The sequence below is a fragment of the Lathyrus oleraceus genome, chromosome 4, assembly GCF_024323335.1.
Source record: "Lathyrus oleraceus cultivar Zhongwan6 chromosome 4, CAAS_Psat_ZW6_1.0, whole genome shotgun sequence".
In the NCBI taxonomy this organism is placed as follows: domain Eukaryota; kingdom Viridiplantae; phylum Streptophyta; class Magnoliopsida; order Fabales; family Fabaceae; genus Lathyrus; species Lathyrus oleraceus.
In genome coordinates, this window is record NC_066582.1 from 334,197,894 (window position 1) to 334,269,982 (window position 72,089).

General features: G+C 40.1%; 1 protein-coding gene across 1 annotated transcript; it reads right to left on the bottom strand.

Annotated features, from left to right (window-relative positions):
* Positions 1-23,906: 23,906 nt before the first annotated feature.
* LOC127137322 (14-3-3-like protein B) lies at positions 23,907-39,001 on the bottom strand. Its single transcript, XM_051063794.1, has 5 exons — positions 38,894-39,001; positions 25,250-25,618; positions 25,048-25,170; positions 24,288-24,404; positions 23,907-24,143 (listed from the first exon to the last, which is right to left on the bottom strand). The coding sequence occupies exons 1-4, from the start codon at positions 38,999-39,001 to the stop codon at positions 24,288-24,290; spliced, it is 717 nt and encodes a 238-aa protein (XP_050919751.1). The 3' UTR covers positions 23,907-24,143.
* Between the last annotated feature and the right edge of the window lie 33,088 nt (positions 39,002-72,089).

Consider the following 72,089-nt stretch of genomic DNA (forward strand, 5'->3'; position numbering starts at 1 on the left):
CTGAATAGGCATTTACATCAGGAAGCAATCCCTGGAAAAAGGTAATCGCACAAAAGATAAAAACAGAAATTAATCTAATGGCAATGTGAAATGGATTTCTATTGGGTTCCAATTCTGCTATGACTTGCTCGTCTTCAAGATCCTCCAGATGATCAGCCTTCTGAAAAGGTGATTGGACTGTTTCCTACCTTTCGAAAATTTCCAGTCATCGACATGAGATGAGATTCAGAACTAACTCAGAACGCAGTCATTTGCTTAATCCTTAACTTTTGCCTGGATCGCCCTTTTCGGGTTTTCAATCCACCGGGATACCCATTTTTGCCTAAGTTGCCTTTTCAGGTTTTCAACTTACCGGGTGTACGATCTTTTCATTTTTAATCCCTAATTTTTGCCCGAACCTTTTCACTTTCTTGGTTTGTCGGGATACCCATTTTTGCCTGGACTATTCTTTTTACTATCCAGCGGGTCTATTTTATGCGAAGTATTTTTTAACTGCATCTGAGTTCACAGGGGAAGTGAAGTTTTCACCATCCATAGTTGCAAGCATTAAAGCCCCACCATCAAAAACCTTGGTGACAATATACGGTCCATCATAGTTAGGAGTCCACTTGCCCCTGTGATCTGTCTGAGGAGGAAGGATCCTTTTCAACACTAAATCTTCGACTTGGAAACAACGAGGACGCACTTTCTGATCAAAGGCTCTCTTCATCCGACTCTGATACATCTGCCCATGACAAATGGCTGCCATTCGCTTCTCTTCGATAAGACTCAACTCATTGAACCTTGTCCGAATCCATTCGGCTTCGTCTAACTTGACATCCAACAAGACTCTTAGAGAAGGAATCTCCACTTCAACAGGTAGGACTGCTTCCATACCATACACCAGGGAGTAAGGGGTTGCCCCGGTCGATGTACGTACTAAAGTGAGATACCCATGCAAGGCAAAGGGTAGCATCTCATGCCAATCTCTGTACGTGACGGCCATCTTCTGCACAATCTTCTTTATGTTCTTATTTGCCGCCTCAACAGCGCCGTTCATCTTAGGGCGGTAAGGGGAAGAATTGTGATGCTGAATATTGAAGTTCTGACACAACTCCTTCATTATTTTGTTGTTGAGATTAGAACCATTATCAGTAATGGTTCTTTCGGGAATCCCATAGCGACAAATGATTTCTTTCTTGATGAAACGGGCAACCACATGTCTGGTGACATTCGCGAACGACGCTGCTTCGACCCACTTGGTGAAATAGTCGATGGCAACAAGGATGAAGCGATGCCCATTAGAAGCAGTCGGCTCAATCTTTCCAATCATGTCAATGCCCCACATAGCAAACGGCCACGGCGAAGTCATCACATTCAGAGGATTTGGCGGCACATGCACCTTATCAGCATAAATCTGGCATTTATGACACTTCCGAGCATATTTGAAGCAATCTGACTCCATGGTCATCCAATAATAACCCGCTCTCAACAATTTCTTAGCCATTGCATGTCCGCCGGCATGAGTACCGAAGGAACCTTCATGAACTTCCTGCATTAACATGTCCGCCTCGTGTCTGTCCATGCATCTGAGCAAAACCATGTCGAAGTTCCTCTTATACAGCACATTGTCTTTGTTCAAGAAGAAACTTCCTGCCAATCTTCTCAAAGTCTTTCTGTCGTTGTTGGATACCCCTGCAGGGTACTCTCGATTCTTCAGAAAGCACTTGATATCGTGATACCAAGGCTTGTCATCGACTACCAGTTCAGCAGCAAACACATATGCGGCCCTGTCAAGGCGCATCACATCGATCCTGGGAGCATGGTTCCAACGAATTACCTTGATCATGGAGGATAGAGTAGCAAGTGCGTCTGCCATCTGGTTCTCATCACGAGGTATATGATACAATTTTACTGTTGTGAAGAAAGTCAACAGTCTTCTCGTGTAATCTCTGTAGGGGACCAGAGTGGGTTGGAGAGTATTCCAATCACCATTTACTTGATTGATCACCAGAGCTGAATCTCCGAAGATGTCCAGAGTCTTGATTCTCAGATCAATGGCTTGCTCAATACCCAAGATACAGGCCTCGTACTCAGCTTCATTATTTGTGCACTCAAAAGTCAAACGAGCGGTGAAAGGTATGTGGGCACCTTTCGGAGTTGTAATGACAGCACCAATTCCACTTCCTCTAGCATTGACAGCCCCATCAAACAACAAAGTCCACTTTTCGTTTGGATCAGGTCCCTCCTCAACAACTGGCTCTTCACAGTCTTTCATCTTGAGGAACATGATGTCTTCATCTGGAAAATCAAACTTCATCGGCTCATAATCATCAATCGGCTGCTGAGCAAGATAGTCTGACAGAATACTCCCTTTGATGGCTTTCTGGGATGTATACTGGATATCATACTCTGTTAAAATCATCTGCCAACGGGCAACACGTCCGGTGAGAGCCGGCTTCTCAAAGATGTACTTCACTGGATCCATCTTAGAAATCAACAAGGTAGTATGGTTCAACATATACTGTCTCAGTCGACGAGCAGCCCAGGCCAAAGCACAACAAGTTTTCTCAAGCTGCGAATATTTGATTTCACAGTCGGTAAACTTTTTGCTAAGGTAGTATATGGCATGCTCTTTTCGACCAGACTCGTCATGCTGTCCCAATACACACCCCATCGAGTTCTCGGTCACTGACAGGTACATTATCAGAGGTCTCCCAGGAACTGGAGGTATAAGGATTGGAGGTTTCTGTAGATACTCTTTTATCTTCTCGAAAGCCCTTTGACAATCTTCATTCCACCTGATAGCCTGATCTTTCCTCAGCAATTTGAAAATTGGCTCACACGTGGTTGTTAGGTGAGAGATGAACCTTGCAATGTAGTTCAACCTCCCTAAGAAACTACGGACTTGCTTCTCTGTTCTTGGCTCTGGCATTTCCTGTATCGCTTTTACTTTGTCGGGATCCACCTCAATCCATTTTCCGCTAACAATAAAACCCAGCAATTTTCCCGATCTCACCCCGAAAATGCACTTGTTCGGGTTAAGTCTCAGTTTGAATTTCCTCAAACGCTCAAACAGTTTCTGCAAATTCACCAAATGTTCTTCTTCTGTCTGAGATTTGGCAATCATATCGTCCACATAAACCTCGATTTCATGATGAATCATATCATGGAACAGAGTCACCATAGCTCGTTGATATGTTGCTCCAGCATTTTTCAGACCAAACGGCATCACCTTGTAGCAGAAGGTGCCCCATGGGGTTATGAAAGTTGTCTTTTCCATGTCTTCTGGTGCCATCTTGATTTGGTTATAGCCAGAAAAGCCATCCATGAAGGAGAATACCGAGAACTGAGTTGTATTATCCACCAAAACATCGATGTGAGGTAATGGGAAATCATCTTTAGGGCTAGCTCTGTTCAGATCCCGGTAGTCGACACACATCCGTACCTTTCCATCCTTCTTAGGTACTGGGACGATGTTTGCAACCCATGGAGGATAATTGGTGACTGCTAGAAACCCTGCATCCAACTGCTTTTGCACTTCTTCCTTTATCTTGACAGCCATCTCTGGTCTTGTTCTTCTGAGCTTCTGCTTGACCGGAGGACAACCTTCTTTGAGAGGTAAGCGGTGTACCACGATGTCTGTGTCCAGCCCAGGCATGTCCTGATAAGACCAGGCGAAGATGTCAACGTATTCTTGCAGCAATTCAATCAGCCCTTTCTTCACATTGTCTTCTAAAGCAGCCCCTATCTTGATTTCTCTCTTGGCGTCCTCGGTGCCGAGATTAATCACTTCAACAGACTCTTGATGCGGTTGAATAACCCCTTCCTCTTGTTTTAATAACCTGGTAAGCTCTTCAGGGAGTTCACAGTCTTCATCACCCTCTTCTTCAGCTTGAAAGATTGGATTTTCAAAGTCGAAACGAGCCGTAGCAGAAACGTTATCAATAGGATCCGGTGATGTGCATCTGCATGAGTGATGGTATGTGCTTATGAGTGTGAACAAGAAGTGAAAACTAAACAAAACATTGCCATTTTTTTTTATTTTGAAAAACTGCAAAAATAGAAAGACAGGGAACGAAATATTTGAATGCAAAAATACGTCCTTTATTTATGATAAAAATGCAAGTGTCACATAGACGAGCCCTACAATGAGTCATTACGCCCTGGGCGGAACGTAAGACTTGGATAGGCATGAATAAACAAAGAAAATTACTCTTCAAGAAGAGTGACTTGGATAATCTCTTCAGAAGACCAATTGTTGATGACTTCACCCGGGATCCTCGGACGCACCCAGTTGTCAATGTCACAATCACTATCCCCATCTTCTTCGTTGACTGCAGAGACCTCACTGGGAATCACAAAATTAACAGGAACAACATCTGCGAATTCATCAGTAGCATCTTCAAACACTTCTTCCTCAACCCCTTCCACAAACTCTTGGACAGACAAATCTTCAACCTGGAGGATACCCTTGTCGAGCAAGGCCTGGATACCCTGCTGTAGCTTCAAACAACCTCCACTCTGAGTGGCACAATCCAAACAATCCTTCCCACAACCGGGGAAAACATCGGCCTTCAGCAAGCATCCTTTGATATCCAACAATGGAGTCTTCAACTTCAACACATCCTTAATGGATTTGGCTTTTCCCTCTATCATGTTAACGTTCGCACCACCATGCTGGGGCATGGGATTGTTAACGACATTCGGAGCCGGTGCAAGGTCGATGGCCTTTGAATCTATGAGGTCCTGAACTACGTGCTTAAAAGCTTTGCAGTTCTCAATATTGTGGCCAGGTGCCCCAGAGTGGAAGCTACACCTAGCGTTGGCGTCGTAACCCACCGGAACTCTATCAATAGGAGGAGCCAGAGTGCGCAGTTGCACAAGTTGTAGTTGTTGAAGACTAGAAAGTAACTGAGCGTACGACATTGGAAGGGTGTCGAAACGCCGGTCCATCATCCTTTGCCTCTGTTGATAGGCGGGTCTGTTACCCGGTTGTTGTTGTTGTTGGTACTGAGCTGGTTGAAGTTGTGGTTGTTGTTGTTGTAGTGGCGCTGCAGCTGGAATGGTCACAGCCGCAACATACGGTTGCTGATGATAATTCTGAAAATTATTCCTCCGGTTATCCCTGTTCTGATAAGAAGATATGGCATTTGCATCCCCTTCTCTCCTCTTCTGTCCCTGAATGAACGGCTTCTTCACCCCTAATGAGGATCCACCTCCACTCTGGCTCTTATAGGTCTTTAGGTAATTCTCCACCCTTTCTCCAGTAGAGACCACATCAGCAAAGTTGGAAGCATTGCACCCCACCAGACGCTCCAGATAAGGTCCAGGCAGCGTATTCATGAACATGTTGGCCATTTCCTTTTCCAACATAGGAGGCTGAACACGGGAAGCTGTATCCCTCCAGCGTTGAGCGTATTCCCTGAAGCACTCATTGCTTTTAAGAGACAGATTCTGAAGTTGAGTTCTGTCCGGAGCCATGTCTGCATTATACTGATACTGCTTCACGAAAGCCTCTGCCAAATCCCTCCAGCAACGGATGTGGGCTCTGTCCAGCCTCATATACCATTCCAAGGATGCCCTAGCTAGGCTATCCTGGAAGAAGTACATAAGTAGCTTCTCGTCATCAGAGTATGCAACCATTTTACGGAAATAGGCTTGCACGTGAGTTTTGGGGCAAGAGCTGCCATGGTATTTGTCAAATATCGGGACCTTGAATTTCGGTGGCACTCTCACACCTGGGACCAGCCCCAAGTCAGCAACATCTACTCCCAGAAGATTATGTCCTTCCACTGCTTTCAACCTCTCTTCCAATCTTCTAAACATGGGGTCCATGCCAAAGTCTTCCTGAAGCAAGGGGAACTGATCATCCTTACCATCCTGAATGGGTTGTTGATCTAGGTTGACATGCGGGATCGGGATAGGCCCCGGTCCATTGGGACCATTAGCCTCTCCAGCTGGAGGATCAGCCAACGTCTCCGGTTGAGTAATAGGGGGATCCCTCTGTACCAACAATCTAAGCTCCTGCTGTCCTTGAGCCACCCCTTGAACCAAATCCATGAATTGATTCATGCGAATCTTCATCTCGGCGAGCTCTGCTTGTAGGCTCTCCATCGCTCTCTGTTGATTCCTTCGGGTACCGTATCGGTGAATGCCTGAGTCAGCTATCCTGATAGTGGGACACCAAACAATATGAGAACACTGCAGTGGTACCTGTTATGCAAGATATGACAATGAATATGTAAATGCAATGCCATGTTTATCAAATCCAAAAGGTATTCTATCCCCTTGATTCCAGTCTCACATCAGGCGAATAGTGCAAGAAGACTAAGTCATGGATAAACTTCTGAGATCAAGATGCAACAAAGGGAAACCAACATACAAATGAGTTCCAGGAAAGGGGCCTTAGCCAAAAGAACATCAAAAGAGGATCCCCACAACAAGCCTGTGGATTATCACTACACAGCAACAAAACAAAAAGTAAAGGGAGGAACATAAACCAGGGATCAGCCTCCTGTATACAACCCATAAGGACTGCTCCTCACTTCATCCAGTAATGCCACCGTGTCGGGATGATCTGGAGATTCTGTCAAATGCCGGATAAGCAGATTCCTCTTGTGAATGATCCCATCCAGTTCGTTGATGTGCTCTCTGTAGTAATTCCCATCATCTTCTCCGAATACCTCTTCAAGTCTGGATTTCTTCAAACCTGCCAACACCTTGAGTTCTTCAATCTGTCCTCGAGCCTCATGGAGTTGATCTGTGATGTAGCCATTAGTAGAACGGGCGCACAGAAGCTCATTGTTTTTCCCCTTCAGCAAAGTCGTCAATTTCTCTATCTGACCAGTCAGTTCGGCTACTGTCTCCTCCTCCTTTTCCTTCCGAGAAGTTGAAAATGCATCCCATTGCTCCTGCCACCCAGCTAATTTACCATGAGCATCTACTAACTGCTGCTTGACTCGCCTCAACTCAGAACTGGATGATCTCAAGGCTTCGTCTGTCTTCCTGAAGAAATCCGTCTCCACAGCAAATCTCCTCTCTGCTTCCTTTTGCACTCTGACGGTTTCCCCCTTCTGATATTCCGCCTCCTGGAATTGACGCATACAGTCTTGCAACTTCTCACTTAACTCTGAGTTCTTGGTTTGAAGTCCCTCCATGGCACTCTTCAACTTGTCGTACTCCTCTCGGCTCACCATTGTTGACTGCTCAGGAGTAGGTGGATACAAAGGTTCTTCAATAGGGAACGGCAGACCAAACTCTTCGACTCTTCCTTGAAGCCACTCTTCATACCGAGGGTAAGTTCTACAATCTCCTTTTCCAAGGACGGTTCTTCCTCTCTTGATCACCTTGAGCCAGGCTTCAGCTGCCTTACGGGATACCGTCAAATCAGGCGAAGAATGGAAAAACAGAGATTCTTCCACATCCTTTTCCAAAGGAGGAGTTCTTAAAGCATATCCAAACTGTCTAACTGCTAGAGAAGGATTATAGTTGATTCCTCCTCTTCTTCCTACCAACGGAACATTTGGGAAGTTCCCATAACTATGAATAATATCTGCCCGAAGCAAGCTCCGGTCGGACCACCAAGGAATATCTTCAGCTCTCAACCCCATCAATCTCTTCGACCAACTCAACGAGTCCTTGACATTAACGAACACTCCTGATTTGGGTAGGTGAGAACTGAACCACCTATAAAACAAAGGCACACAACAATTCAACAATCCCCCTTTTCTATTCTTATTTCTGTGGTGCACTGAATGAAAGAAATCTCCTAGCAAGGTCGGTACTGGATTTCTCAACACGAAGAGGCGTATTGCGTCCATGTCCGCAAATTTGGCGACATTAGGGAACAAGACAATCCCATACACGCAAAGAGCCAACACAACATTGAAACCCCTCTGGTTACCGTCTTCCAGCTTCTTCTTTGCTTCTCCCAGTAAGAAACTCAGATGAAAACCACTAACTTCTCCCTTCTGACACATATTAGCCTTCCAGACTGATTCCTCCAAATATGTGGCTGAAGCAACCATGCTGAGATCGGGCAGAAACTCAGAACTGTAGAACAATAACTGTGACCTGATAGGAACTCTGAGAAAACTGGCAATCTCCTCCAGAGTAGGGACCAAGATATAATCCGGGAATGTGAAACACCTCAATGGAGGGTCATAGAACTGTAGCAGTGTGAATAGGGCGTCATGTTGATCTTTGGAAAGAACCGTGACGAAACTTAGAATCAGACCGTAATCCTCTCGGAATCCTTCTAGAGAACCAGGATCCATTAACTGCATCAACTGTTGGATGGGCTCCAGAATGACCACCGGAAACTTGTAGGCGACAAGTCTCTTTCTGCCAATATCCATCTTAAGAGAACCAGAAAAACTCCGACTGGAATCAAGAAGAAGATGTAAACCCCCTTGAAATGGATAAACATGTGTTAAATGATATGAATGCAAATGATGTGATGATGTGAATGCAGAGCAGTGGTATGTCAATCAGGATTGCTGTATCTGCTTGAACATCTGTTGGGTTACACTGTCTGAAGAGAAAACCACTGAGGAATATAACACAATATCAAAGCTCTGCTCCAGAAAACCGGGTTGGTTGGAGGTTAAGGTTTCCTGAATTTAGCCCGCCCCTCACTGGTAGGTTCTAAGAACAGAAGTTCGTCAACTTCAGCCCTTCAGTCGCGAATAATACGTTTACCACTGAAGGTTTGGCATTATTACGGGATAAAAGACCTCCACTGACTCCCCTCAACAGGACATCCTAAAGCAAGTTCCCAGTCTCGGGGTCCTCGGATTGATCAACGAGAATGCGCCCACCAGAGCTAACATAATCACGTCTCGGAGGAGAGGCCTCGACTGAGTTCTCAGGAAATGGTCACCAGAGTCGACAATTTCTAAAGGAACATCATGTCTTTACGGAACATCCGTAGGACATAATATATCCAAAAGAAACCTCGTCTGGGTGTGGTTCTTCACGAACGAATTAACGTAGCAACATGCCACGCAAGCCTCATGATCATCCACTCTAAAACCTGTGTGTACACTCCAGCCTGGGTAATGGGCTTATCTCTCGTAGAACATCCCATCCCAACAAACAAACAACAGCTCCAACAGATACAGCAGATGAATGCAAGCAGGTAAGTAAATAAATATACAAAAGCATGAACACCCAATAAACAAGAAATCGCACAAGCCAGGAGGGACTCGCTTAGGGAAGATGGACCAGCAAGAGGTCAACTTCTTGGTCCCCACCAGAGTCGCCAGCTGTCGCAACCTGAAAAATACAGTGTGCGAAAAAACAACCGGCGAAAGAAAATGACAGAAGAGTCGCCACCGTGCGTTATTCATCCCAAAGGAGGGAAAGGAAACGCTCGAAGTAAACCTGAAAAGGGAAAGGACAAGACGGGGTCTCGCAACCAAATCTTGGGTTCGGGAGTCGGTTATGCGAAGGGAAGGTATTAGCACCCCTACGCATCCATAGTACTCTACGGGATCCACTTTTGTGGTTTTCGTCTAAAGGGTATGGGTTTACCTAATGTGTTTATTTACTAAAAAGGTTAAGAGAAATGACTCGCGCGGATGTCGCATCCACTGCATACGTATCTCATCTGAATATGAGAATCAGAGTCTTCGTAGCTCGGCTGACCTATGGGTTGGGGGATGTGTGCTTGCTAAGACATCGTGTCTTATGTCTACGTATCTCATCTGGAATGAGAATCAGAGCAAGCCGTAGTTCGGCTAACTACGGGGTTGTGGATTGGGTTTTGGATGAACGACGTTACTACGCAATCTACCGGATGCTCGACCTTTGGAGACTTACTCACCTGTAGTAGAAGGAGTAAACGTGTGTTATGGAGAAGAAAAATCAATGAAGGGTTTGTTTGCATTGTAGGAACGCGCATGCAAAAGGGTAATGAGGATAAGACCTCATAGCTCTTAACCCTGGACAAAGGAACCTGCATAAAGTAAACACAAAACATTGCCTCCTATCGAGGTCTTCCAGCTAGGAAAGCAGTAAAATGCGAGAAAAATGTAAAAGTACCACGCGGATAAAGATCCAAAGTAACAGCAGTTAGAGGAATGGGAAACCCAGGGATCCTTCCAAGCTAAACACCATCAAAGAAAGTGAGTCAGTACAGGTGATCAGAATGAAACCTCCAGGGGTATCCCACAAATAAAGTGGAAAACCACGCAAGTTATCCCTGCAAAAGTCATGTGAGCCCTCACAAAAACTCAACAAACAGGTTAGAGACAAAAAAAATAGGGTAATCAAGGGTTGCCCCCAAATCAAAATGTAACCACATGAATCATGCCATTAAAATTCACAAAAAAGACAAGCATCAAAAGGGTATCAAATTCACCCATAATACCTCATACATTTAGAGCATTCAAATTAAAGGCATAAAGATGATGGATATAGGGCAAACCTGATTGGAGAGATTGATTAAGATTGAATGGTACGGCCGGATCTGCAAAGTAATACTAGGGTTTGTGTGAAGCAGAGTGAACTTCTCAGGGCTGCCTGAAGGTCGCTGCAGAGTAGTTCCTAGGTTTCCTTCTCTCAAAATCTTTCTCCATGAATCTCTCAGTGTAACTCCAAGTGTGTTTTCCTCTACTGAAACTTCAGTATTTATAGACTGATTTTCATGGGTAGTGGGCTCAAATGAGGGAGACCCAAGTCCAAAAAAAATTGTTATATTTTATTTATTTATTTAATTAATTTTATTTATTTATTTATTTTTAACTTTTTTTTTTCCAGGAAAAATGAAGGATAAATTTTGGGGTATTACACCATACCATGCATTCATTGTTGGTATGTTGAAGGAGATAAGTCATAGGTCCGAAGGGGGGCAAAAGACTTCTCTGAAACTCAGAAGCGGGAGTTCGGGATTCTAAATGGGGAATCAGGTTCGTATGATGAACCATTGATGATAATTGGTACCGCATGCATCATGTAATGTTGTCGGGTCTCGTTGCAATGTAATTATGTTGTGCTTGTGCATTTGTTATGGTGAGAACGTGATTGTGAATGAATGTGATTTGTGTGTATAAATACTACTCTCTTAATTATTATACATTGTTTATTATATGAATAAATTTATCACCCCTTTTGTGTTTGTTGTGTATGTGCTCCCTAAGAATACAAACAATCAGGTACCCGAGTAGTTAGAGATGTACCTCATGTTGATATCGGTCGAGTCTACTAGTGGAGTTGCTCTGATACGTAACATCGGGGGACATAATATTTTCTTTATGTTATTCTGTTACATATATTTTAATTTAGAGTAATTAAACCATTTTTGGTGTGGATGATTTGTTGAGGTTATGGATGTCATACTTTTGTTTAATTTCGTTGTTTGGACTATATTTTTGATCAAATGAAGTAACATTCATACTTCTTGGGTTGTGAAGTAACATCCTACTTGGATAAAATTATATTTTATTTATTAATTATTTAGTCGGGAAGTTGGGTGTTACAGCCACCTGGTTGGTAAGAGAGCCAGGGATACCAAAGGGACGTAAAACATCAAATACATTGGTTAGAGAAGTAAAAGTTGTGTAACAACCCATATAATATAAATCTAGAATAATATCATACAACTATTAAATTTTGGTACTGTGATAACATAAGTTCCTAATGGCATCATTATATACACATTTCCAACTAAAAACACCAACGACACATGTTATACAATAGTGCCTAAATAATAAAAAATCTAATAACTATGTACGATATCTTCATTGTACACAACTCCACAGCGGATGATCACAATAATAGCATCCCTTGAAACATCAGTATACAACTTCTCTTGAGTTCAGCCTACAAGGAATACCTAAAAAATAACAATGATAATGGGATGAGATGATAATCTCAGTGAGTTCTCATATCATATGGGTCCACTCGGCTCTATAGGGTTTCTACCTGATTCTAACTCAAGTATTCACCTTCCATTACTTGTGTATCACTCACACAATATAACTAAGACTTGACCAACTTAAGGGATATTCGCAATGTATGGAAACATGTTAAATGAGTGCATCCACTTAATAAATCACTATTCGGATTCACTAAACATCAATCCTCAAACGGACTTACGTCTAAGCCAGGCTCGGTTCATGCATGCTTGTATGATTCTACTTTCCTGGTGGATATCGGATCCTCTATGAGGCTTAATCATCAGTTCAAGTGATTGTCACCCGTATGGGCCTCTAACCCACTTAGGATATCTTTCATTGTATGGGCCTCTAACCCACTTAGGTGTCCACCTTTCCCCCATGTCCGCCATGGTTGGGGCTTAAACCCAATTGAGGCATGAATCATTGGTTCCACATCCTCACTTACCGCTTTACTTAAACCTTTGAAGTGATGTGTGCACGATTCATATCCAAATACGTGATCAAGTCTCAAAAACAGACAGGACTTTCAGAGCAAGGCTCCTTACTAAATAGGACTATTGGAACAAATGTTCCTCACCAAATATGAAAAAATTCTCATGATATCATATCAGCTCTCATGGAATCATAACATGATCCATTCTCATTACATAAATCACACATGTTCCATACAAAATATGTTAATGTATCATTCCCGTGACTACTTGTACGTTGTACACACCGCGGTATGATTACGTCCAAGCATCACTATCTAAATCATTTCATGACTTAAGTTATCTTTCTAAATCATATATATATATATATATATATATATATATATATATATATATATATATATATATATATATATATATATATATATATATATATATATATATCATTCTCCTAGGTTTACTTCACTCATAAGTTTTAGTCATATTATTGTGTAACCAATACAATCAACCAATCATATCATAATCAACGCAACAATAATTCAAGCATAGGTAATGAAATACATCACATAAGAAACACAACAATAATTCATATCATTTACACCTAATACACACAATACCCATGGCATCCCATGGTCTCTTCTTATCACTTGATGAGGTATTGGATTCACTTTCCAATCTATTCAACCCCATAAAACTAGGAGGCACGATTCCCATCTTATGATGGAGACATGGAATCAATTCATTGCACAATCAAGTATACAAGAAGCACACATAATAATCTAACATGTCCCAATAACCCTAAGCAAAGTCATCGCACTACTCACCTCATTTTAACTTATTCTACTTTCACACCACAAAGTGAGTATCCGTCCAATCATCATATATTGGGGTTAATCGGACTCAAGGGAAATTTATAGTGGAATAACACATAGATACTTCTATCTATTCTATAGTTCTCTCCGTTATCTTCCTAACACTTCTGACCACGTCCAAAACGGATTTACAAAACTAAAACTACAATCATTTTAACCTAATCGTAATTCTAGGTCAAAACCCACTCGATTGCACATAGATCGACCGACTATTGTTAATCTAATACATATATATCATGGTATAATTTAATTAACTCCTAATATGTATTTGAAATAAGAAATAATTGGTTTTAGGCAAAAAAAGATTGAGCCAATCGATTACACTAAGCCAATCGATTGTATGAAGTTACTGACTTCCATTTTTTGTGAAATTGGATAAGACCAATCGAATGGAGCATTGTAGCCAATCGATTGACATCGGAAAAATTCAGCTTTTTCTTCATTATTCATGAACCAATAGATTGGTTCTGCAACTTTTTTGTAACCAATCAATTGACACCTGCATAATCTCCAAAAATACCTCTTTTAAACACTCTTTCTTCCAACTTTAATCATATTAAACCAATCCAATCCATAACCCAACATTAGTTCATGTGAAACCAACAAGAATACTTCAAGAACAAAACACATAACAACAAGTAATCATGGACCACAACTTCAACAACTACAATATAGTACCAACATATAGAATCAAGGAGAATTATGAACAACAACACATTCATCATAGATTCACACCAGTCCTAACTCCCAAAAAATAGATTATATCCCCCAAAATCTAACTCCTATCTAAGAACTCGCCTTAGATTAATGATATTTATAAAGAAGATGATGAAAATGACATGATTGGTGGTGATGATCATGATCTTCATGAGCTTTTCCCTTCTTCTTCCTTCCTTCCTCTTCTTCTCTTCTTTCTCTTTCTCTTTTCCTCCTTCTTTCTTTCTCCTTTTATCTTTTTGATAACTCTCTCTTTCATTCTTATCTCTTCCTACTTCTTCTTATCCCCATTTTCTCCTCCTACTCTTTCCACTATTATAAAATATATATATATATATATATATATATATATATATATATATATATATATATATATATATATATATATATATATATATATATATATATATATATCCCAATTGATATTTGATTAGTATCAATTAATCAATTATTAATGTTGCCAAAATATCCCTTCTTATACTTGTTAATAACAATCATTCTATTTTAATAAAGATTGATCTCTTTAGAGTCCACTGGTTACTCTATTGGTCCCAAGTGAACACTTGGAGCACATATGAACTCAAATTATTACAACTGACAAGAGATAGAGTATATAGGAACTTAGTTGATCTCAATTGACAATCAATTAAGCATTATGGTATATGGGAAATTACATTCTCCCCCCATTAAATTGAAATTCTCCCATGAATTTCCTCCATACTCTTCTCCCAATATTTTATTAACTTCCAACCTTTTACCTGCATAGTTCAATCGATATACCGCTCTGAATTGTTTGGTCAAAGCTTCGTCTAGAATCAACGACTTCCTTTTCTTGCACTAAGTTAACCCAAAACCAATAACTCCTTACCTACAACCATCACTAAATAACTTTTCTCTTATAAATTCTCCGTCCATTATAACAAGTCTTATAATCTATATATTGATATCCTTATCAACTTCCCTTGACCTGTTGTCATACCCCAAAATTCACCATACCCTTCACAATGTTCACCTAGGTCACTAACCCTAATCATTTGCATAATCTGATAAGCATTCATCTCATCTACATATCCATAGTATCATAGTACATATCCATATCCAATATAATCATTTTATTACAATGCACTTTCCAAATTCATTCAAGGTTTATCGAAGAAGATTGTTAAAATTTTGTTAGCATTTTCTCTGGTTTAAAGAAGATTGTTAGGAGGTTATAGGTTCTGTTATATTATGTTTGTAGGTTGTTAGCAGGGTGGTTGAAATTGTTGGAAGGATTCTAAGATGATCAAATTCTATTATGGAAGTTAGCGCTATTATGGTTGCTTAGAGGGTTCTGTTATGAAGTTCGAAATGGTTGAGAGAGGGTGTGAGAATTTTGTTATGGAAGTTGTTGAAATTGGTTAGTTGTGAAATCTGAGTTTTCATTTTTTCTAGTTTATGATTTTTTGCAGGTTGCTTTGGCTTGGACACGGTTATGAAGCACATTGGAAGGTTTTGGAATTACAAGGCTTACATTGACTTGGATTGGCCATGGTTTGCATATTTGCATATGCTATGGAACAATGTTATAAATTTTGCAATTTGAAATGCATTGAAATGTGGATGTATGTAATTCTGTACGGTTATGGTTGTAATTTGAAATTGAAATGTAATAGTATATGTATGGTATTCGGTAAACCTTAAATGAATTTGGAAAGTGCATTGTAATAAAATTATTGTATTGAGTTGGTTTAAATGGGAATTGGAAATTGAATGGTTCATGCTTGGAATTGAAGGGTTTATTTGGACATGAAAATGGAAAGTATAATGGTTGTAATGTGACATAATGGTTGAATGTATGAATTTGGTTTAAAAAATGGAAAATGGCTTAAACAATGCAAAATGATTTATGTGTGTAATGAAATAATGGATTGATGGAAAAAACATAATGAACAAGGGTTTGAAATTTGAAAAAATTGTAGGTCCAAATGTTGGTCTAACCAGGTTTTGGACTTGGTCACGGACCTGGTCCCTTGGTCCAAAAGGCGGTCCATTTGTTGGTCTGACCTAAAAAAGGACCAAGAAATGGACCTAGCCTCATAAGTATGAAAAAATACGAGAACATGCATTTTAATGATGAAACATGATAAAATGAACTGAAAATGGACTCAGGGGGTCATGGGGGTCAGTTGACTTTGGTAACTAGTTGACCAAAAAGTCAATAGTTGACCAAAAGTCAACTATAACAAAAATGGCAAAAAAATGGAATCTTTGCAATTAACATCAATACTTGTGAGGAAAATAATATACTATGAATGAAATGAAGTATTTGAATGGACTTTGAATGACAATGAAATGAATAGATGATCTGGATTGATTGTGAATTGAGTATCTAATGAACCAAGCCCAAACTAAGATCTTGACCAACTATAATCATGAATGCACACCATGACTGAATGTGAATCTGAATGAATAACCTAATGCTCTTAAACCAGATGAAACATGCCATGTTCCAAGACTTGAAATCCAAACAAGCAAAACCAAGCAAATGAATACTTAACCAAGCAACAGATTGTAACACCTTGAATGAGTACCCCTTGATCAAAGCACGGGGATCATGAACAAGTAGGCATTTAATTAATTGTTAGATAAACCAATGAATCTCCATGAATGACCATATGAATCTCAATCTTGAATGCATACATTGGGGTATGATAGGACCACCACTAGAAATTAGGGTTTAAGGGACTGAATCCAATTCCAATAAATTAGGGTTTCCCTTATTTTCCATGATGAATACCTACAAGATAAAGAGTTCCAATACAAATATGGCCATCACATGAACCCTAGCCTAGGGACTCAACCTTCCTTCCATGCCTTGTATGATCGAGGCTTTTGAATCCATGACTTTGAGCTTTCCAATGCAAGTGAAATGTACTATGATATTATGAATATGTAGATGAGATGAATGCTTATCATATTATGCAAATGATTAGGGTTAGTGACCTATGTGAATATTATGAAGGGTAGGGTGAATTTTGGGGTATGACACCACGTCAAGGAAAGTTGATAAGGATATCAATATATAGATTATAATTGTTGTAATGGATGGAGGATTTATAAGAGAAGCGTTATTTAGTATTGGTTGTAGGTAAGGAATTATTGGTTTTGGGTTAACTTAGTGCAAGAAAAAGAAGTCGTGGATTCTAGAAGAAGCTTTGACCAAACAATTTAGAGCGGTATATCAGTTGAACTATGCAGGTAAACAGTTGGAAGTTAATCAAATATTGGGAGAAGAATATGGAGGAATTTCGGGGGCAAATTTAAATTTAATGGGGGGAGAATGTAATATCCCATATACCCTTAAATGCTTAATTAGTTGTCAGTTGAGATCAATTGAGTTCCTATGTACTCTATCTCTTATCAGTTGTAACAATTTGAGCTCATATGTGCTCTAAGTGTTATCAATTGGGATCAATAGAGTAACTAGTGAACTCTGAAGAGATCAATCTTTATTAAAAATCATAAACTGGAAAAAATGAAAACTTAGATTTCACAACTAGCCAATTTGAACAACTTCCATAACAAAATTCTCACACCCTCTCTCAACCATTTCAAACTTCATAACAGAACCCTCCAAGCAACCATAATAGAGCTAACTTCCATAACAGAATTTGATCATCTTAGAGTCCTTCCAACAATTTCAACCACCCTGCTAATAACCTACAAACATAATATAACATAACCTATAACCTCCTAACAATCTTCTTCAAACCAGAGAAAATGCTAACAAAATTTCAACAAACAAAACCAACAATTCCTACTAACTGAGTTTCCTAACAACTAACCGATTTCTCTTCACTCACCTATAACTAACGAAACCATTTTTCCTCACCTCCACTCTAACTGAATTGAAACCGACTCAAACAGAAATAACATAACCAACATCTCTAACAGACCCTCCTCTAACCGTTTTTCTCAACCCTCTTCAATCACCCTTCCAACCCTCTAACAAAATTGTTTAACAACCTATAAGAGAACCGATTTCAATAGAACAAGGGGAAGCCATCTCAAACAACCCTCATAACACCTTCAACCTCCATATCTCTACTCTCTCTAACCTCCTTCTAAAGATACTGAAAACTTCAACTACACAATATATTCATCCCTCACAATCACATAACTGAACACCCTACAAAAAGATAATAGAGAAGAACAACTTCTTCACTCCCCAAATTTCAAGACAAAAGCTCACCATTCAAGAAGTAATTGAAACACACCACCCCATAACAAAATCGAAATCCCTTTAACCTCTTCAATTAACTCTCATAACTACCTTCCATAACTTCCAACAAACTTCTTCAAAACCTTCAACCGTTTTCAACCTCCTAACCACCCCTTAACCATTGTCCAAGGATTCACAACAGAGAAATAAAAACGAGAAGCATAACAGTAATTCACCAAGAATTTCACAACAAGAAACTCCCTCAAAGAACTCCTTCAATAACCTGTAATCACCCTTAACAGAGCCCACAACAACCTCGCTTCCTCACCCTTAACTTCACGGATTTCAACCATCCATCACCATGAAAAGAGAGAACCAGAAGAACACAACGACTCAGAGAGGAGAAAACAGAATAGCAGAAAATAGAAAATGTCGATAACGGAAAGAGACCGGAAGATCAATAACTCACTGTAACTCGTAGAAGGTCATTTTCGCCCACTTTTCATTTCACCGAAACATCTTCATTCTTCATCGCGATTCAACATCTTCACTCTTCTTTGCAAACACACACAGAGCAACGACACAAATGAAATCAAGAACACCACTTCGAATTTGACCGGTGAGTAGTTATCTCTTTGTCCTGATGCTGATGTCGATTCTCGGTGTTTCATACTTGCTGTGATTTGTTCGTTCGAGGTCCGAAATGGGTGACGCGTGTTTGATATCAAAACAATATCTTGTTTTGAATGTTTGAATAAATTCAGCGATGTTGCGATGGTAGTGATAGTGTGTTGGCTTTGATATGTGAAAAATGGATTCTCGGATGCTCATGAACATCAAACCCGGTCTTGGAGTGTTTTGGAGACTCCTACATCTCCCTCTAATTGATCAACCCCTGGCCCATGATTAGCTCTTAATCCCCCGTTAATTCTTGGATTAATCTTTAATTAATTAATTTTTTAATTCTAGTTCTTTCTTTGATTAATATTAATGTTATTTTGTTAATCTTATTGAGAATTAGGTTAGTTCATAGTTTTGTTAGAAATATTAGGAATTAATATGTTAGTGATTAGTAGATTAATTCATAGTTAGAATCAATTAGGTAATTAGAATGTGATTAGGTTTAATCAAAAAAATTAATTAGATTTCGATCCTATTTTTTAGAATTAATTCCATTGTTAACCTTGCCATGATTAGTATATTCTCGCCATTAGGTTTTCCTAAATCCATTTTGTTGACTTTATTCATGATTTAATAATATGACTAATTGTAGATTTTACCATGATTAGGTCTTAGGTTAATTTTCCATTTCGATCCGTATATCACATTATAATTGTCATGATCATGTTCATTAGACGAACTTGTGATTTGGATTGCTAATTTTCCATTTGATTAGTGTATTCCCCAATTCATGTTTAGGTAGATTTAAATCCGTATAATTAATATTAACTTTGATTTTCCATTTAATCGTTTCATTTGGTTTGTTATCATATTGAATAAATTGAAAATCCTATTTCAATTTAGGTGATGAATGCCTTGTACGCTTAATTTCATTTGCCATGATCACATGATAGATCTTTGCTTACTTGTCATTGATTAATCCATTGCCATTGGAATTTATTTAGATCTTTGAATATATTTACACTTGTTGTACTATTCTAATTTTACTTGATCTCATAATAACCCCATTTGTTGTTTTGTTTCCACATGTGACTTTGAGATTCAAGCACACTCCTAATTAGTCATGCCTCTAACCCATTCATTTGACTTGTATTGTATAGAGTATCATGTCACTTGTATGTTTTAGGCATGGTACATAGTTTGTAATCTTGTCTAATTTTCTTTCCATTTCCATTTATGTTTTATTACTTACATCCCCCCATCGTGGGTCATATGTACCCCCACCCCATGAAAATGTAATAGCCTAGGTCTATTTCTTTTATTAATTCATCATGCACGCTAATTAAAAAGATAAAAACAAACTATAAAAATAAAGCATTTAAAAAGAAACAAAAGGTAATTGATTCAACATCAAGTTGTTTTTCCAAATAAAACTCACACCATTGCAACGCGAGTATTTGATCCAACGTCAAGTATCTCACATCTGTTCTGTAGCGGGGTATTCGTTACCTTTAGATTTATTGACTAAATCAAAAGTAAACATACAATCCGAGTCGCCACCGCACTTCTATTTATCCAAAGGAAAGGTTAGAAAGCGAACAAAAATCGAGAAGTTTTATCAAATCAAAAATTAATAAAAATGTCAGAGATCGGGGTAAGGGGGTTGGTTATGCAATGGGAAGGTTTTAAGCACCCAAAACATCCTAGGTACTCCTAGGGAGCCCTTTTCATAATTTGTTGTAAGGTAGGTTGGTATTTGTGAAAATTATTTGTGCAAACATGATTGGGGGGGATGAGAGAGGAATATACAAATTATTTACAATTTTTATGTTTGAATGGATAAACCCACTGCCTACGTACCATCTTAAAAAAGATTAGGATCAAAACCTCGTAGTTCGGGGTAAAAATCTCAAAACAAGTTGGTGAATTAATTGGTCCAAAAGCCTTAAGGTCTTTTGTTATCCAAGGGAGAAAACTCAATCTAAAACCACAAATCCACCATGTGAGGATAGCTTCAACATGCTAGTGAGGGGTTAACCCTATAATAAGCATGGAAGACTCATTGTCCATCACTAAGGATATAGGTGAGTATTATATCAACCTCAAGGATAACTCAAACCTAATAGCTATGGTTTATACAAAAAGCTTTGGCAAGAAGTGGCCATTGAAACCACAAAAACATTTGAATGAGTTATATTTACCAATGAAAAGTATTTATAAAATATGGTCAAAGTTGACTTAAGATTCAATTCAAAATAAGTGTTATGAAAAGAAAGTTTGAAAATCAAAAGCATAATGCTTAGGTTTCTAATTTTTGAAAACAAATGTTAATGTTTGCACAAAAGTTTCGGCTTGGGTTAGAGTGGAGGGAAGAAGAAGAATGGCTAAGTCCTAAACATACAAAGATGAAGGAAAAGAAATAAGACCACAATTGGAGTTCCCTTCTTGAGATCATAGTGATGATCCAAGTAGCTCCCATCCTTTGGAATAAGCAAGCAAATAAGCAAATATTCAAGCAACCAATCAATCAAGCAAAGCCCTTAGGAATCTTCCAATGGCTCTTGTATCTCTAACTTTAGATGCACATGACGATGGTTCTTCAATTTGGCTCAAGTAGGAATCCCTAGCACAAGAACACATACATCAAAAAGTTCCACAAAACAAACAAAGAATGGACAAGAATGAGTTTAGAGATTAGGTCCTTCCAATTCATCTTCAACATTAAGGCCTTTTCACTCCATTTTTTGCATAGGGAATGTCCTAAAGTCTAAGTCCTTTTTGTCCATTTTTTGCATTTGGTTCGCAACAATCAAAATAAAACACAAGCACAATAGTATATACACAATTATATGCTCAAGTGAGCAAAAGGCAAATTGCATTAACATAAACATGTGCTCAAATGAGCAAAGGGCAAAATCAAATGAATAATATGTACAAGAATATTAAATCGCATTAATGTAAAGTGCAAGAATTAAAAGTTAATGGTTAATAGTTAGAGTTAGTGTGCCATAAGGCAATTTAGCGCTATGTTAAGCAATCGTAAGTGGACTAATGTAGTAGTCACACCTATCTAAGGTCGGCCAATAAAAATATAGGCAACAAATACAAGTTAGAGATCTTGATTAGTAAATCAAGCTCCTACAACTTGCCATGCCAAAAGAATATGAGAAATGATCTTGTATTGATTTAGGTTTTCATGCTTGATTAGGAAGCAACCTATCCTTAATGCAAAGCCATTCACTTTATCTTTGGATCAAGATGAATTAGATTTGAATCAAGGAAGGTTAAACCTCCCATTCATCAAGGCTAACCACCAATCTTTAACTTATTGATCAAAAAGAAAAAAGATGAAGAAGAAGATGGATAAGAATGTACATTAATTGAACTTCAAATGAAATAAGCAAATTGCATTGACCAAAGACAAATGGAATCAAGGTCAAACACTAGTAAAAAAAAGCAAAATGAAACTTAGAAGTCAAGAAACAAATAAAACATTTTTGGTATTCTTCAAAATTAGAATAATACTTGAATTAAAATAAACAATTAAATGTCAAACTCCAAATCCATCTCAAATCAACTTTGAAAAGTCCAAATGGATCATCCTAATTTCAACAAGGTCAAACCAAGTTTGACAAAAAAAATTCAGCATTTTTAGAAACCAAAAACTATTTTTAATCAATTAAAAATGCATAAAAAATAGCCTAATTGAACTAAAATCTCAAATAAATCTCAAATCAATCAATAAATTGATGAGAATATTTTTCATAGATTCATCATCATCCAAAGAGGTTAAGAAAATATTTTTGTATTTTTTTGATATTGAAAACTATTTAAAATGAATTAAAAATAACCAGAAAAGAGAAAATTCATAAAAAACATCAAATGATAAAATAGAAAATATTAAAAATCATTTTTAGAAACTAGAAATTAAAAGAGAAATAATGCAATTGGTCTCATATTTTTTGGAATTAAAATGAAAGAGTTATGAGTTTTTGAAATAAAATGTAATAAAAGAAATAAAAGAAATTAAAATAAAAAAAACGAAAATGAGAAAATACGTGGTGCGTTGGATCCAGGCTCATTAATTGAGTTGGCACATCCAAGGGTCCAGGCATGCGCGCGCACCAAACACTCTGGTCAACTGAGAAACACATGGCCATTAAAAAAAAGTCATAAAAATGGAAGGACGAGATTAGATCTGAAAATTAGATCCAAGGGCCTAGGTTCATTCTGGCAAATGGACGGTGGTGTACACCACCGTCTTCTCCGGCGAGACCAGAGATTCCGGCGAGAGTTGCAGAGAAAAAAACTTAACCAAATGAAGCGATCTATACATCAATTGAAAGTTGGGGTGATATACATCACCCCTGTACCATTTATTTTCACTCTAGACCTCCATGGGAAGAGAAATCAGAGGTGGAAAATAATGGTGTTCAACTTGAACTCAATGGATTTTCAAAATTAAAAGCACAGTTCAATTGCCTCTGATGAGAGGACTTCAGCCTAACCAATAAATGCAAGAAACAAGCAATAATCAGTGTGTTTCGAAGAAGAAAAGTTTGAATATCCACCTCTGAAATGTGGATATAGAAAGCACAATTCCTCTTAGCTCACTACAACAAACAAGACCTTAGACAGCGGTTTTTTTAGCCTTAGACAGCGCTTTAAAGCGCTGTCTAAACCTCCGCTGCTAAAGGTTTAGACAGCGCTTTTTTAAATCTTAAAAGCGCTGTCTAAGCCCCCCCCCCCCCCCCCTTAGACAGCGCTTTGGCCAAAAGCGCTTTATAAGACCCTCTTATTTTAAATTTTTTAGGTATACCTTAGACAGCGCTTTTGAAAAGCGCTGTCTAAGCCCCACCCCCTTCTATGATCGAGATTAGAGTATGCAAAAAAACATGAGGGGACCAGAGGATAGTTTAGTGGGCATAGACTTTTTGGTGGTGGATTTTGTACCGGACTAGAATACTCGGGCGGAGTTGGCGACCGTCTTTCTCCGAGCTCACGCTCAGAGGGCTGTATATTGTGAACTTTGGACTCGGTCAAAGTTGGCAAACACTTTCGCGGTTGACACTAGTAGATCTACCTCTCTGACTCATGTTTTCCTTAAAAACATACTTGTCAAACAACTTCATTTTACCAAGTATGAGGAATAATCTTTAAAGAAACCATAGGAAAAAGATGATTGCAACAATATAATTTAATTTGATCTCCCATTAGGACAACAGATCCAAATCATACAAGACATAAAAAAACAAGACAGGTCCATATGACACTATACCACAGATTACCGGTAAATGTATAAACTAGGATGATTCTTAATCAACACATATAAATGACATTCATAGCCCACCTCCTTCAAGAGGGGAGAATACGACCTGTCAACCTATAAGGGAAATCAGGGCTCATCTAGCTGGTCCTGCAAGAAGTAAAATATAGCTTAACTCAGATTATGATCAATTTGCCGCAATATCAGGAAGAGAGGTCGATGATTATTAATCAAAATGCTTGGACAAATAAATGTTCCGAAAAGGGTAGGTTCTATATATTAGAGAAATTTTACCTAGACATCAGAAGTCCAAAGGGTGAGGTTGTCTCTCAAAAGTTGCACTATAAGTGTGCTGTCTATGTAGGATTCTTCTCCCAACGTGTCCAGTTCAGCAATTGCTTCCTCAAAAGCCTATCAAAATAGGAAAAGAAAATTGATTCAGTAGGGTAGATTTTAGAATCAATAAGCTAGTATGTTCCTACTGCATACTCAGTACTATTACAAGCCAAACATGAACAGAAAATAAGAGAAAAACACAGAAGGAATAACATATGTCAATATTATTCATGAGCAAACCTTGACTACCACTAACTCTCACCACGAAACAGACAATTTTCAAAAGCTGTTAATTTTTTCCAACAATAATTTTACAATTAAGAAACTGCCAATATCCAAGTATTGGCAATTAGACTGCTATTAAGTTCATTGTTCATCCACATGAGCTAAAACGGGCACAAAAAGGAAAGAACTATGAACTATTTAAAGATCCAGAGTCTAAATCATTGGATGGAAAACATCAAATAGTTTATATTTGAAGTTCTCTAATTCAGACTTCAAAAGAAATCTCGAAATTGAATAGATAGCCGACTAAAATTCTGACAACAGGGAATTTGTTCCCCTATTTTATCGATTCAGTATGGAAGTAAGACATACACATAGACAAACACCCAAGTCAAAAATATTGTAATCAAATTGACTTGAAAATTTCAATAATAAATACATTAAAAATTGAAGAAAGAATCCAGTTATTAGTATCATCACAGATATCACAAACCTGTTTGGCCATGGCACAAGCTTTGTCAGACTGGTTGAGAATTTCATAATAGAAAACCGAGAAATTGAGAGCCAAACCCAATCTTATAGGATGAGTAGATGGAAGATCAGCAGCAACAATATCCTTCAAGACAAAACATAAAACAATTAATTAATAAATTAATCTTCCAAACAGTAAAAAATTAACAAAAAAAAACACAAACCTGTGCAGCCTTGTAAGACAACATAGTATCCTCAGCCGCAAATTTTCTCTCATCCCCAATCTTAAACTCAGCCAAATACCTATGATAATCCCCTTTCATCTTATAATAAAAAACCTTAGACTCACTCGAAGAACCCGAAGGTATAAGATTCGAGTCCAAGAGCTCGAGAATACTGGCACAAACATTGGACAACTCCGATTCAACTTTAGATCTATAATCCTTAACAAGCACAACATGGTCGTCATTCTTTCTACCTTCTTCCTTCTGCTCAATCGACGAAACGATTCTCCACGCCGCACATAGCGACCCTATCACGTTCTTGTAAGCGACGGATATTAGGTTTAATCGCAAGAGGGAAAACAAAAAGAACTGAGAACGAAAATAGAAGTCTGAAATTTAATTTTAATTAGACCTTAGACAGCGCTTTTGTGGAAAGCGCTTTCTAAGATATGCCTTAGACAGCGCTTTCCAAAAGCGCTTTCTAAACCCCCACCTTAGACAGCGCTTTTGGTTTTAATTTTTTTTTTAATTGAAAGACTTTAAACAGCGCTTTCTCAAAAGCGCTGACTAAGGTCTATATTTAAAAGCGCTTTCTAAAAGCGCTGTCTAAGGGGGGGTCTTAGACAGCGCTTTCTAAAAGCGCTGTCTAAGACCCCCCCTTAGACAGCGCTTTCATTATTTTTTTAGAACATTTTCCGTGTTTTATTTTTATTTTAACCTTAGACAGCGCTTTCTTTTAAAAGCGTTGTCTAAGATGCGCTGTTAAAAAACCTTTTTGGCGTAGTGGCTATTGACTGCAGTGTGATCTAGAGATGAAGATGAAGTAAGGCCAAGGAATTTTGAGTATGATAATCAACCAATGAAGTTGAAAATCAGATCTGAAATTTTGAAATGAAAGAGTGAATTCCTTAGGTATGGCTATGGAGGGAGTTTTGCAGCATAACAGGCGCGTTCAGGTTGTTGAATTATGAAGCCTAGCACTCTTATTTATAGCAATTAGCCGAGGTAAGCATGAGCATTGTGTGTGCATGAATGAAGAGGGCCTCCATGCATGGGCCTGTACAGGCGCATGAAGGGCCCAAATCTTATTGCAAATGAGTGCTGATATCAGACTAAGTTGAAATGGACGTGCAGAATTGATGCAATTGGCTTGTGCACACATATTTGACATGGTTTCTAAAAATGCACCAAAACTTTCTCCTCTTCGAAAATACCCTTTCCAATAATAAAACATGGCCTTTTGGGTAATGGTTGGAAAGCTCTTGACATAAGGATCATTTGTTATGTTGGACAAAACTTCAATCGGAAATGGGAAATTAGTGAAAATTGGTCATAAAGTTCAATATGCAAAACATGTGTATGTGAAAATTTCCAAAGTGGGCCAACTTCAAGCCCTTCTGTTTCAATGATGCAAGCTCCAAATGACAAAACCTTCAACATAAAAGTTTTAGACATTTTCAATACAATCAATTTAGACTCAAATGTTGCATCATTTGGAGTTTGTATGAGAAAGTTATGGGCATTTGAAGTTGGACTTTTTCATATTTCAATGCCTTTGGTCCAAAGTGACCTATAATGTTTTGCATTATCACATGTATTTATTCTAGGATTACGAAAATTTGTTCAACATAACAAATTAAGTATAAATCTTTAAGTTTCCAATGCATTTGATCCCACCTCAAAATCATAAATAATGAATGATTTATGGCCTTGGGAAGTTAACCCAAAATTAGGGTTTCAGTCAAAATGACCTATAATGTTTTGAAATGGATGATGACCTTCCAAGGTTAAACTCAATTTTTGATGAACATGAAAGTTGTTCATATGGTTCTTAAGAACATTTTGTCTCTTGGGGTCATCTCCATTTGACAAACACATTAAAAGTTAGGTTTCAATGTACTTCAAAATAGTCAGATGAATTGACTGATCAACTTTCTCAAGTCCAAGCCTCAAATCTTGATGAATTGATGATTGAGGACACTCAAATAAGCTCAAATATGCATTAAATGATGAATTAAAGAACTTCCCTTGATTTTATTTGATCATGTTTTGAGGTTGCGTCATGAGCAAGGCACAGTTGATGCATAGATGAATTAGGGTTTCCTTGGGAAACAATCCTCAAGCCTTTTGGTTTGCTTTGATCAAATTGACAAATTTAGATACTTGGGAGGCATATATGATGAATGAGAGCTTTGTGAACCATTTTCATGCTTGCTTTCCACCTTCACCTGGCCATTCTTTTAGCATAGGGACCATCTAGGAGCTTTAGATCTTATGATTGCTCAAGCTATAAAACAAAAGATGTTAGTGACATATTTTTGTGCTTTTGGTTAGTAAACAAAATATGAAAAGCCATAATATACAATTCAAGCATGCTTGGTGGTCTAAAACCAACTCACATAAGTTCCCACCCTAGGGTTAAGGAGCCAAGATGCTATGATCCTTAAGGCAAATGCAATGCAATGATATGATGCCATGAGGGATCTTAGGGTCAAAATTAGGGTCTTACAGATGCCCCTATTTAAGGTCATTCTAGTCGGAGATATGAAGGTTGAAATCTTCTTCTCGACGAGGTAGAATGGGCTTAAATAATAACAAAGAGACGAATTTTGGTCCCTAAGAGACCTCATGATGCAAATGTATGTATGCAAAAGGTAATACTCTATGGAGATATATGTCCACAAAGGAAAAGAAATCAGGAGAAACTGAAAATCCATATGAGTAATATGCTCATAAATGGGACAGAGACTCTGGGGACTCTAATGGGAAGCAAAGGGGAAAAATGCGTAAGCAGGTCACGACCTAAAACTTGCCGAGAGACACGAATAGATTCCATGAAAATAAATCAATGGAAAGACTCGAGCTGACGCAAAGATGCATGTATTGGGGAATATGCCGATTGTCATACCCCAAAATTTGCCCGTTAATATTACAAGGCATTTTTAAGGCACTCCAACTTATTTTTCAAGGCATTGATCTTAAAAGAACAAAGACCCAGCACACAGATGGCAAAATCCAGAAAATGGCCTAAACTAGCTTGCTCGCTAGGCGAGCAACTCCTTCGCCTAGCGAACCCTTCGCTACGCCACTCGCCTAGCGAAGCTTGCGAATACCAGAAAATTCTGGGCTTCATTCTGAGCCCATTAGGTCACAAAAAGAGCATTATAAATACCACAACTTCAGTCAGAAAAAGGGAGAACAGAAAACGGAGGAGAAAGGAAAACACTCACAGACAGCAAACCCTGGAGGCTAACCCAGAGAATTCAGAGCAACCCTAAAGGAAACCCTGAAGGAAACTCATCTGCACCAAGGTTACCTCCGCCCAACTCAATCCGGCTTGCCAATTCAAGGTTGCAATTCAATTGCAAACAGGTTTGCATTATCATTACTGCTTTATACTCTTAATTTACATGTGGCATTATGATTGAATTCATGAAAATATCTTAAGTTTTGCATGTGGATTTAAGTATGCATGGATATCTTGAATGTTTAACCATACAATCTCTGTAATGGATGCCATAGGGTGTGAAGTTTGCTGAAATCGTACTGTCTGAAATTCAAAACCCGCAGTCGCTCGCTAGCACATCGCTAAGCGAGCATGTAGCGAGAGTTCGCTAAACCTTCGCTAGGCGAGGCAGCAGCGAACGTGACAGTCGCTGATTTTTCTGTTCTGTTCTATGCTTATCGGATCTATTTTATTCTATGATTTTTCTGTTCTGTTCTATTCCGTCCTACCGCTGTGTTCCGTTTGTTTGGTGCAATTCTCGATTGCACCCTGATTTGGTATTCTGACCTGTTTGCTGAGTTTTGTAAGGGTTCACATACTCCCGGAGAAGGTAGCTCGTTAGGTATTCCACTTTATTTGTGGGATACCCATGTGGAGATTCATCCTAATTACCTAATTGATTTTAGTGTGGAGATTCATCCTATTTACTTAATTGATTTTAATGTGGACCTAATTACCTAATTGATTATAATGTGGGGATTCACCCTAATCGCCTAATTGATTGTAAAATATTGCCTTTGAATATGTGATCTTGGACCTCTTTTTGTTGCCTTACGATATTACGGTATCATGGTCATGTCCCGCGAATGTGGGGATATACTTAGCAAAGACCCTTCGATTAAATCATCATAAAATAAATCATTGTCCCTCGGATATGGCCTTCGAATATATGATTTTGTCCCTCGATGACCCTTCGTTGTAAGCCTACGGTTAAATGATGATCGTCCCTTCGAATGCTAAGGTATCCTTACAAATGTTGCCTTCAATGACCAAACGATGACCCTACGATGTCCCTCTACATCCAAAGGGATAAGACTACTTACTTCTCAATAGTAAGGACAGTTTTACCCTCATAAGGATAGGAAATACCCATAAAGACCTTGGGTGGGTATAACTCTTAATTGCTGACTCACAACCTAAAACATTTTTCATACATCACACTTTGCAAATACTAGAAAATCACCACTTGGTATACATTCGCACTAGAATCATTGCCAAGTTATATTTTTCTAAACCGCTTTCAAAATTAAACGAGATAAATACTTTGTATACATTTGTACAAGAATCATTACAAAGTTAAACTCTCCTTTCAAAACATTTTCCAAGCAATTCACAAACACTTTTTCAGACAAACATAAGTGATCTAGCAATTAAGAGCCCATGGATAACCATGGATACAAAGGGTGCTAACACCTTCCCTTTCTATAATGTACCTCCCGAACCCAAAATCTAATTAAGGTCTTTCCTGTTCTTTTCCGCCTTTCCTTATTGGATAAAAGAAAAGTCGGTGGCGACTCTTGCTATCCGCGACATTTGCTTTCCAAAGCAAAAACACACGAAGTCAGTTCACCGTATGACACCGATACAGCAAAATTATCCACAAAGGATACTTCGGATAAAATCCAAACACCGATGGGGAAAATCCACCAAAGGGACTCAGGCTGAGAATATCCACAAAGGACTCAGCTGAGGAAAAAGCAACTGAGGTATTACCAGTTACTGGGTAATAAGCTCAAAGAGACATGTGATCAAACACCGGTATAAAGGTGAGAGAACAACATACTCGGGGAGAATGAATATCTAAGACCGGTATAAGGGTGAGAGATATCAACCATCCAAAACATCTGAGGAAGACCTAAAAGGTATATTTCAACTCAAGAAATTCTGACTCCACAGGGGACAAAAAGTCATAATAGGGAGCAGAGAGGAAGGAACACCAGGGATACCGGTTACTGGGCATATAATAGGTGACCAACCAAAGCGTGAATTGGGGAATATTTCCAAAACACTCATCATCCGAAAGAAGGGCTGAAAAAGCAAACTCGATTACAGGATGGACATTTGATTCCATAAGGAAACACGAATCTTATTCAACAGGGGAAGAAAAAGACTTCGACTGAAGAGCGCATGAGATATATTATCTATTACCGTCAGAACATAGATAACATACTCGCATGGAAGATTATCCATAACCGGTTACTAGGTTAATAAAGGATAAATCGACCGAAAAGAAAGGACATCGGGATACCGAATACCGAGTATAAAATGATGACCAATCAAAGGGGAGAAACGATCATTACCAAACAAGGGTAAATGAAAGAAAACTCGCTGGAGATAAATTGCTTTATCAAAGCAATTATCTAAGAGATATATCACCGGTTTCTGGGAGATATACTCAAAAGGTGGAGGAATATCAATACTGAATATTGGATAAAGATAACCAACGAATAGGGGATTACATCTACCGGTTACTGGGTAGAAAACCACGGAAGAGAATAACCGTCATCGGTTAGGATGAACAAAAAGGTTAACTCTGCAAGGGGATAAAGATGGGGTTTACAACTACCGGTATGAGGGTAGAAGGCCACAGACTTCACCGGGGAAAAGATAGACAATTACTGGTTACTGAGCAATCATTCATCTAGACTACGGGGAAGTGAAACGGGAAATAACAAGAGTAATCAATATAGGAACAAACTAGAGAGACACAAAGAGACAAGACTCAGCCCAACGAGGATATAACTCAGGGGAGTAATTCCATCCCAATACATGTTTTGGGAGGAAACATAAATAATAGTCATCCACGAGGACATAACTCAGTGGGGAACATGGAAGAAAGGATAGACACTTTCTGCCTATGGGGCTGACTCTATATGGAGAGATCAAGACACCAACATCTGCTTGGGGGGATATATATCACTAACTAGCAAGAGAAAAAAACAACGATATATGGCAAAGAATGCAACATAAATATCTGAATGTTATGCATGTATATGCGTGGTTCATGTATGATGAATGCCGGCAAACAGACATATCTAACACAAATAGGTCCAAGAATTAATGGACAAATATCCGGTACTACATCTCAAAAGAGAAAGCCAGGCCCACTGGGAAAACTCCTAATCTGATGGGGGCAACAAATACCAGAAAACAACAATCTCTGCAGGGGGACAAAGCCAATGCTAAGAATCAAACAGTTGCTGCCAAGGGCAAAGATCACTGCTAGGGGATACGAATAGGTTCGCCAGGAATCAGAGACTACTGTTGGGAACAGACAAGGGATCACAATCACCAAAGTTGGGGGATCTTCCAACAGTACGCAGAGCTAAAGATCAGCCGGAGAAGAAACCTATCGGGGATCTTATCAGGAAGTAATGTAGAATTATGTGAGGGACAACCACCAAACAGAAACACATTAAACAATAATCACTTCTAATTACGGAAGGAAATATCTCTTCTAAGGAGGAGGAGAACCAATCACTCCGCTGGGGAAAGAAATAACACATCTTCCTTAGGAGTTCCAACGCTAAACTGCAATCAGGCAAATTCTTGGCCGGGGAGACTAAGCAAAGGATAAGATCCGATGTAGAAATAACTCTACTGGGGAAATTATCAGGGAGAGAGATAAAACTCTATGGGGAATAACCACCAAACAAAAGTTCCAAAACCAACAAAATTTCCTCGCACTGCTGGAGAAACGAATTCTGCCAAGAAGAAGAGGAACAATACTCCGCTGGGGATAGAAAATAAGTATTTTCATCACCCGCTCTGCTCAGGAGGAATCAACAAATAGGCTCTAATCAGACAACTCCACTAGGGAAACACTGCTGATGACCGTGCTGAGGAGTAAAAATGGGATCAATCCTGGGATTTCCTGCTCACTCTGCGGGAGAATTCCAATCTGAATGAGGGAATACCGACTTCCTCGAAAGTATAGCATATCAATTTATCAATTTATAAGGGATTTTAGGTCAATCCATACAAGGGATTACAACCATATAATTGATAACACAAATGCTAGATCCAAACTCACTGGGGGACAAGAAGATTAAGACCAAACTCCAGACTCTCTGGGGATTTGATGGGATGTTAGAGGTATACTTCTCTGAACAAATCAGGATCAAAATCTCCAAACTCTCTGGGGAATTTGGTGATGCATAACCTTCTTTTACGCTCGCGGAGGAGACAACCTGAGAGATAATGAAGAGGATTCAAGTATGCTAGCAATAATGAACAAATGTCTTACCCTTTTAGAGATCATACTATCCTTGGGAGAGCACTAAAGATGTCCTAATTATCCTTTTTGTGAATGTTCACTTTGTTTAAAAACGATTTATGAAAATTTTAAAACAATGATATTTATTAATTAAAACATGCAAATATTTGTTGAACAGAAACAAATAAGAGTGCAAAGTATTGGATAAAGGCTCAAATTTATTTGATGGAATGGTAGTCTGCAAATGGCAAGACTCTTGATAACATGAAATAATATCACATTTTTGGACTCGATTTAATTAAATTATATTATTATTTGTTTTGATTTATTTCATATTATTCGATATTACTTGGTATTTTCCCTTCTATTTATCTCAGGTAACTTATTTGAAGCATAAGTGAAAAAGGAAGAAAAGGGGTGCAAAAAGAGGATGAGAAGAAATTCCACTAAAGCCCAGCCCAAAATTGCCTAAGCGCTGAAGCTGTGACGAGCGCCACGCATGGTGTGACGAGCGTCACGCCCTGCTACCTTGTGTTACGAGCGTAACACATAGTGTGACGAACGTCACACTCCACTCCTATATTTTTGGCTTTTGACGCGCAACAGAGGCACGTTAAGCCTATTCTTCTGTTTGACTCGTTGAAGCGTGAAGGTTACTTACTGAAGGAATTTGTGGGAAACGGTTACAGATTGGAGTAATATAAATAGATCCAACCCTGCAGCTCTCACGGGCTCTCTGAATTTTCTAGTTTTCGGCACTGCATTTATTTTACTGCCTTTTTAATTCTTTCAGCACTTTACTTTCCTAGCAATTTTTATTTCTTTTCTTTTCTAGTCAATTTTGAAGCATTCAATTAATTTTCTCACAATAGTTTCTACATCGGAAACTATTGTGTAATTTTTACTGGATCTAACCTTACGTTAGATCATAGTATTTTATTCCTTCGCCTTTATTTTACTGTCTGATCGAAGATTGTGAAGAACAAATCCAATCGGCTTGTGGTGGAGTGTTCAAACATCGAAGTTAGAAAACAATCAAGATTTCTGTTAATTTTACAGGTTCTTTAATTTATTGTTTTAATTTATATATGCTCTGCATTGTTATTTATTTATACTGTCTGTCTGATATGGCTGTATGTAAGCATAATTATTGTTTAGGCTTGTTTAGCATGTCTGGCTAAATAAACTTAGATATCGGTATGTAAAGTAAGCGGAATGGAGGAATCAAAACTAAGTTGGTTTAGATTTATTTAAAAATACAATCACTCTTTTTATGGTCTCAATTTACAGAATTAACACCAAAGTTTTTGTACGAGAGTAAAAGACATAAAGAAGTTAAAACCAATAGAACGAAAGTTTGAGCTTTTAACTGGACAGTGTAAATTGGACATTAATTTTGAATCAGGGCGAAAGGAATTTTTAGAGTTAATTAAATTCTAATCATTTCCAAAAAGTATTTTTAAAGGTTAAATGTGAGGATGAGAGTTAAGCATTTAAGTTTAATTATATAATCTAAGTCAACAGAGCGAGAGTTTGAGACAAGGGTGTTTAAATGGTTAGTGTTTTCTTAAAAAGAGTTTCTATAGATTCTATTGTTTTCAAAGAGTGATTTTGGACTTAACTAATTAGTGACAGCGCACGTTAATATAAAGTCATTGCCTATTCAACAGAGCGAGAGTTTGAGAAAAGGCTTTTAAATTAATAGTGTCTACTGAAAAGATTTATTTTAAAACTACGAAACCAACGAAGATTTGATTCCCTAATTACGACGAACTACATACCGATATCCGCTATATTTGATATTTAATCTAGATCTTATTTTAGTTCCCCTAATCAACAAAGTATAATCCGCCTTAGCTTTACGAAGTAACCCTAGAAAACGGTATATCGATTCATAAGTCCCTGTGGGATCGATATCTTTTATTACTACGCGATTAGACTGTGCACTTGCAGTTAATACCCCAATAGACTCATAAAGTCGCGATCAACTCCACGGATCTTTACAAATTTGAAATTGGTGATATATATTGGAAAAGGGCTACATTGAACATAATGACCATTTTTCCACCAACTCTGAATCCAATGTATCTGAAGCTTCAGTTGACGATGACTGAGCGAAATTCCTTGACAAATGATAGTTGAAAAAAAAAAGTCTTGCCAGGATGCAGTTACTTGCCAAATCCCTAATTTTTTCCTAGATTTCCCTAGGGTGAGGTACTCAATCTAGCGGGATATATTCATCATTTTTTATGTCTCTAAGTTTTGCCTGGACCACCCTTTCGGGTTTTCAATCCACCGAGACGCTCATTTTTGCCTAAGTCGCCCTTTCGAGTTTTCAACTTAGCGAGCTATTCTGTTTTTATTTTAGGCGAAGTATTTCTTGACTGTATCTGAATTCACAGAACGAGTGAAATCCTCCCCATCCATAGTTGTAAGTATCAAAGTACCGCCTGAAAAGGCTCTCTTAACAACATATGGACCTTCATAGTTTGGAGTCCACTTGCCCCTGGAATCGGGCGCAAAAGACAAGACTTTCTTGAGCACAAGGTCACCTTCTCGGAACACACGAGGCTTGACCTTCTTATCAAAGGCTTTCTTCATCCTTTGCTGATATAACTGACCATGACACATGGCAGTCAATCTCTTCTCTTCAATTAAGTGCAACTGGTCATAACGACTCTGAACCCATTCAACATCAGTCAACTTGGCTTCCATCAAGACTCTCATTGATGGGGATCTCCACCTCTACTGGGAGCATAACCTCCATGCCATAAACAAGAGAGAAAGGGGTTGCCCCTGTTGAAGTGAGGACAGATGTACGATAGCCATGCAATGTGAATGGCGGAATCTCATGCCAATCTTTGTATGTAACAACCATCTTCTGGATAATCCTCTTAATGTTCTTATTAGCAGCTTCAACATCCCCATTCATCTTGGGTCTATAGGGCGAAGAATTATGATGTGCAATCTTGAACTCGCTGCACAACTCTTTCACCATCTTGTTGTTCAAGTTAGATCCATTATCAGTAACGATCTTGTCTGGCACACCATAACGGCATATGAGTTGATTCTTGATAAACTTCACAACCACCTGCCTGGTCACGTTTGCATATGACGTCGCTTCAACCCATTTGGTGAAGTAACCAATTGTTACGAGAATAAACCTGTGACCGTTTGACGCCTTTGGCTCTATCATGCCAATCATGTCAATTCCCCACATGGAGAAAGGCCATGGTGATGAAATCACATTCAGAAGTGTCGGGGGAATATGAATCTTATCCGCATAAATCTGACACTTGTGGCATTTCTTCATATACTTGCAGTAGTCAGACTCCATTGTCAGCCAATAGTAGCATGCTCTCAACATCTTCCTTGCCATGGAATGTCCATTGGAATGAGTACCAAATGAACCCTCATGGACTTCAGTCATCAACAGGTCTGCTTCGTGTCTATCCACGCATCTGAGCAGAACCATGTCAAAGTTCCTCTTATAAAGCACATCGCCATTGAGGTAGAAACTGCCAGATAGTCTCCTCAAAGTCTTCTTATCTTTAACAGATGCCCCAGGCGGGTAAATTTGACTCTGAAGAAAACATTTGATGTCATAATACCATGGATTATCATCTTTCTCTTCTTCTACTGCAAATACATGAGTTGGTCAATCCAAGCGCATCATAGTGATATTGGGGACCTCATTCTAGAGTCTCACCATAATCATAGAAGCAAGCGTAGCCAGCGCATCTGCCATTCGATTCTTATCTCGAGGAATATGATGGAAGTCAACCTCAGTAAAGAAGGTTAAAATCCTCCTCACATAGTCTCTATATGGGATGAGGCCGGGCTGATTCGTCTCCCATTCACCCTTAATTTGGTTGACAACAAGGGTCGAATCACCATAAACATCAAGGTGCTTTATTCTAAGATCAATACATTCTTCCAATCCCATAATACAGGCCTCATACTCCGCCGTATTATTCATGCATTTGAAAGTTAGCCTTGTTGTAAAAAGAAAATGTGTGCCCTGAGGAGTAATAATCACTGCCCCAATACCATTTCCATATTGATTTACAACACCATCAAATACCATGCTCCATCGGAAACCGGGCTCTGGTCCTTCATCGAGCGTAGGCTATTCGCAATCTTTCATCTTCAAATACAGAATCTCCTCATCTGGGAAGTCGTACTGAACTGAATGATAATCCTCAATTGGTTGATGTGCCAAGTGGTCAGCCAAGATACTACCTTTAATAGCCTTCTGAGCTCGATACTCAATATCATACTCAGACAACAACATCTGCCAACGGGCAATCTCCCCAGTTAAAGCAGGCTTCTCAAAGATATACTTGATTGGATCCATTTTGGATATCAACCAAGTCGTATGATTCAACATATATTGGCGTAAGCGCTTAGCAGCCCAAGCCAAAGCACATCATGTCTTCTCAAGCATCGAGTATCGAGACTCACAATCAGTGAACTTCTTACTCAGGTAGTAGATATCATACTCTTTCTTCCCTGTTTCATCTTGCTGACCAAGGACACAACCCATAAAGTCTTCAAGAACAGTCAGATACATAATCAAGGGTCTCCCTTCCACAGGCGGAGACAGAATCGACGGCTCAAACATATACTCCTTAATATTGTCAAAGGCTTTTTGGCAATCCTCGGTCCAATCATGGTGCTGATCTTTCCGGAGGAGCTTGAATATTAGCGCACATGTGGCAGTCATGTGGGATATAAATCTGGAAATATAATTCAAGCGGCCAAGAAAACCTCGGACTTGCTTCTCAGTTTTGGGCGCAGGCATCTCTTGTATTTCTTTGACCTTGGCAGGATCAACTTCAATACCTCTCTCACTAATAATAAAGCCCAATAACTTGCCGGAACGAACTCCAAATGTACACTTGTTTGGATTCAGACGAAGCTTATACTTCCTCAAACGCTGAAAAAGCTTCAACAAGTGCTCCACATGTTCAACTTTCGTTCTTGACTTTGCAATCATATCGTCAACATATACCTCGATTTCCTTATGCATCATATCGTGAAACAAGGTAATCATAGCACGTTGATACGTGGCTCCGGCGTTCTTCAAACCGAAGGGCATCACTCGATAACAGAATGTTCCCCAAGGTGTGATGAATGTTATCTTCTCTATATCCTCGGGTGCCATTTTAATCTGGTTATATCCGGAAAATCCGTCCATAAATGAGAAGACATTGAATTTAGCTGTATTATCTACCAACATATCAATATGTGGTAGAGGAAAATCATCTTTCGGACTAACTTTATTCAAGTCTCTATAGTCCACACACATTCGGACTTTTCCATCTTTCTTAGGCACGGGCACAATATTGGCCACCCATTGAGGATATGTAGAAGTCACCAGAAACCATGCATCAATTTGCTTCTGAACTTCTTCTTTGATCTTCACTGCCATATCAGGATGAGTTCTTCTAAGCTTTTGCTTCACAGGCACACACTCAGGCTTCAAAGGCAGGAAATGTTGCACGATATCAGTATCCAGACCGTGCATGTCTTCATATGACTAGGAAAAGACGTCGACATATTCTCGTAGAAACTCAATCAACCCCTTCTTCACATATTCTTCCAGAAGTGCCCCAATCTTCACCTCACGAACACAATCTTCAGACCCCAAGTTGACTATTTCCAAATTCTCAAGATGTGGCTGAATGATCTTCTCTTCATGCTCAAGTAGACGGGTAATCTCGTCAGGAATCTCTTCAACATCATCTTCTTCGGCCTCAAATACAGGGAACTCAAAGTTGGGAGATGATGTTGGATCATTATGTTCAATGGGTTTGATCAACCTGCATAATGATTTTGGATATAAAAGAGATTTTAGAATTCAAACAAGGCAAATCATTATGCAGATGAAAAGATTGATTTTATTCTCTTTTTAGGTTTTTTGTGATCATCAATTTCATGCAAAAAGCAAAAGGTGAAAATAATTTGGAAAAATAAACATTTAACATGAATTTATTGAATGAATATCATTGTATTTATGTGCCAACAATGCCATCACTTCTCCCTTTGGCATGGGAGAAGGGTTTTTAAACAAAAATGAACATTATGTGGACTTATGGACAACTGTTGGAACATCAACAACAACCCAATTATTGCAGACCCCTCTAGGGATGACAAAGTTACCATAATCCTCCTCTGCATCCTCCTCCACAATAGCAGTAGCTTCTTCGTCTTGGACGGTGTGAATGAAACCACCACTCTGAAACATCCCATGCTTGTTGAAGGTGCCCGAAGAATACCCTATGCCAGCCCGGGATTTATTGTCTTCCAGCTTGATCATTTGTCCTAAACCAGTAGTTGTGTCATGCTCAATGGCCAACTTAGCATCATTGTAGGACGCAAATGAAGAAGTTCCTTTCTTAGAAGGCTCAGCAATAGATAAGGCTTGGAACAGCGTCCCAACCTCATCCTCAGCATCGATATAAGAAAAGGAAGACAAATGGCTAACCAAGAGATCTTTCTCTCCCCCTACCACCACCAGCTTTTTGTTTTTGACAAATTTCAATTTCTGGTGTAGGGTGGATGTCACGGCGCCTGCCTCGTGAATCCATGGTCTACCTAACAGACAGCTATATGGTGGGTGGATATCCATGACCTGAAAAGTGATCTGGAAATCACTTGGTCCAATCTTGACTGGGAGTTCAACCTCACCAATCACAGTCTTGCGGGATCCATCAAAAGCTTTTACCACCACTCCACTCCGCCTCATGGGAGGCCCCTGTAAGAACAAAAATAGTTCTACAATAGATTCCATGATTTTGATGATAACAAAGGATGAAACCAAAAGTGGTACCCTAACGAAAAGTTTCTAAGTGTGCAGGGTTCTAAAGAAAGAAGAAATAAATCTGATGATGTCATCAGATACAAAACAAGATCAGATGCAAAATCTCAAGTATCAGAAGCATCTAAAGAGAAATCTCGTTTTAAGAAGCTCTGACTCTGGACAAAACTGCAAGTATCAGAAGCATCTGAACATGAAGTAAAGTCTAGAAGCTCTGACTCTGAACAAATGCCTTCTGTAAATTCTGAAGTTATCAGCGATTTCTGAACTCTCAAGAGATAACATCAGAAGCCAGTTTCTCCAGAAACACAAAGACTCTAATCAGAATTGTTAATCATGATGAAGTAACGTTTAAGCCAAGTTAAAGTTCTGCAAATGGATTTCCTCAATTAGAAAGAGACGTTAATCTCCACTTCCAAGAGAGAAGATACTAATTGTGGTAAGTAGTCACTTCTAAAAGAAAAAGTCTACTGCAGAAGCTATTAATGGAATGGCGTAATTACATCTCAATATCCAACAGATTCAACGCTACTTCAACTCTACTTCAACTCCTATAAATAGAGAAGAAATCTCATTCAGTATACACGAAGAAATCACTAGCCAAAACTATACTGAAATCATATCACGCTCAAGAAAAACATCTTTGTTCTTCAAAGATTTTCACTAAGCTGTTGCTTATCAAGTGAAAAATTTGTTCTTAAGTTTGTAATATTTGCTTTCTTAGAAGCACTCTAGATTACACATCTTGTATCTAATTTTTTATTTGATTTCCTCAAGTGACTCTTTGTAGTCTGTAGACTTGAGAGGACTAAGAGATTTTCTTCTCTCTTAGGGGTTGTTTGTAATCTTTCAAGATTAGTGGATTAAGTCCTTGTTGAAGGCGAAATCACCTTGGCCGGGTGGACTGGAGTAGCTTTGTGTTATAAGCGAACCAGTATAAAATCATTGTGTGATTTCATTTTGCAAAAGCGCTTATTTTTCAAACAATTCAAACCCCCCCTTTCTTGTTTTTCTCACCTTCAATTGGTATCAGAGCACTCGGCTCTGTTATTGATTTTCAAATCAAACACTTAACCGTGTAGAGAGATCCAGTGCGAGAAAAACAAATGGCCCACTCAAATGAGAAAGATTCTTACAATGCCAAGCCTCCTGTTTTTGATGGAGAAAAGTTTGATTACTGGAAAGATAGAATCGAAAGTTTCTTTCTTGGTTATGATGCTGACCTCTGGGACATTGTCACAGATGGATACAAACCTCCAACCTTAAATGGAGCTGAAGTTCCCAGAAGCAAAATGTCAGAAGATCAGAAACGTGAGTTCAAAAATCATCACAAGGCCAGAACAATACTTCTAAATGCTATATCATACAACGAATACGAAAAGATCACCAACAGAGAGACGGCTAAAGATATACTTGACTCTCTGAAGATGACCCATGAAGGAAACTCCCAAGTCAAGGAGACGAAGGCTCTGGCGTTGATCCAGAAATATGAAGCCTTCAAGATGGAAGATGACGAAGCTATAGAAGCTATGTTTTCCAGATTCCAAACTCTTATTGCAGGTCTTAAAGTGCTAGACAAGGGATATACGACTGCAGATCATGTTAAGAAGATTGTCAGAAGTCTGCCAAAGAAATGGAGACCAATGGTTATTGCTCTGAAGCTATCAAAGGATCTGAACAACATCAGCCTTGAAGAACTTGTTAGCTCTCTCAGAAGTCATGAGATAGAACTAGAGGAGGATGAGCCTCAGAAAAGGAACAAGTCAGTGGCGCTGAAGTCCAGACCTGAAAGACGGAAGTCAGACAGAACCAAGGCTCTTCAAGCAGAAACTGCAGACACTGATGACTCTGAACCTGAAGACTCTGATGATGAAGAAGAGCTGTCTCTACTAACCAGAAGAGTTAAGCAACTCTGGAAAAGAAGGAACAACAACAACTTCAGAAGATCAAGACTCAGAGGGGATAGATCAGAGTCAACTTCAAAAGGTAAACCTAATAAAGATATTACCTGTTTTGAATGTAAAGAAACAGGTCATTATAGAAATGAATGCCCCAAGCTGAAGAAAGATAACTCTAAGAAAGAAAGCTTCAAGAAAAATGCCTTCAGAACAAAGAAAGGATTAATGGCCACCTGGGACGATAGTGATTCAGGATCATCAGAATCTGACTCTGATGAACAAGCCAACGTAGCATTTATGGCTACCACATCCAGCAGCTCAGATGAAGAATCTGAAGAGATATCCTATGCAGCAAAGTTCAGACACCAGTCATGGTACCTGGACTCTGGATGCTCGCGACATATGACGGGAAGAAAGTCTATGTTCCAAAGCCTGGAACTTAAAGACGCTGGCTTTGTAGGCTTCGGAGGAGATCAGAAAGGAAGGATCAGAGGCTCCGGAACTATTGGTAATGGTACTCTTCCCTCTATATCTGATGTTCTTTATGTAGAAGGATTAATGCATAACTTGTTATCCATAAGTCAATTAAGTGATAACGGTTATGATGTAATCTTTAATCAAAAAACGTGTAAAGCCATTAATCAGAACGATGGCTCTGTCCTTTTCACAGGCAAGAGGAAAAACAACATTTATAAAATAAATCTTTCTGATTTAAAAGATCAAAATGTTAAATGTTTAATGTCAGTTCACGAAGAGCAATGGGTATGGCATAGACGCTTAGGCCACATTAGCATGAGGAAACTTTCTCAGCTAACTAAACTTGAGTTAGTCAGAGGCTTACCTAAACTGAAGTTTTCTTCAGATGCTCTGTGTGAAGCTTGTCAGAAAGGAAAGTTTTCAAAAACATCTTTTAAAAAGAAAAATGTTGTTTCTACCTCCAAGCCTCTGGAGCTTCTTCACATTGACTTATTTGGTCCTGTGAAAACAGCATCAGTCAATGGAAAGAAGTATGGACTTGTAATCGTTGATGATTACAGCCGCTGGACATGGGTAAAATTCCTAAAGCACAAGAGTGAGTCTCACTCTGTATTCACCAGTTTCTGTTCTAAAGTGCAAAAAGAATTTGACTCTAAAATTATTAGAGTCAGAAGTGATCATGGTGGAGAATTTGAAAATAAAGATTTTGAAGAATTATTTGATTCTAATGGAATATCCCATGATTTCTCCTGCCCTAGAACTCCACAACAAAATGGAGTTGTAGAGAGGAAGAATAGGACACTCCAAGAAATGGCCAGAACCATGATCAATGAAACAAATGTAGCAAAGCACTTCTGGGCAGAAGCTGTAAATACAGCGTGTTACATTCAGAATAGAATCTCTATTAGACCTATTCTGGATAAGACTCCCTATGAACTGTGTAAGGGAAGAAAACCCAACATTTCATATTTTCATCCTTTTGGATGCATTTGCTTTATATTAAATACTAAAGAACATCTGAACAAGTTTGATTCCAAAGCACAGAAAGGTATTATGTTAGGATACTCAGAACGCTCTAAAGGCTACAGAGTATACAACACAGAAACCAAAATTGTGGAGGAATCAATTCATGTTAGATTTGATGATAAGCTTGACCCTGAAAAGTCAAAGCTAGTTGAAAAGTTTGCAGATTTAGAGATCACTCTGGTAGAATCTAAGAAAACTCCAGAAGCAACTGTCACTCCAGACTCTGAAGAAATTAAATCTCCAGAAATTCCAAGGAAAGTCAAGAGTCGTAGCAACGTATCTGAAGATTTGATTTTGGGAAACAAAGATGAACCTGTTAGAACCAGATCTACCTTCAGAACTTCTGAAGATATTCCTCTGGGACTAGTGTCTCTGATTGAGCCTACGTCCTGTGATGAAGCTCTTCAAGATAATGATTGGGTGGCAGCTATGCAAGAAGAGTTAGATCAATTCTCCAAGAATGATGTCTGGGATCTTGTTCCTAAACCCAGAGGCACTCATGTCATTGGAACCAGATGGGTTTTCAGAAACAAACTGAACGAGAAAGGAGAAGTTGTCAGAAACAAAGCACGACTGGTAGCTCAAGGTTATAGTCAACAAGAAGGTATTGATTATAATGAAACTTTTGCTCCAGTCGCAAGGTTAGAGTCTATTCGTCTTCTTGTATCTTTTGCTATTAATCATTCTATTAAATTATACCAAATGGATGTCAAAAGTGCATTTCTTAATGGTTATATTTCAGAAGAAGTGTATGTAAATCAACCTCCTGGTTTTGAAAACTCAAATTTTCCAGAACATGTTTTCAAACTTAAGAAATCCTTATATGGACTTAAACAAGCTCCCAGAGCTTGGTATGAACGCTTAAGTAATTTTCTTCTGGAACAAAATTTTATCAGAGGGAAAGTTGATTCTACACTCTTCTGTAAAAATCATGAAAATGATCTCATGATATGCCAAATTTATGTTGATGACATTATTTTTGGTTCTGCTAATATCTCTGTTTGCCAAGAATTTTCTAAGTTAATGCAGGCAGAATTTGAAATGAGTCTAATGCAAGAACTAAAGTTCTTTCTGGGAATTCAAATCAATCAAACTCCAGAAGTCACGTACATTCATCAAAGCAAGTACATTAAAGACGTTCTGAAGAAGTTTGACATGACTGAATGCAATTCTGCAAAGACTCCCATGCATCCAACTTGCATTCTGGAGAAGGAAGAGGTAAGCAACAAGGTTTGTCAGAAGCTCTATCGAGGTATGATAGGCTCTCTTCTCTATCTGACTGCTACTCGTCCTGATATTCTCTTCAGCGTCTGTCTTTGTGCCAGATTCCAATCAGATCCTAGAGAATCTCATTTAACAGCTGTTAAGAGAATTCTTAAGTATCTGAAAGGAACTCCTAACCTGGGCCTGATGTATGAGAAAACATCAGAGTATAGGCTTTCTGGTTATTGTGATGCAGATTATGCAGGAGATAGAATAGAACGAAAAAGCACATCTGGAAATTGCCAGCTTCTGGGAAACAACTTAATCTCCTGGGCTAGCAAAAGACAGTCAACAATTGCTCTATCAACTGCAGAAGCAGAATATATCTCAGCGTCACTATGCACAACTCAGATGCTCTGGATGAAGCATCAGCTAGAAGATCTCCAGATATTTGAGAGTAACATTCCTATCCTTTGTGATAATACTGCTGCTATTTGTTTAAGTAAGAATCCCATTCTACATTCCAGAGCCAAACACATAGAAATAAAACATCATTTTATTAGAGACTATGTTCAGAAAGGAATAGTAACGCTGAAGTTCATTGATACAGAACATCAATGGGCAGATATCTTTACTAAGCCTCTAGCTGAAGATAGATTTCTTTTCATCCTAGAAAATCTGAACATTAAAAATTGTCCTGAGTAAAATCTGGCTCTGAACATGTAAAATGAGACTCTGATAAAAACAAATACACTTCTGCCTCTGACTCTGATACTTCTACCAAGTTAAGAAGATATCTGAGTTAGAAATCTTCAGAAATCCTTTGGTATTCCTGAAGATCAGAAACATCAACACGTGGGGAACATGCGTCTAACCCTAGAACTTCTAGACAGCTGTCAAAAGAAATCAAAGGTCAGAACGCTTGAAATCTCCTTGAGCAGTGTGCTTACTGTTGGGATTAGACATTCATTAATGAGCTGTAATCATTTTTCCCCCAAACGTGCTATTTTGGTTTTTGTGCTAACGCTGGTATGTGTGTCGTTTTGCATGTGTTTTTACCCTTAGTATATAAACACTTTTCTCACATTTCACACACTTATCACTCTCACTCACTCTTAAACCCTAAACCCTCTCTCGAAGTTTTCTCTGCAACCTTCTCAGTTCTTCATCCTCTTCATCAATCTTCGTCATGAATCCTCAAGAACAAGCAGTTTTTAACTTCTCCCAACAAATGGAAGCTGCTTCTAACCCCCAAACCTCAAACACTCAAACACCCATGGTTGTAGATGTTACCACGACCCCAGTTTACAAAGAACCTCACATTTTGGAACGTGAACAACACATTCATCTTTCAACTCCCTTTGAAGGTTTGGATGTACTGTGTGAATCGCTGGTGGATTTTGAGAATTTGAAAAGAAATGGCGTTGATTTAACTGAAGATCTTCGCAAGCAAGGTTGGGAAACCTACTTCAACAGATTGTATGGTCCAATCTATCCTCTTCTGGTGAAAGAATTCTGGAGATGTGCAGATGCTGATGATGAGTTCATCGTTTCTTTTGTTCTGGGTGTGAAGATCATTATCACAGAAGCGTCTATTGCTTCTTTGCTGAATATGGAAAAAGCTGGAGGTAAAAGGATTTACAACATTCCTCCAAGGTCCAAGCGCATCACAGAAGTCATTAACCCTACAATCTTCAAAGCAAATGTTGAAGGAAACCCATCTAAGAACAAGGAGCTTCATCAGAACCTCCGAGTTTGGTTGAAGATTATTCTAGGAACAATCCATCATCGTCCAGCCTCCAACTCTTCAGATTACATTAATGCTGATCAGAAATGCATCCTCTACTGTATTCAGAAGGGTATCCCTATCAACCTCCCTGTTCTCCTCTTCAGATATCTGAGGGATTCAGTCAGAGAAACAAGGAATAATATGAAACCCAGATCCTACATTCCTCTGGGTAGATTGCTCTCTGACATCTTCATTGAGCATGGGCTGGTAGATGCTCTGGAGAAGACCAGATGTATGGATGATCTGGCAATTGACGTTGGAAAGCCTCTGAATGCCAAAAATCTGAGGAGTATGGGAATCATCAAAGACATCAGAGTCAAGCCCACTATGAATGTGACCTGGGAAGCTCTGAAGGATCAGAGGAAGATGCCTCATGGCCTTGAAAGGTTCTTCAAGAATGAACCCAGAGATGCCATTGCTATCTACCTTCAGGATCGTCTGGATGAAGGCATTGATATCTCTGATTTCCGCCTTGAAGACTGTCTGGACTCTGTAGAAGATCTGGTCAGATACAAAAGAGGTCTTTCTGAGAAGAAGATAGCTGAGGAAGCAAGGAAGGCAAAGAAAGCCAGACTTGGAGAAACCTCTGGCACCAAAGCTTCAGCACCTCTGAATGTCTCTTCTGGTAAGTCTCTTCCTCCTGTTACTTCTGTACCTGTAATGGCTTCTTCTACTCCTCTCCCAACACCTCCCATATTCACTACCTCTGAAATCCCTCCTTCAATCACCAGAACCTCTCAACCTCCACCTGTTCTAAAAATTGCTCGAAATTTCACAACAACCTCTGACCCTAATCAACTATACCACCACAGCTCTTCCTCATCCTCTGAGTATGAGTCACCCCCTTACCTTTCCCCTTCTTCTAACCAAGAGTCCTCTGATCATGAGTCCTCTGATCAAGAACACTCTGACCCAAACTCCCCAACAATAGCTGAAATCTATGCTAAAAATTTCGCCCCACAAACTCAAACACAATCTGAAGTAACCTCTCCCCTCCGAACTTCTCTTCCACAACAAACAACCACCATCTCCTCTGAAAATCAAACCTCACTTCCACCACAAACAACCACCACACCCTCTGAAACCCAACCACCTGTGATTCAACCATCTGAACCTTATATCACTCCACCACTTATTCCCGCTGTACCTGGACCAGACTCTGACCCTTTAGACCTAAATCCATTATATGCTTCTTCTCCTAGTCTTCAACCAGACGCAGATTCTGAACTTCAAGCAGAATCTGAACCTCAACAATCTGAACCTCAACAAACTGAACCTCAACCTCTAAATCTCAGCCCTCAAAACTCTCCACCTCATTCACCTGAACCTGAACCTAAAATTATCATACCTACCCTTGAGGAGGCCATTATACAGGTTGCAGAAGCTTCAGTCCAGAAGATCAAGTCTCTGGCTAAAAACTCTGAAGTAAGTGATGATCCTAAATCTGTTAGGACACACTGGAACAGAGTCATTAGTTGGATGACCTCTGAGTCTTATAGGCTGAAGAGTATCTCTGAACAAGTCAGAAATGGCTACATCAGAGACTCTGAGGAAAGACTCCAAGAGAGACTGGCTAGAGAAGCTGAGGCCAGAAGGTTAGAGGAAGAGAGACTGGCTAGAGAAGCTGAGGCCAAGAGATTAGAAGAAGAAAGGTTGGCTAAGGAAGCTGAAGAAGAAGCTAAGAGATTGGAAGAAGAACGCCTGGCAAAGGAAGCAGAACTTCTAAGGATTCAGGAAGCTGAAGCCAAGGCTAAGGCAGATGCAGAAGCCCAAGCTGCTGCTGAAGCTGAAGCTCAGCAGGCTCTGATTCAGGGGGAGTCTTCCTCTGCGATCCCTCTGATTCTTAACACTCTGAAGGAGATCAAGCAAGATCAGAAAGAGATCAAGCAAGATCAGAGTGAGCTCCGGGCAAGGATGGACAAGCAAGACGCTCTGAATGAAAACCTCCAGAATATGTTTGCTATGCTACTACAGAGACTGCCTCCTCCTCCAAACCCTTAGGCACTTAGGATTTCTTTTGTTTGCCTAGTGTTTTTGCTTCTGTCTTTTCTTTTTCAGCTCTGATATTTCTGTTGAATCTGATGTTTTGACTGCTGCTTGCCTTTGTGCTTTTGTTTAATGAAGTGTTTTTCTCTCTATTTTTTTATGTTTTATGCCTTTTTGATTATGCCAAAAAGGGGGAGAAATTATTAAATAGCTCTGATGAAAATTATGTCTAAAACCTTAAGCATTCTGCAACAATTATAGAATTAGTTCTGATATAAATAGCTCTGATTAAATAATTCTAACATTAAATTAAGAAATTGCAGAAAGTTTTCAGAAATCTTATTGCTTGGAAAGCTCTGGTAAGAACTTCTGAACTCCCTAAGTACTAACTCAGGGGGAGCTTTTGTCTATCTGATCTAATATTTTTCATGTTTCATCTGATAATTTTATTTGTTTTGTCATCATCAAAAAGGGGGAGATTGTAAGAACAAAAATAGTTCTACAATAGATTCCATGATTTTGATGATAACAAAGGATGAAACCAAAAGTGGTACCCTAACGAAAAGTTTCTAAGTGTGCAGGGTTCTAAAGAAAGAAGAAATAAATCTGATGATGTCATCAGATACAAAACAAGATCAGATGCAAAATCTCAAGTATCAGAAGCATCTAAAGAGAAATCTCGTTTTAAGAAGCTCTGACTCTGGACAAAACTGCAAGTATCAGAAGCATCTGAACATGAAGTAAAGTCTAGAAGCTCTGACTCTGAACAAATGCCTTCTGTAAATTCTGAAGTTATCAGCGATTTCTGAACTCTCAAGAGATAACATCAGAAGCCAGTTTCTCCAGAAACACAAAGACTCTAATCAGAATTGTTAATCATGATGAAGTAACGTTTAAGCCAAGTTAAAGTTCTGCAAATGGATTTCCTCAATTAGAAAGAGACGTTAATCTCCACTTCCAAGAGAGAAGATACTAATTGTGGTAAGTAGTCACTTCTAAAAGAAAAAGTCTACTGCAGAAGCTATTAATGGAATGGCGTAATTACATCTCAATATCCAACAGATTCAACGCTACTTCAACTCTACTTCAACTCCTATAAATAGAGAAGAAATCTCATTCAGTATACACGAAGAAATCACTAGCCAAAACTATACTGAAATCATATCACGCTCAAGAAAAACATCTTTGTTCTTCAAAGATTTTCACTAAGCTGTTGCTTATCAAGTGAAAAATTTGTTCTTAAGTTTGTAATATTTGCTTTCTTAGAAGCACTCTAGATTACACATCTTGTATCTAATTTTTTATTTGATTTCCTCAAGTGACTCTTTGTAGTCTGTAGACTTGAGAGGACTAAGAGATTTTCTTCTCTCTTAGGGGTTGTTTGTAATCTTTCAAGATTAGTGGATTAAGTCCTTGTTGAAGGCGAAATCACCTTGGCCGGGTGGACTGGAGTAGCTTTGTGTTATAAGCGAACCAGTATAAAATCATTGTGTGATTTCATTTTGCAAAAGCGCTTATTTTTCAAACAATTCAAACCCCCCCTTTCTTGTTTTTCTCACCTTCAGCCCCTGATATGACAATCTAGCGAGAGTGGATTTCAGCAACACATTCAGTGATGATCTAGTGTCTACCAGCATATTAGACATGGCATCATCCTTACAGCTCATAGATATGTGAAGTGCCAAATTGTGGTCTCTTCCCTCTTCAGGGAGATCAGCATCACAAAAACTCATATTGTTACAAGCAGTAATGTTTGCAACAATACTATTGAATTATTCTATTGTGATGTCATGATCTACATACGCCACGTCCAACACCTTCTGTAGAGCTTCACAGTGTGGTTCAGAGTTCATTAACAAAGATAGCACAGAGATCTTTGGTGGCATTTGTAGAAGCTGATCTACAATGTTATACTCACTCCTCTTGATGAGCCTTAACATCTCATCACAGTCCTCTTTCATCATGCCATTCTGGCCAACAGGGACAAGAGTTTTTACAGCAGTGGCAGGTTTATTAGCAACAAGTGTCGGATTCGGAGAAACATCAGAATTTCCAACTAGACGAACAGCACAATCAACAACATCAGCCCTTTTGGTGTCAGCCTGGGTTTTCGACGGGGCCGAGAAAACGCGACCACTACGGGTCAGGCCGCTGACATCAACGATATTAACCACAAAGGTAGAGGGCAGGGACACCTCCTTCCCATCTTCCAATGCCACAACATTGTAACGATAGGGGACGGCTTTATCAGAAGAATATGGCACAGGGCCAGCTGGTTTGATTATGAGATAGGGAGAAGCCTTTTGCTTGCTGCCATCATATCGGATGAAAACAGGCTCTGGGATCCTGAATACTGGTGATATCACATTAACTTCATCATCCCCATCGCGATTATGAAGTATTTCAATTACACCTTCGTCCATCATTTCTTGGATATCTTTTCGGACTTGACGACATCCCCTCTGATTGACAGTGCAAACACGGCATCTGTCATGGTCATGCTCATAATGACTGTATTCACACAACAGTTTGTGCATCTCGACCAGAGATTGTCGGATATGGCTGACATATCGGACCTTATATTTACCAGGGCAGCCTTGGATCATGTTGACAGCAGATTTCCCATGCTCGGGCAATGGGTTCTTCTTGACATTAGGATCTATGTCCTCGAAAAACAATATACCGCTCCTAACAAGGTCTTGAACCTTGGTCTTCAGCGGGTAGCAGTTCTCCACATCATCTCTGGGAGCACCGGAATGATAAACACAATGAAGCTCTGGCTTACACCACCACTGAGGGTTGGTAGGCATAGCTGGTGGGTCACGTGGAGTGATCAGTTTCATCTCTATCAAAGAAGGATATAGCTATGTGTAGGTCATGGGAATAGGATCAAAACTGACCCTCTTCCTATCATTGCTTATACTGGTCTGATTATTGTTTCGAGGTTGGTAGGCCTGTTGTTGAGGACGGTGTTGTTGTTGTTGATAATGTTGATGTTGCTGTTGCTGGTTATTATTATGCTGATAGTGTTGGTTTTCTCTGAAAACAGGTGCTATATGAGCCACATGATGCTGGTTACCGGCAGGACGCATGGTCTTCCTCTTCACAGGGGGTCTTCTTGATTTGATATGGGAGGTCACAGCATGTGCCTCACCATTTTTCTTCTTTCCAAACGTCCCATATCGTTTGGCAAAAGAGCCTTCCTCTCTAGTCAGGCGCTCTTCCCTGACTCCTTCCTCCAGACGCATCCCCATATTCACCATCTCGGTGAAGTCAGAAGGAGCGCTGGTAATCATCCGCTCATAATAAAATGAGCTCAAGGTCTTCAGGAAGATCTTGGTCATCTTTTTTTCTTCCAGCGGAGGCACAATCTGTGCGGCTAGTTCTCACCACCTCTGGGCGTATTCCTTGAAAGTTTCCTTGTCCTTCTAGGACATGGCTCTCAATTTATCCCTATCGGGAGCCATACCCACGTTATATTTGTATTGCTTGACGAAAGCTTCGCCAAGGTCATTGAAGGATCGGATGTTAGCGCTGTCCAAACCCATGTACCATCTCAGTGCGGCACCGGACAGGCTGTCCTGGAAATAATGAATGAGGAGTTGATCATTGTCGGTCTGAGTCAACATTTTCCTTGCATACATAACCAAGTGGCTGAGCAGGCAAGTATTTCCCTTGTACTTTTCAAAGTCAGGTACTTTGAATTTTACAGGGATATTGACATTAGGAACCAAGCAGAGTTCAGCAGCAAACTTGCCAAAGAGGTCCTTTCCTCTGAGAGTTTTGAGTTCCTTGCGGAGCTCAAGAAACTAATCGTTCATAGCATCCATCTTTTCATGCACATCTGGGCCCTCAAACGGCTCAGAGTGATAGATGGTGTCGTCTACTCTTGGCAGAGTATGCACGACCGGAGGTGGAACGGCGAGGACCGGGCTAGATGCCGGCAGAGAAGCAAACGTAGGGGCGAGACCCTCAAGAGCAAAATTCACGGGCATCCCCCAGGGAAACCTGACTGGCATAGCAGTTGGCGCGAAGTGGGCGCTAGCAGCAGGCACTATTGAAGAGGCAATCTCAGAGATGACTGCCCTCTGGGGAGGAGTTGAAGGCGTTGGAGATGACTGGCTTTGGGAGGCCATGAAAGACTCCATCAGGGCATTCAATCTGGCCACTTCCTCCTTGAGTTCTCTATTCTCTTGCTCAATGTCGCATCCTGCGAAAAATCAACCGGCGAGACTCAAAATAAAACACACACAGAGCCGCCACTGCGCGTTATTTATCCCAAGATAGGGAAAGGAAACGCTCAGAGAAACCTGGAAAGACATGGTCTCGTGACCAGAGAGAAAAGGTTCGGGAGTCGGTTACGTGAGGGGAAGGTATTAGCACCCCTCACGTCCTAGGTACTCCTAGGGATCCACGTTCTAAAATAAAGAATAGGTTGCTAAACATCACACACACACACGGGGAACGCAGGTGGGGTTAGGAGAAACGGCTCGATAAGGTATCGCACCTTATGCCTACATATCTTGTCTGGAACAAGAATCAGAGCCACTGTAGTTCGGCTTACGCACGCCAAACAACACGAAACAACACAAACAAACAAGGGTGGCAAACATGGAGCCCGACAACCACTTGATGGAATTACGTCGGCATCCGAACCAAAACACACTCAAAAGGGCAAACGTGGAGCCCGACTGCCAATCACTGGGCTTACGTCAGCATCCGAACCGAACACAATCAGATAACAAGTAAACGCACGCAAAAAAGAAAAAGGTTGCCCGGAGTGGTCTCGCACGACCACCTGCCTACATACCTCGTCTGGAACGAGGATCAGGGCGATGTAGTTCCCCTGAAAGGGACTAAATTGCTAACCAGAAACCGAGGGGAAAACACGACACTAGGGAGCTGAGACTCGAGCCTAATGTTGTCATGCAAAGTCACCCTAAGTTCAGGTTTCTACCTACTTGCATTAGTGCGATCTAATCCTAACCAGGAAAGAAGAAAGCATACAAGCATACATCATATATCAAATGAGAACAGGCCTCTCAAACAAGCATATCAATCAGAGATTCACAGAGCACACGCTATAACCAAACAAGAGGCTCAATCAATGGGGTTTGACCGCCGAAGCGAGTCGTCTGTACAGGCTGGTTTTGCTCTTAACCTTGCCATTACGAGGCTAAGGTGAAGCAGATGAAAGGATGAAGTGAGGATCAGACCTCACAGCTCTTATCCCTAACTAGGGAGAGCATCTGACAAATGAGCATGGGTCCAGAATAGGGGAACCCTTCTATACTCAGAGACTCTGACTCAATGTGCACTGCACGGGATCTTGGGCTTTGATCTCAATGCTACAACCATGTAATGGGAGCAAGGAGAAGACTCAACTGAATAGTGGGGGGGGTAGGCTGCATACCCGTACCTTCCACCAATTGCCTTATTTAAAGGACTTTCACCTGCTTGGGCTTAAAAATAAACAACCACAATCATTGCCTCTTAAGGAGGACTTCAGACATTTATTTGCCCGGCCCGGTAACAGCCGGGTCTCCAGACTACATGAAGTCAAGAGGACCTACCTCAATGCAAGTTGCTTAAGCAAAGCAAAGCAATAGTTCACAAGGAACTGGGCAACTAAAGTACCTGGAAACAGTCAAACACAGTTAGTACCCAGACAGACAAAACTAAACAGCAAAAGTTCAATCAGTTAATCTATACAAGCTAATGCACAACAAAGGCAAGCTCAAAGCTTAAGCCTAAGCTTCACCACCTACAAAACAATGTTATGTTAGTGTACAAACATCAAACAACATCAATTGCATTTAACTTGATTCATTCTCCATGTGCATTATGCTTTTGATCCTGAAAAATCAAGCAAATATTAGCAACTAGACCACTAGGCCAAGCCTAGGGTCCAAAGCAAGAAAAAAATCCTAAACAGCAAGGTATTCACCAACCAAACTCAAATTAATGTCAAACAAGAGCAAACATCATTGGTCTCATGTTTATATCATTCATCATGTTCATGCTATGCACAAAATAAGGCAAACTAGTCCAAATGAAGCATCAAACATGCAAACAGAACTATTGCATTCAAATCCACATCAAAACAAATCCAAAAATTCTCAAATAAATTACACATAAACAGGGGATATTCAAGGTCTACCATGTCAAATTTGAGCTCATTTGGGCAAATGGAACCATGTCAATGAAAATCAACAAAAACAGTCACAATTATAGGCTCCAAATCACAACATCAATACATGCTTCCACTTCAAAAATTCATAACTCAATGAAAACAGTAAAGAAATGGATGAGACCAAAACAGGGATGTCCTAACATGTGTCTACTACAAGCATATCAAATTTCATGATCATACAATACAATATGAGCATTTCTCAATCAATCTACCAACATGTATCATATGAGCTTGCAATTATGACCAACAGAGATGAAAAATCATGATCAAATTGAAAATGCAATGAAAAATTCCACAAAAATTCTCATAGCTTCCTAACATGTTAACTAAGCATCATGCAAAATTTCAATCAATTTCAACATGTATAGGTCACTCAAATAATTCCAGCAAATTGACATCAAGAGGTGTGACACAAATTGTCACACCTAAGTTACAAAATTCATAACTACATGACCAGGTATCAAAAATGCATGAAATTTACATGGAAATAAACCTCAGCCAGTCAACATTCATCACAAAAATTGGCAAGAATTTCTTTTACATTATGTGCATTTCATGAATCAATTGGCAAAGTGTAGCAAAAATGGACATGTATGAAATAACCCTAGGGCAAATGATATTTCCACCAAGCACAACTTTGACCAATAGGTCAAAAAAAATCTACACAAGCCAACAAAGTCAACACAACAATCCTCATAATTTTCTGAATTTTCTACAATTTTTGGTGAATTTTTTAAGGTGTTAGTAATTTTTTGTGAATTAAACAAATAAATCAAAATTACACAGTGGCATTATTGTAAATAAAAGGCGCGGGGGAGGGAAACATGAAATTTGAAAATTCAAATGGAAAATTGGATCAAACAGGCTTCTGCGCAAAGCTTCATCATCTTCTCGCACGCGATTTCCAGAAATCCAAAAAATTCGAAGAACATCAAATCATCACTAAAATGGACATGCGGATATCCGTTGGACTCGTCTCCTCACACACAATCCAAATATCACTTCAATTTATCCTAAAAGTTCCTATATCATGCGAATCGACTCACTTAGGGTTTGATTACAAAATTTCAATTCCAGATTTCACAGGCTATGGTCCATCATTTGCTAAACTAACTATATCACAATGATCTACAATCACCACACTACAAAACGCATACATCCATTCGCAAAACAGTGATGTTCGAAAAACTTACATACCTGGAATGGCAGACTTGAAACCGATGCTTTTAGAGCTCAATTCTTTAAAACAGCAACAGTAGAGGGATAGAGAAGGTGATTAGAGGTGCTAGCTTCAATTGCCATGGCTTCTATTGCTCGAATTCACCATTTCACCATGGATGCTCTTGAAGATGCAGTCGCGATTCAATGCCTCTTCCACTCCAAATACCACAAATAGTTTTAGAGGATGATGCAAGGAGTTCAGATCAAAAAGAAATTCGAGATTTGGTGTAGAATTGATGATGAATCTTGGAATTGAAGGTTTGTGTTCTTGAGAGAAAACTTGAGAATTTGGAGAGTTTTGAGATCCAATTTGGGGAATTGTGAATTCTGTTATGATTAACAAGTGTTTAAGTTTATATACATGAGCTTAATTATCCCTTAATCCACTTAATTAGCCAAAAGCATTGTTAGTGTAAATGGTAATTTGTAAGAAAGGGCAAAAATGTAATTCCACGTAACAGCCAATGCCACCTGTTTTGACAGCACATACACCTTCCAATTGCCATATGTGAGCTGTAGAAACTTGCCTCATGCCCATTGGTTGTGTAAATCTCAAAATCACCATGTGGATGCATTTGTCCATTTTTAACCATCCCACTTTTCAAGCCAAATCTCAATCCAAAAGCCTTAGCCATGAAATGATGCTTCCAACACACTCTAAATTCCATTTATGAGGTGTAGCAAAAAGTCCCATCTCCAAATTCCAATTATTCTGAGAGTTGGACAATTTTGCCCCTGATCCAATTTTAACAGTCCAGTTGAAAAGTGACTTTTTGCATTGACCACTTTTGGAAAAATCCAATGATGCACCATGAAAGTACATGTCAAATGGAGTTTGTGCATATAAAGAACTTGCAATTTGGACAAAGCATGTGGAAATTATGGCCTCCTGATTACAGGTCATTTTTGAATTTCACTGAGCCATAACTTTCCAACCATACATGGGATTTTCAAGTTCTTGGACTTTTTGGAAAGGTTAGAACAAGATCTACAACTTTCATGTTGAACAAATTTTCATTTGAAGCTTCCTTGGACACGTGGTCTTGAGGTCAAAAACTTTCCATTTTGGAAACTTCCATTGCAAGTCACTTTCTATTTTTGGCAGTTTTTGTCCTGACTTGGTTTTCTTCATTTTTAAGCTTTGCAATGTCATTCAACACTTGTTCCAACATGAATGAAGTGTATCCAACTCATTTCCACCTCCAAATCCATCAGATCATGTACAGTTGACCACAGTTGACTTTTCAACTGATAGATGAATCAGGCAATGCATAGATCAATCTGAGCCCCAATCTCCAACTGAAATGGCTCAAGGGTGATACCCTAGCCTCAACAAACACAATACAATCACATTATGAACCCCACAACCATCATAGACCCCATCTCCTGATCATGCCCTGACTGGCCCAATGCAACTGATTAGGGTTGACCAGTGGTCAAAACCCTAATCTCAAGGAATCTTCTTGCATCTTCTGATGATATCCAACCATGATGATGATGTATCATTGCAATTAAGATAAAGACCAACATCCATTGGGAATCATGAAACCCTAATTCACAGTCCAATCCTCAGATGGCCAATGATCAGTCAACAAACCCTAGGCTTGCACTTTGACTTCCTCATCCTCTGATCAAGACTTGGGAGTATGGCTTGCACAATGTAACCACATGATATGCAATATGCAATGCCTAATGCCCTAAAAATGATATGTACATATGTTAATGCTAGTCCCAAGAGAAGAGGGCAAATTTTGAGGTGTTACAGCTGCCCCTATTCAATCCACTGTGAACCTGTCGATACGAAATAGCCTCGGCTTTCGGATGATCAGGATGAAGAGTGATTGAATACCAAGAACAGACGAACAATTTGCACTCTGATGGGATATAATTAACGACGCCTGTCAGCATCGGCGAAGAAACAAACTCTTGAAACGTCGACCTGGATACCAAAATAAATGGTAACGCAGGGTTAACCATGGTCTGAACACCACGCATCCACTCGGGATTGTCAACTCTTCTTTTCTCTTTTTTCCTTTTTCTTGAACCCCGAAATTTTCTTTGCTCTTTTTCATTTTCTTGAACCCCGCACGTTTTTCTGCTTCTTTTTCTTATTTTTTGAACCCCGAAATTTTTTGCGCAAACGATCCTCGGACCTCTGCATTTGAACCCCGGAAAATGCCTCAGCACTCCTTCTTTGCCAAAATAATGAACCCCGATCTCCAGTTTGAACCCCAGTCGCCTGACGATAACTCTCGATCGCCAATATGAACCCCATTTTCCAGAAAATGTTGCAACATCTCCTTTTCTCCATTTGAACCCCAGGAAAATGCCTCAGCATACCCTTTCTCCGTTTGAACCCCAGAAAATGCCTCAGCATCTCCTTTTCTCCAATCTCTCGTGATAATTCCGCTGGCAACGTCGGAAATAACACCAAACCACTCTGAGGGCGACATGTCAGAGGGTATACCTTCACAAAGGAAGGTAGCATGTGTATCTCTTCCTCAGAAGACACCTATAACGACCTCCATTGGCCTCAGCCAAAGTCTAAGGCAACACATGAACAGAAGATAATCTTAAGGACCTCATCCCGGACAATCTTCAACTCCATCTTCATTTGAACCCCAGAAAATGCCTCAGCATATACTCTTCTCTGATTGAACCCCGATCTCCAGAAAATGTCGCAACATCTCCTTTTCTCCATTTGAACCCTGGAATCGCACTGATCGCGTAACGTCTTCTGATATCATTCCCATCTCTGTCCGACGGAAACATTTCCTCCAATATCGCACTACTGGGGAACACTGCTGATCTGACGTCATGGTACCACACTCCTCAGAGTAACATTTTCAACCAGACACTGACTGATGACTGGGAGAAAACTCGACATTTACTGGACATCGAACAATGATGTTGACAGGACATCGAACAATGATGTTTACAGGACATCGAACAATGATGTTGACAGGACATCGAACAATGATGTTGACAGGACATCGAACAATGATGTTTACAGGACATCGAACAATGATGTTGACAGGACATCGAACAATGATGTTGACAGGACATCGAACAAGGATGTTGACAGGACATCAAACAATGATGTTGACAGGACATCAAACAATGATGTTTACAAGACATCAAACAATGACGTTGACAGGACATCAAACAAGGATGTTGACAGGACATCAAACAATGATGTTGACAGGACATCAAACAATGATGTTGACAGGACATCAAACAATGATGTTGACAGGACATCAAACAATGATGTTGACAGGACATCAAACAATGATGTTGACAGGACATCAAACAAGGATGTTGACAGGACATCAAACAAGGATGTTGACAGGACATCAAACGATGACCGACCAGACATTAAACAATGACTGGGAAATAACTCGACGTTTACTGGACATCGAATGATGATGTTTACTGACACCAAAGAAAGCTCGACCAGACACTTACTGATGACTGGGAAATACTGCTACTCACAATGCTGAACTCCTCGGAGTATCGTCTTCACTGTCCGGCAAAACCAAATCCCAAGCGGTAACCACGGCTTGAATCGCGCTGATCGCGTAACGTCCTCTGATTTTATTTCCATCTCTGTCCGACGGAAACATTCTTCGCCAGTGTCGTACCACTGGGACAATACCTTTGATCCAATCATGAGGCTATACTACTCGGAGTAACACCTTCATCTTCGGGCAAAACACCTCTCAAACGGTAACCACGGCTTGAGACTAACTCTATGCTTGCAACAATGATGCATGATCTTTTTCTGCGTAATGCTCCATAATTATGGAAATGCTACGCGATTTATTATTTCTATGCAATATGCTATGCTTACGCTACATGATGCATGTATAAAAAATATCCCCCTCAAGGGACTCTTCTGGGAAGCACGAGACACTCTGCTGAGGAACTCGCCATTGCTCCGATTTCGCCCTGCTGGGGAATAACACTGTCGTTGGGGAAAGGCAACCCTTGCTGGGGGAAGAACCTCTTTTGCACCCAATCCGCTCGGGAAACTTGCTGGGGATAAGCACCACCAACACTCTGTGGGGATACATCGGTCTTTTGACTTGCTAGGGATATCAATCCTGACTCCGCCTCGGGAAACCCTCACAGATACCTGACGACTTCACTGGGGAAATGCTCACAGATACTCTGCTGGGAAAACAGCCACCTCCAGGCCTGGCAACTGGGGAAGCATCGATCTGTCACCTGCTGGGGGTAACCATCCCGACCCTGCTAGGGAACCGCATACTACTCCGCTGGGGACAACCCATGCAATCCACAGCTAGAATCAACTCAGCTGGGGATGCAAAATCCTTCTGTTACAGGAACTTGTTCAATCCACTGGTAGGATGAACACTGTTGGAGATATATTTCATTGAAACCCGCTCCACTCGGGGAACTGCTGGAGATATATTTCTTTGAACCCGCTCCACTCGGGGAATAGCAACCTTCAGACCTGGCTGCTGAGGAAACACCAGCGTAAACCCGCCGGGGATAACCATCCTGACTCGGCTGGAGAAAGTCCACAGACCTTGGATCTGCAGGGGAGCTGGTCCTACGATTCTGCTTGGGGACCTAGCTGGGAAATGAGAAAAGTTGGCACAGAACACCCGTCGACTCGTCGAACCATGGTATCCATCTCCCAATCTCGTATCAGCTTTCCACTTTTGAGAATCCCCAGACTCATCTGGACCTTTTCTGCTCCATCATCTTGTATTCCAAGTCGCTCCGCGCTCGACGAGAGACGTACTCCTGGGTTTTATACAGAAATTTCAATCATCAGACTTTGAAGAGTCTTCTTGATTAATTCCCAAGGTCGTCGGACGTCTCGTCGTCTCTCCGTTCCTTCTTCATGCACTCGTCCCTGATCGGACTCTGCGGGGAATTTCTACAAACTTTCAAACCTTCCGACTTTGAAGAGTCTTTTTGATTAATTTCAAGGACCGTCGTACGTCTCAACATCTTCGTCATCTCGTCATTCATTCGTTCTTGAGCGAACTCTTTGGGGATCTATTACAAAGCTTCCACATCACCACCTGCAAGTGAGTGAAAATATCCAACAGTTCCTGCAAAACAGATCGTTAGATAAAACCGTGCCCCAGGCGTGTCAAGATTTCAACACTTGGGTCACTCAACCTTCCAAATAAGACTTCAAGCTTTCAATCTTATAAACACGCATTGGAAGGAACCTGTATGTCTTAAAAATGCAAGATTCTTTATCAAAAATATCTGGATGTTTTTGCAATCAAAGCGGTAATGAAAAACAAAAACAAAATCATTTGACTGAACATGCACTTTATTGATTGGAAAAGTGTGGCTCAAATGAGCAATACAAAAGGAAGCAATTCCTGAAAAGAGGTAATTGCACTCAAAAGGAAAAGTCTATCCTAATGGCAATGTGAAACCCGTAATCTCGTCGAGTTCCAACTCGGTTACACCCCATATGTCCTCAGACTCTCCATGCTTTCTGCCTTCCGAACAAGACGATTCTGATTGATCCCTACCGGGTATTATCCATGATGCTTTAACCAAAGCGCAAACGATCATGCCAGACGCAGTTGTTCGTTTCAATCCCTCTTTTGCCTGGACCGCCCCTTCGGGTTTTCAGTCCACCGGGATACCCCTTTTTGCCCAAGTCGCCTTTTCAGGTTTTCGACTTGCCGGGTGTACATTTTTTCATTTTATCCCTAATTTTTGCCCGAACCTTTCTTTCTGTTTTTGGTTCGCCGGGATGCCCATTTTTGCCTGGACTATTTTGTTCTTTTCGTCCAGCGGGTCTTTTTATACGAAGTATTTTTTAACTGCGTCCGCATTCACAGGGGATGGAAAATCTTCGCCATCCATGGTCGTTAACAACAAGGCTCCGCCAGAGAAAACCTTCTTGACCACGAATGGGCCTTCATAATTCGGTGTCCATTTGCCCCTTCGATCGTTTTGAGGAGGAAGGATCCTTTTCAGCACCATATCACCTACGTGATGCACCCGAGGTCGTACCTTCTTGTCAAAAGCACGCTTCATCCTTTGCTGGTATAACTGCCCATGACAGATGGCTGCTAGCCTCTTTTCTTCTATCAGGCTCATCTCTTCATACCGGGTCCTTACCCATTCAGCCTCTTGCAACTTCACATCCATCAGGACTCTCAAAGAGGGAATCTGAACCTCAACGGGTAATACAGCCTCCATCCCATATACCAACGAGAAAGGAGTTGCCCCAGTAGACACACCGAAGATCAATACCCAGGATACCAGTTTCCTACTCAATCACACCGTCGTTGGTGTATTCAAACGTTATCCGGGCAACAAAATCTTATTCTCCTTAACCTCCCCATCAGACATCAGAATCCGTTCGGATTTGGGGTCAGGCCCCTCCTCCGAGATCGGTCAGTCTCAATCTTTCGATTTGAGTACCTCGAGATGTCTTCATCAGGGAACTCAAACTTCATCGGTTGATAACCTCAATGGGTTGCGGAGCGATGTAATCAGACAATACACCCCTTGATTGCTTTCTGAGCGGATCACAAATCAGTCAACATTCTTTTGCTCTCCCGCAACCCGTCCGGTCAATGCTGGATTCTCAAACCCATACTCGATCGGATCCATCTCGGAAATCCACAAAGTGGTATGAACCAGCATATACTGTCTCAGTCGGCGAGCAGCCTATGCCAAAGTACAGCAAGTTTTTTCGAACAGTGAATGTATTGTTTCACAGTCGGTAAACTTTTTGCTAAGGTAAATTGCATGCTCTTTTCGACAAGACGCGTCATGCTGACCCAATTCACCTTGTAGACCCCTCGAAGGCTGTCAAGTACCAGATTTAACAATTGCTCCTTCCACAGGAGACATCGGAATCAGAGGTTCCTGCAACTTATTCTTTTATTTTTCAATGCCCCTTGGCAATCATTATTTCACCTGACCGTTTGATCTTTTTTTTTTCAACATCTTGAATATAGGTTCGCACGTGGCTGTTAGATGAGATGTGAACCATGACAGGTAGTTCAATCTATTCATGAAACCACGAACCTCTCTTTCTTTTTTCTCGGTTCAGGCGTTTTTTGTTTTTTTTTTCTTTTTCTTTCTTTTTTTTTTTTTTTTTTTTTGTTTTTTTTTTTTAAGCAGGAGCAACCTCGATTCCTCCCTCACAATGAACCCCAACAGCTTACCGGACCGCACTCTGATAGTGCACTCGCTTGAATTCAACCTCAGTTTGAATTGTCTCAACCGGTCAAACGACTTGCCCCGGTCTACCAGATGCCCCTCTTCCGTATGGGACTTTGCTAGCATGTCATCAACATAGCAATTGATTCCACGATGAATCATATCATGAAACAAAGTCACCATGGCTCTCTGATACAGGCATCGGCGTCCTGCTTCTCCAGAGGACAGTCTTCTCTTCATGGTAGCTTGTGCACAACGATACCGATATTCGACCCTGGCATATCCTGACATGACCAGGTGAAGGCATCCACATGCTCTTTCAACAAGGCTACCATTCTGCTCTCGACTTGCCTCTGAAGCGGCTCCAATTTTCATTTCCTTTCTGACCTCGGCGGTATTTGGAATAACAATCTCGCATCGCCCCTCGAGCGGCTGAATCACCTTCTCCTCTTGTTTCGACAACCTGGCTAATCCCAGCAGATCACAGTCTTCTTCGCCTTTTTCTTTGACATGAAAGATTGGTTTGTCGAAGTCATATGAGGTGTAACCAAATCGTTATCAACGAGATCCGGAGAATTATTTTTGAATTCGGAACGAGACAAATCAAAAAAAGGAAAATGAAAATAAACATTGCCATTTTTATTTGTTTTTTAAAACTGCAAAAATAAATGAAAAACAGGGAACACCGCTTTTTGACTGAAAAACATCCATTTATTAATGATGCAGAAAATGCAAATTTAAACATGAGGTGGCCCTTACAATGGACCATTACGTGTCGGGCAACACATATGGCTTTCATGCAAATAAAAATCAAAACAGAAATCATTACTCTTCCGGACGAGTAACAGTGATGATCCTTCAAGCCTTCCAGTTCCCTGGTACGCACGGCTTTATCCAACCATTGAACTTGCAGTTACCGTCATTCTCTTCACCCACCGCACAGGCGTAATCCGAATCTTCAGCAATTGCACCCACCATCGCTTGTCCATGCGCCGGCATGGGATTGGCATCAGCATTCAATGGCAATGTAAAATTGAGGGCCTTGGAATCCACCAGATCTTGGACAGTATGCTTGAAGGCTCTACAACCTTCAATGCTATGCCCAGGCGCACCAGAATGGAATTCACACCTGGCGTTCTCATTATAGTTAGATGGCCTCTGATCTGATCTCAGTGGAGCTAACATCCTTGGCTGAACCATCCCCAGATCCATCAACTTTTTAAACAGAAGAGCATACATCATGGGTGGCTTGTCAAAATGACGATCAACCCCTTTTCCTCTTATCTGGTACCCGGCTCCTTGTTGAGGTGGCTGACGTTGCTGTCGTACTGACTGGTTACCAGCAGGGATATTTACAGCAGCAGTGTGCTGGTAGTAACGACCCCTACCGTGTCCTCTCTGGGCGTACACAGCACTCGACTCACCCTCATCCTTGTGCTGGTCATTACCAAAGGATTTCTTCGGTCCAGATGACGAAGCGTTTCCTTGCATGTTCCCCATCTTCAGCCAATCTTCAATCCTTCCCACCTTTTCGGCAATTACTTTCTGCCCCAAGGCGAACTCTTGCACGACATGAATCAGCTCTCCCATCTTCTCTTTCAGCTCGAGAATGTCGGCGTTAGGAGGATCCATCAGTCGAGGAGTATTGCGTCTGGTGAAGTATCTGTGAGGTCGGGTCGAGTGCAAAGGTACAGTTCTGCGAGCACGAGCAATGATTCCTGCAAAACAGCAAACAGGTTAATATGCATGAATGCAACGTCTATCCATAAGAGGAAGATTCTGTCTCTTGATTCTGGTTTCATCGAGACAGATAACATTTTGACAATAACATTCTGACATTCAAGATGTCTCTCAACCAGATTCTCAATCCATAATACTCCCCATATGGCTAGACGTAGGTTTGGTGCAGATGAATGCAAAATGAGAATGATGCTGATGAATGAATGCAATGCGTTGCCATCCTCCAAGTCATCTGATCATCTGTTGCTCTGAATCACAGCCCTGATCTCTGAACCGATCACAACCATCTGAGGAATCTGTAACCGCAAATCTAACTCAAGGGTTCCGAAATAAACGGAAGACAGATACATCATCATCATCATCATCAGAGATCCACTGAACAGATACCCATAACCATCTGAATCAGCCCGGGGAATCCTGAAATAAACGGATCCCCACTGATAAATATCTCGGCCCAGGGAATCCTGAAATAAACGGATCCCCACTGATGAATACCACGGACAGCCCTCCGGCGTCTCAGAACTAAACGGCCATAAATCCGACTTATAAATATGACTCTGATCAACTGAACCATTAGTCACCATCTGAGTCACCATCAATCTGTTAAAATGATCATTCCCTCCCCACTCACGGGTGTCATCTAGGCCAGGGTAAAGTCGAAAGAAACGCAGCATAAATAACCTTTCGCAGAATATCATCATATACACACCCGAAGTATGTAACGATAATATCCCACCAGGGTCTGAACTGCTCGTGATGTCAATGTTCCGCTAAGTGGCGCATACCACCCGCTTCCCATGAATCACTCTATTCCTAGGTTTCCTAGATTTCACTCATAGCCTGGGTATTGGGCCTTTTACCTCGAGTAACTCCCACCCCAAAACAGTGGAACCACCTGTACAGAGGACGGCAACAACATGATAGTATGATGCATGCAGACATTAATGCAAATATATACACAGTTAGAATAATAAATGCAATAAATCAAACATCACAAGCAACCTAAACTATCCTAGAACGCTAGGAAGGACTCGCTTAGGGACGATGGACCAGCACAGGTCTACATGCCTTCTCCCCAGCAGAGTCGCCAGCTGTCGCATCCTGCGAAAAATCAACCGGCGAGACTCAAAATAAAACACACACAGAGCCGCCACTGCGCGTTATTTATCCCAAGATAGGGAAAGGAAACGCTCAGAGAAACCTGGAAAGACATGGTCTCGCGACCAGAGAGAAAAGGTTCGGGAGTCGGTTACGCGAGGGGAAGGTATTAGCACCCCTCACGTCCTAGGTACTCCTAGGGATCCACGTTCTAAAATAAAGAATAGGTTGCTAAACATCACACACACACACGGGGAACGCAGGTGGGGTTAGGAGAAACGGCTCGATAAGGTATCGCACCTTATGCCTACATATCTTGTCTGGAACAAGAATCAGAGCCACTGTAGTTCGGCTTACGCACGCCAAACAACACGAAACAACACAAACAAACAAGGGTGGCAAACATGGAGCCCGACAACCACTTGATGGAATTACGTCGGCATCCGAACCAAAACACACTCAAAAGGGCAAACGTGGAGCCCGACTGCCAATCACTGGGCTTACGTCGGCATCTGAACCGAACACAATCAGATAACAAGTAAACGCACGCAAAAAAGAAAAAGGTTGCCCGGAGTGGTCTCGCACGACCACCTGCCTACATACCTCGTCTGGAACGAGGATCAGGGCGATGTAGTTCCCCTGAAAGGGACTAAATTGCTAACCAGAAACCGAGGGGAAAACACGACACTAGGGAGCTGAGACTCGAGCCTAATGTTGTCATGCAAAGTCACCCTAAGTTCAGGTTTCTACCTACTTGCATTAGTGCGATCTAATCCTAACCAGGAAAGAAGAAAGCATACAAGCATACATCATATATCAAATGAGAACAGGCCTCTCAAACAAGCATATCAATCAGAGATTCACAGAGCACACGCTATAACCAAACAAGAGGCTCAATCAATGGGGTTTGACCGCCGAAGCGAGTCGTCTGTACAGGCTGGTTTTGCTCTTAACCTTGCCATTACGAGGCTAAGGTGAAGCAGATGAAAGGATGAAGTGAGGATCAGACCTCACAGCTCTTATCCCTAACCAGGGAGAGCATCTGACAAATGAGCATGGGTCCAGAATAGGGGAACCCTTCTATACTCAGAGACTCTGACTCAATGTGCACTGCACGGGATCTTGGGCTTTGATCTCAATGCTACAACCATGTAATGGGAGCAAGGAGAAGACTCAACTGAATAGTGGGGGGGTAGGCTGCATACCCCTACCTTCCACCAATTGCCTTATTTAAAGGACTTTCACCTGCTTGGGCTTAAAAATAAACAACCACAATCATTGCCTCTTAAGGAGGACTTCAGACATTTATTTGCCCGGCCCGGTAACAGCCGGGTCTCCAGACTACATGAAGTCAAGAGGACCTACCTCAATGCAAGTTGCTTAAGCAAAGCAAAGCAATAGTTCACAAGGAACTGGGCAACTAAAGTACCTGGAAACAGTCAAACACAGTTAGTACCCAGACAGACAAAACTAAACAGCAAAAGTTCAATCAGTTAATCTATACAAGCTAATGCACAACAAAGGCAAGCTCAAAGCTTAAGCCTAAGCTTCACCACCTACAAAACAATGTTATGTTAGTGTACAAACATCAAACAACATCAATTGCATTTAACTTGATTCATTCTCCATGTGCATTATGCTTTTGATCCTGAAAAATCAAGCAAATATTAGCAACTAGACCACTAGGCCAAGCCTAGGGTCCAAAGCAAGAAAAAAATCCTAAACAGCAAGGTATTCACCAACCAAACTCAAATTAATGTCAAACAAGAGCAAACATCATTGGTCTCATGTTTATATCATTCATCATGTTCATGCTATGCACAAAATAAGGCAAACTAGTCCAAATGAAGCATCAAACATGCAAACAGAACTATTGCATTCAAATCCACATCAAAACAAATCCAAAAATTCTCAAATAAATTACACGTAAACAGGGGATATTCAAGGTCTACCATGTCAAATTTGAGCTCATTTGGGCAAATGGAACCATGTCAATGAAAATCAACAAAAACAGTCACAATTATAGGCTCCAAATCACAACATCAATACATGCTTCCACTTCAAAAATTCATAACTCAATGAAAACAGTAAAGAAATGGATGAGACCAAAACAGGGATGTCCTAACATGTGTCTACTACAAGCATATCAAATTTCATGATCATACAATACAATATGAGCATTTCTCAATCAATCTACCAACATGTATCATATGAGCTTGCAATTATGACCAACAGAGATGAAAAATCATGATCAAATTGAAAATGCAATGAAAAATTCCACAAAAATTCTCATAGCTTCCTAACATGTTAACTAAGCATCATGCAAAATTTCAATCAATTTCAACATGTATAGGTCACTCAAATAATTCCAGCAAATTGACATCAAGAGGTGTGACACAAATTGTCACACCTAAGTTACAAAATTCATAACTACATGACCAGGTATCAAAAATGCATGAAATTTACATGGAAATAAACCTCAGCCAGTCAACATTCATCACAAAAATTGGCAAGAATTTCTTTTACATTATGTGCATTTCATGAATCAATTGGCAAAGTGTAGCAAAAATGGACATGTATGAAATAACCCTAGGGCAAATGATATTTCCACCAAGCACAACTTTGACCAATAGGTCAAAAAAAATCTACACAAGCCAACAAAGTCAACACAACAATCCTCATAATTTTCTGAATTTTCTACAATTTTTGGTGAATTTTTTAAGGTGTTAGTAATTTTTTGTGAATTAAACAAATAAATCAAAATTACACAGTGGCATTATTGTAAATAAAAGGCGCGGGGGAGGGAAACATGAAATTTGAAAATTCAAATGGAAAATTGGATCAAACAGGCTTCTGCGCAAAGCTTCATCATCTTCTCGCACGCGATTTCCAGAAATCCAAAAAATTCGAAGAACATCAAATCATCACTAAAATGGACATGCGGATATCCGTTGGACTCGTCTCCTCACACACAATCCAAATATCACTTCAATTTATCCTAAAAGTTCCTATATCATGCGAATCGACTCACTTAGGGTTTGATTACAAAATTTCAATTCCAGATTTCACAGGCTATGGTCCATCATTTGCTAAACTAACTATATCACAATGATCTACAATCACCACACTACAAAACGCATACATCCATTCGCAAAACAGTGATGTTCGAAAAACTTACATACCTGGAATGGCAGACTTGAAACCGATGCTTTTAGAGCTCAATTCTTTAAAACAGCAACAGTAGAGGGATAGAGAAGGTGATTAGAGGTGCTAGCTTCAATTGCCATGGCTTCTATTGCTCGAATTCACCATTTCACCATGGATGCTCTTGAAGATGCAGTCGCGATTCAATGCCTCTTCCACTCCAAATACCACAAACAGTTTTAGAGGATGATGCAAGGAGTTCAGATCAAAAAGAAATTCGAGATTTGGTGTAGAATTGATGATGAATCTTGGAATTGAAGGTTTGTGTTCTTGAGAGAAAACTTGAGAATTTGGAGAGTTTTGAGATCCAATTTGGGGAATTGTGAATTCTGTTATGATTAACAAGTGTTTAGGTTTATATACATGAGCTTAATTATCCCTTAATCCACTTAATTAGCCAAAAGCATTGTTAGTGTAAATGGTAATTTGTAAGAAAGGGCAAAAATGTAATTCCACGTAACAGCCAATGCCACCTGTTTTGACAGCACATACACCTTCCAATTGTCATATGTGAGCTGTAGAAACTTGCCTCATGCCCATTGGTTGTGTAAATCTCAAAATCACCATGTGGATGCATTTGTCCATTTTTAACCATCCCACTTTTCAAGCCAAATCTCAATCCAAAAGCCTTAGCCATGAAATGATGCTTCCAACACACTCTAAATTCCATTTATGAGGTGTAGCAAAAAGTCCCATCTCCAAATTCCAATTATTCTGAGAGTTGGACAATTTTGCCCCTGATCCAATTTTAACAGTCCAGTTGAAAAGTGACTTTTTGCATTGACCACTTTTGGAAAAATCCAATGATGCACCATGAAAGTACATGTCAAATGGAGTTTGTGCATATAAAGAACTTGCAATTTGGACAAAGCATGTGGAAATTATGGCCTCCTGATTACAGGTCATTTTTGAATTTCACTGAGCCATAACTTTCCAACCATACATGGGATTTTCAAGTTCTTGGACTTTTTGGAAAGGTTAGAACAAGATCTACAACTTTCATGTTGAACAAATTTTCATTTGAAGCTTCCTTGGACACGTGGTCTTGAGGTCAAAAACTTTCCATTTTGGAAACTTCCATTGCAAGTCACTTTCTATTTTTGGCAGTTTTTGTCCTGACTTGGTTTTCTTCATTTTTAAGCTTTGCAATGTCATTCAACACTTGTTCCAACATGAATGAAGTGTATCCAACTCATTTCCACCTCCAAATCCATCAGATCATGTACAGTTGACCACAGTTGACTTTTCAACTGATAGATGAATCAGGCAATGCATAGATCAATCTGAGCCCCAATCTCCAACTGAAATGGCTCAAGGGTGATACCCTAGCCTCAACAAACACAATACAATCACATTATGAACCCCACAACCATCATAGACCCCATCTCCTGATCATGCCCTGACTGGCCCAATGCAACTGATTAGGGTTGACCAGTGGTCAAAACCCTAATCTCAAGGAATCTTCTTGCATCTTCTGATGATATCCAACCATGATGATGATGTATCATTGCAATCAAGATAAAGACCAACATCCATTGGGAATCATGAAACCCTAATTCACAGTCCAATCCTCAGATGGCCAATGATCAGTCAACAAACCCTAGGCTTGCACTTTGACTTCCTCATCCTCTGATCAAGACTTGGGAGTATGGCTTGCACAATGTAACCACATGATATGCAATATGCAATGCCTAATGCCCTAAAAATGATATGTACATATGTTAATGCTAGTCCCAAGAGAAGAGGGCAAATTTTGAGGTGTTACACTCAAGTGATCCATCAGTCTTGAAGAGTTGGCTCTAGTGTAGTACCGGTGAGTCAGCTTGTCTTCAAAATAAATGAAGAATACAGAGTTAGACCATTGAACAAGAAGCCTGGAGCAAAACCTGCTTATGCACATGATGCATGCAATGCTTGTGCATATGATTTATTTTATTTATCAGAGGAACTTTTAGAGTCCTATTTGCAAATATTGAAAAATATTAATCATTTAGACATATATGGAAATATCATATCAATAATATCTGGAAAAAAATTTACACCAAAGAAGTACAGTCTTGGTAACCAAATACAATACAAGGGAGAAGGAAAATGAACATCCTATGGAACCCTAGAAACAATCGTCTAAAGCTATCGAGACTGGAAGATAAGCTGCACGAAGCCTCTTCACCTCCCTCTCATAGGCTGCCTCCATATATGCCTTCTCTTTGGCGAGTCGATCGTACTTCCTCTTCTAAAACTTGGAAGACTGAGGAAGAAGAACAGTCACCATATCATCAGGCTCATCAATAACCTGATGCTCAAGAAACTCTATCAATGCATCCTTATCTCTAAGCTGCTGAAGTAACTCCTCTCGTTCACGGATCCAAGCACGTGACCGGTCTTTGTCTCTCAACTCCTATACTCCTTGGTCAGGGAGGGTTGAAGGCCCATCCATAACCAAAGGTGTAGGTCTTGGATATTCATAAGGCAAAAGGTACTCAGAAGCTCTCCTCCTCACCCACAAGGTATAGGGTTCCAAAGCAATACAGTTCTTCGGACCGAGCTCTTTCCTTCCCTTCCTATGGATCTTGCGCCAAGCGCGGACCATCCTGCCCTTCAAGCCTTGGGGATCTTTACCCTCCTGAAAGAACACACCTTCTAACAGAATATTATTAGGTTTATCCTTTAAGGGGAACCCAAGCTAACAACGTGCCAAAACAGGGTTGTAGTTAATCCCACCACATGTACCAAGAAGAGGCACATTGGAGAATTCACCACAAGAGTCGATAATCTGCACACCATCGTATACACGGTTGTACCAAAAGATATCATCATTAGTGAAAGACATAAGCCTCGTGGACCACCGTAGACATCCTTTGTTCTCCTTGAAGGCGACCGTCTGTGGCAAGTGCGAAATAAACCACTTGTACAACAGAGACAAACAGCACACAATGATACCACCACCCTTTGCATACCTCATATGCAAAGAAAAGTAAGGGTCACCCAACAGAGTCAGAACGGGATTAAGAGTAAAGAAAATCCTAATAGCGTTCACATCCACAAACTTGTCGATGTTGGGGAATAACATCAGCCCATAGATGAGAAATACAAATATGGCCTCAAAGGCGACCTCACTCATGGCCTTCCCATACAAAGTAGCTTGAGCAATGAGGAACTCAGAAAGGAGACCTTGAATTCCACCTTTGGTAGTCATATGAGCACCAAACAGAGATTCATCTATATGCAACAAATCAGCAATCTCTTGAGAAGTAGGGACCCTCTCCAAGCCACTGAATGGCAACTGATCTAGGATAGGTATACCCACATGATAGGCATACTCCTCAAGCATAGGCAAAAGTTGGAAATCCGGAAATGTGAAGCAACGGTACAAGGGATCATAGAACTGCACCAATACGCTCATCAGACCTTTGTCCACCTGAGTAGCCATAATAGATAGAAGCTTCCCATGACGAGCTTTGAACTCCAAGGGATCTAATACATAGGATGTCAAATTCCTTAGCT

Coding starts and splice junctions, on each gene's coding strand:
- LOC127137322 (XM_051063794.1), bottom strand. CDS start 39,001: ATGTTTCAGAGTGGTGGTTTCATTCACACCGTCCAAGACGAAGAAGCT. Junction 25,619..38,893: donor ACTTTGTCATCCCTAGAGGG/GTCTGCAATAAT, acceptor TTTCGTTCTCAG/TTCTTTTTGTTTTCCCTCTT. Junction 25,171..25,249: donor TGTCTTACAAGGCTGCACAG/GTTTGTGTTTTT, acceptor TTTGTCTTGAAG/GATATTGTTGCTGCTGATCT.